We start from the raw sequence: 72,089 nt of genomic DNA on the forward strand, positions 1-72,089 counted from the left end.
ATACCTTGAATCAAACTCAATTAAGACCAAATAATGAGAAGACTCATTATGAATTTTGGAAAGGAAGACCTACTTCAGTAAAATACTTCAGGATTTTTGGAAGTGAATGCTTCATAAAGATCAAAGATGACTTACCGGGAAAATTTGATTCTCAGGTTGACGAAGGAATATTTCTTGGGTATTCTACCAGAAGTAAAGCTTACAAATGATACAATAATAGACTATGGAAAATAGTGGAAATTATTGATGTGCATGTTGATGAAGAGATTCCAGAAAATAAAATTGAAGATCATGAAGTTGACCCCTTTATTGAAGAAAGTGAAGAAGAACCTTAAAAGTAAGAAAAAGATCAAGAAAAACAAAAATAAAAAGAATCACCTCAAACTCATTTAAAAGTGAAATTCCTCCAAAAGAATCACCTGGAAGTGAATATTATTGGAAATGTAGATGAAGGAATACACACTCAAAGAAGGATGACAATTACACCAAAGAGAAATGGTGTTTCTCTCCTATCTATGATAGAACCGGAATCTTTTACTCAAGCAAGGATCCTCATTGGGTGGAAGCCATGGAAGAAGAAATGTCTCAAATCAATAAAAATGAGACATGGGAGCTATTACCTCATCCAAAGGATAAAAATAAAGCAAGAATTGCCTGTAAAGGTTATTCACAAATTGAAGGAATTGATTTTGAAGAAACCTTTGCACTAGTAGCTCGTATGGAAGCTATAAGGATGTTCTTGGCATTTTCATGCTCAAAAGGATTCAAAGTCTATCAAATGGACGTAAAGTCAACATTTATGAATGGGGAACTCAAGGAAGAAGTCTACATGGAGCAACCAAAAGGTTTTGATCTAGTAGAAGGAAAAGACTTTGTATGTAAGTTGAAAAAGGAATTATGCAGTTTGAAACAAGCTCCTAGAGCGTGGTACGCAAGATTGGATCGCTATCTACAACAACAAAACTTCAAAAAGGGGGTGGAATGAAGTAATCTCTACCTGAAGATGGATGAGGATAAATTACTAATCGCCCTTGTATATGTTGATGATCTGATTTTTGCTAGCAATAATGATGAAATGAGCCATGATTTTTCTCAAAATATGTCAAAAGAATTTGAAATGTCAATGATTGGTGAGCTATCCTACTTCCTTGGACTACAAATATTGCGAACCACAACAAGAATGTTTATCTCTCAAACAAAATATCTCAAATATATTCTTAAAAGATATGGAATGGAAGAATGTGCACCAATGAGCACACCGATGACCACAAATTGAAAACTAAGCAAAGACAATGATTCCCCCTCGGTAGATGCAACTCTTTACAGGTCAATAATTGGAGCTCTCTTATACTTAAATACTATAAGGCCCAAAATTATGCAAGCAATGGGAATGGTGGGAAGATTTCAATCAGCTCCTAAGCAATCCCACATGTTGGCTAGGAAAAGAATTCTCAAATACTTGAAAGGAACCCCTGATTTTGGTATTTGGTCTCCCAAAAGCATAAATACTATAGTGACAGCTTATACCGATGTTGATTGGGCTGGAAACATGGATGATCGTAAAAGCACTAGTGGAAATGATTTTTTTATGGGAGATTGCCTGGTAGCTTGGTTCAACAAAAAACAATCATCTATATCTCTCTCTACAACTGAAGCCAAATATATAGCCACAACTAGATGTTGTACACAAATACTATGGATGAAGGAAGCTTTGAAGGATGTCAACATAGAAACTAAACATCCAATCACCATCCATTTTGAAAACAAAAGTGCTATCAATCTCAGTAAAAATCCAGTGATGCACTCAAAAACCAAACATATACCAATCAAGTATCATTTTCTCCGTGAACATGTGGCTAAAAAAACATCAAGTTAGAATATATCAATTCCAAGGAACAGATTGCAGATATTTTCACCAAACCTATTCCTTGAGAAGAATTTGAAAATCTTCATCAAAATATGGGGGTTATTGCTTTAGCATCACACTAAAATGATTCTTAAGATGCCACATGACAGGGGGAGCAGTTCGACAGGGGGAGTCCTTGTGCACTCCTTTGCCATTGATGTCAAAGGGGGAGAGAAGAAGAATATTGTCACCAATGATAAAGGGGGAGATTTTTTATCTATGTTGTCATCGATGTCAATATGGAAATATTCTAGATAGTAAATAATGATGTGAAGCCAAGTAGAGCAGATCCGTGAAGAAACAGGAGCAGGAAGAGTTCATCGAAAGCCATCAAAGAAGATCTATCGAAAGAAGAGTTATTGGAGCAATGTATCGGAAGTCATAGGAGTGAAGAGAAACCACAAGAGCGACGAGCCAAGACAAAGCATATCTATCGGAGGAAGGAATAAACTGTGGAAACCTCTTAAAAATTTCACAGCTCATAAAACAAACTGTAGGAGTTAACATATTGGCATATATAATATCGGTGGGCTCTATTACATGCCACTGCACAAAATCCTTGATTGTGATTTGAGTTGTATACCCGACTTTCCAATAGAACAAGCTCTAATATAATACTGCGTCTGCCACTATCGGAAGTTACGTATCACACATCATAAATGTCACCGCCCAAAAACCTGTGATTGTGATACCATTGCGGACCTGCTGCACCATTGTAATACAACTCAATAAAATATGGCATCCATCGCACAATCGCAAACCATAAGGTTTATTATGTATCACTGCCCCAAATCCGCCGATTGCGATATGTACTACGAACCCGATGGTTCCACTACAATACGCCATAATACAATATCGCATCCACCATATAAACTTTCATATCACAAGTCATAAAGGGATGTCACAATAAAAACTATGATTGCAATATAAGGTGCGGACCCGATTGCTACATTATAAAACACCCTAATGTAATATTGCATCTATGTATCAAAATTTTCATATCACAAGGCTTAAAGGGATGAAATGTTAAAACACCGATTGCGATATAATATGTGGACCTAACAAATCCATTAAAATATACCTTTATGTAATACTGCATCCAGGTATCAAAAGTTACACAAATCATAAAGGGTTGTCACCCTGAACCGCTAATTGTGATAAACCCCCGAACCACTGATTGCAATAGAAGTTGTGGATCCGATGGGTCTATTGACAATTGTTTAACGCTATATCACGTCTGCCTCATCGGAAATATGAGTATCGACTATGTTACATCAATAACATTAAAAGTTGCGATTGCGATTGCAATTGATGATGTGGATGTGGGACCTCCATGTGGGCCTTGGATGAATATTTTTTTTTGCTTGTTAAGACTAACCTAAGTACCCACGGGGATTTGAACCGGTGACCTATCGTAAGGAGTGCCTTAACAAGGCACCCATTCACCGTCAATCCAAAGCCCCGTGGGCCAAAATGGCCTTGGATGAATATTAAAAAGGGAACAAAGAAGAATTAAAAATTTCACAATTCATGAACTTGAAAAGATAGAGGAAGCCGAAGGTCGAGAAGTAGGAGGTCTAGTAGAATATGAAGGTGCAGCAGAAGTCGAAATCCAAGAAAAAAAGGAAGCAGAAGACAGAGCAGGAGGACAATCTTTTGACTTGATTCATCTTGGAAATTTAAGACCCGAAATGAAGCCATAGCACAGACAAAGACCTGTTGCAAAGACCTGTTGCAAAGACTACAAGGATAGGATTTGGTAAAGAAGTACTTGGAAGCAATATAATACAATCAAACATTTCTTGACAGAGTAAATTTATAGGGTCAAAGCCCTAGAGGTTAGATCCTCACCAAAGTCCAATTTGGTGCTAGGAAAAACTCATCAGATATTGTATTTAATATTTTTCTATATTTAATAAAATCATTTCTTTGATTAAAATTGTAAAGAATCTAAACTGGTAATAATAACAATTGAAAAGAAATATTCATTTACCCCCCTCTCAATATTTTCAACACCCCTAAGCTTGACACATCAAGCATATCAATGCTAGCATCTACTGCCACAAACCTCCATGTTTATCTAGTTGACATCAATGCCAAAACACTTGCAAGCACTAGCCATCTATACAATGTCAACTGTCCAACATAGGTTACCAATAAAGCTCAACAATTTGAGCTAATTTATACTCAATCTGGATACCTCTATCATATCCTCTCAGATTCCTCTCGATTGAAATCTTTTATACTAGAAACTTCAGGAGCATCAAGTGTTGTGAATGGGTTGATTGGCTCCATATCCAAAAATAAACTCATAAACACTTTCCAGCAAGTTGGAAACATATACCATGGCCCAAATAATTACCAGCCATATAGTACCCAACCCGTAGTGCAACCATCATCCAACATGGGATATGATCCCAATCAGTTTGCACCCCTGTAGAACCTTGTTATGCCAAAGGGACAATATTCGATCATGGAAGGGAGTCAACATCCTCCCACACTAGGTGTCCAATACCCCCTACACATGACAGAGGTAGTTTCCACCTCCCATAGAACCTACATCAACCGAGGGCAAGGGAATCCCTACTTCTATTTAACTGTATCCCAGCAAAATCCCCCCAGCACAACCTAATGTTGGGGTTATTTTTGTACAACCTTCTTTCCCACAATGGCAACGATCTTTTGAATAGTCGAATATGACAAACTCACAAAATTCCAACAAAAAGAAAGGAAAGAAAAAACCAAAGGGGGAACCTCGGTAGGGGGGAAACAACTAGCAACAACCTTCACAGCCACCAATTGGGGGCACTAGAACCAAAACCATCGCTAAAGAAATAACAACTTACAAAAGCATAAAAAGAACTCTAGTCTAAGGATAATCATGCTTGTGCTATTTTTGGGTAATATGGCCATTATACCGGTCATTTCCCTCAAATCCTTGAGTTGAAAAAGATGAAAGATACTAGGGAGCATGGTGGGCCACACCAAAAAACTGTCATTATGGAAGACCCTTTCCCCCATCAGGGAGTAGTGAACATCCAACATTAAAACCCTCAACAGCAATATTAGAATCCCCCTATAGGGTGTTAGTTTTTCTTAGGGCTATATTCTTCTTTGATTTGATAAATTGCATTTCTTCATTTACAAATTAAATTCACCTTATAACATTATTAATATTTACATAATTATTCAACAACATATGCAACTATGTAGAAATAAAAATATCATCATCAATGTAGCAGAACATAAAGGAACAATAGAAGAAAAGCATTCACACATAGAGACACCAGAATTGGTCAAAGACCAGGGAAAAACCCACTATGGGGAAACCCTTTTCAAATTCTTCTTATTATTAGATTTTCATTGAATGATTCGACAAAAGAGAGTACAATGATCCATATCTTCATCCATACAACTATCCAAAAAAAACCAACTAAGAAATTATCCATGAGATGGACCCAACCATGTCAATACTCAAAACCCTGATTCAAAAGCTTGTAATAAACTGTCACTGCCTATGTTCAACTGTCGAACACTATTGTCAACGAGTGAAAAGTTCAGATAACTGAACAATCAAACCCTAACTTCCAGTCACATGGAGGAAATTTTTGTGCGAGCAACTGAAATGCCTCAATTGCTCCCTTGAGCACGTGAGCCAGTGACTACAGCCGAAACTATCCTTTGGAAATCCTGTGACTATGACTCAGAAACCATAGATGCTAGTCGCATGGAAAAATTGTTATGCGTGCAATTGAAAAGCTTCGGTGGCACCAATGAGCCGGTCAATTAATGGCTACAGTCAAGATCTTCCTGCGTCATGCCTGCGACTAAGGCCCAAAACCCTAAAATAGAGATGTGAGCTTCAGACCCTACAATTTCAACTTCTTGCAAACCCATTCCTCCATGGATCTACCTCATACCTATGTGATCCAAAAACAAGACAGAGAATATAACAATTTCTCATGATGATGTCCAAATGAGGTTTAGGTCACTTGTAGTTATAGCTTTCCAAGGGTGTCCAATTTGCTTTAGGGCCGACTTATCGAATATGCACATGTGGGCTCATAATTCAAAAATATGTTTTCCCTTGTCCAACTTTGATGATCTTTAGGTTGATTTTGGTCCTCTCAAAAAGTGGAATTCAATGAAATCATCATCTCCATAAAATGAGTTGTCCAAAGTGGAATTTGGCCCTAGTTTCCAATTTTAACACTCCCTCTCAATTAGGGGAAGTTCCACCTGCGTCAAGTCATGAGTATCATTTCATTAAATAATATCCAATATCAAGAATCATCATTGTTCATATTGATTCATCTCTTTTTTATTATTTCTTATCTCTTGATTGTCCCTTCTCATATGTTGAACATTCTCGAATCTAAAATAAGAGGAATTTGACATCAGAGGGGAGCCTAAGCTACCACACTCAATTCATCGGGGAGCCACCGCCACAACCCATAATCATTTTCAATGGGAAAACCAATGCTACCACATGGGAAACATCAAGGAGGAACCAATTCTCTGATCCACGTCATCATCGGAGAGTATATCATCAGGGAGAACATCTCAACCTGGAATCACAATGGGGAGCACATCTCAACCTGGAATCTCATGGGGGATCTAAACTATTACTACCACATATCGAGCAATAGATGATATAGGGGAGCACATCTCAACCCATCCTATTTCCTACCAATCTTCCCAACAATGACCCTTAAGATTCATGTGGTAGAACACTTGCATCATAATTCGAGCTTGGGCTAGATACCTGATGTTAGGTCCCTATAATACTAGTGTAACCCCTATATTATTATTGTTAGTGTATCCCCCTATATTACTATGCCCATGTAGCCCCCATATTGTGATGGTTGTGCCCCATAGAAGCCCATTATTGTTATTATTGTTATGTAGGCTTTGATTATATTGTGACCCCTTAGACTCCTATATATACCAAGGAGGTCCTTTCATTTGTATCATCCAAGAATTATTCATTTATGTTATGTAAATGAGGTTTCCCCTTTGAAGAGGATAATTTTTAAGTTGTTGATCTATATTTTCTTCTATTTTGTGAGATGGTTGCATCCAATTTGGTATCAGAGCTTTGGATTCTAGGGTTTCCCTTCTTCAAACAGGTCATCTTGGAACTTTCACTATAATTTTTTTTTCTTCGAGGCTTCTGAAGCTGAAATTTAGACCATGTAGAGCCAAATTCTTGGTGAACATTGTCTACAAAATTTTAATCTTGGTTTACTATATTTTCGTAGATATGATCTAAGGAAGTTAAGGTGTTTGCAGGCTCCATAATTTAGTCTCAAATAGGTTACCTAAGGAAAATCGTCATAACTTTCTCTTTGAGAATTGGATTTGAATTTCGTAAAACATGATTGAAATTTCATGGGTTGTAGTTTGACGTGTATCGTTTTTAGATCCAAAGTCAAAATAGTGACATGTGGCATTCTATACAAGTTCTCTCTACTGAACTAGTATATAATTGGGTCATCATGGGAGATTGGGAATAACTCTTTCTTGAAGACTCCAATCTTAGTCTGAATTGTGGGGTTGGAAAGAAGACTCAAAGGGCTGCCATGAGGTGAAGTTTTAGACCTTGGAGATCCGATATTACAGAGCTATAACATATTCAATATCGAGATCCTACAAAGCAAGAAAAATGTGTGTATTTTTCTTAAAGTTTCATAAGTTTTGTTTGAAAAATCAATTTGAAGTGATTGAAGGGGCATAATGAAGCATAAATATCATTATTTGATTCAAAAATGACTCGAAGCAAGAAAATGGAACACCTAGTAAGCAAACATAAATCTATACTATGACACATGAAGAAGAGGAAGAAATGCAACATGATATATCAAAATCACGAAACCAAGTGCAACAAATTTCGCTCTCGCAAAAAGTAACCAAAAATGAAATGGAAGCTAATATGGATGGTTTGAAAAATGGTTTAAAATTAGACATGGAAGGTTTGAAGGATTGATTAAAATAAAACATGTAAGGTTTGAAGGATGGATTAAAATCATACATGGAAGGTTTGAAGGATGGATTAAAAGCGGGCATGGAAGGTTTGAAGGAATGTTTGACAAATTTGCTACAAGAAATGCTTCCTAATGGTGAAAAAGTATTAGATGAAACTCATGATAAGAACAAAAGGAATATTAATCATGATTTCAGAGACTCTAACTTTGCATTGAAGAACCAGCATATTCCAAAGATCGATATGAGGAATTTTGATGGAAAGGATCCGATGACATGGATACTATAGATGGAGAAATATTATGATCTCCATAATGTGAAACACACACAAAAGGTACGCATTGCAACTTTATATTTAGAACCCAATCATTTTTTATGGGATCGATGGATTTGTTCTTGTAAAACACTTTTCACTAGGTCAATTTTATGGAGGAAATGATAGCACATTATGAGGATACAAAGAGCAACACCTTATTTATCCAATTGATAAATCTCAAACAAAATGGTTCAATGGTGAAGCATATTAAGGACTTCCAAAAATTGAATATCAAGGTAAATTATATTCCATAGGAGCATAGGATTTATGTCTTCATAGGGACTCTAAAGGATAACATCGAACAGGAGGTTTGCATTTGGGAACCTGATTCATTGGAGAAGGTGTTCAAGGTGGCAAGAAAAATTGAAAGAAAAATTATGGAAACAAGGAAGTCTACCACTCAAAACTATAAATATGGAAGTGTTGTTGCTCCTAGCCTTCCACAACCTACAAGGTTGATACCACAACAATTGGAAAAAAAGAAGAGAAATAGGGCTTTGTTACAGTTGTGATACCAAATACACTAAAGGTCATAAGTATGCTGAGAAGAAATTATTTTACATAGGTTGTGAAGAGGAGGAAGAAAATGAACAATCAAGGTCAAAAGAAGAGGATATACATGAGGAACCAACCCCAAGGAAAGAAGAAATGAATCCAACCATATCTTTTAATGCATTGGCAGGAATTACCACTCCTCAAACTCTCAAGATATAAAGACATATGAATAAAAATGTATTAGTGTTGATTGATTCAGGTAGTACCTATAATTTTATTCATTGTAGGATGGCCAAGGAATTGAATTTCTTCATATATCTAGCACCAAAGTTTCAAGTTATGATTGCAAATGGAGTAACTCTAAATTACTAGAAAGTGCCATAATATAAAGCTAACCATGGGGGAATATGTATTGAATGGTACAATTCTTTCCATTCAAATGGGTGGTGATGATGTTGTACTAGGATTCCAATTGTTAAAATATTTGGGGACGATGGCTTTTAATTTTCAAGAACTTTTCTTGAATTTTTTTATGGGAAGGAAAGGAGGTTGAATTAAGGGGTATCATAGGGAAACTAGGAAAGATAATCATCTCTAATGGCATGACAAAGCTTCTAAAGAAATAACAATGGGGTGTAATTTCATAATTATGCTCACTAGAGGTTCAAACATCGAAATCATCTATTTCTCCAAATCTCCAAAAAACCTTGGACAATCATTTCAAGGTATTTGAGGCTCCCAAAGGCCTCCCACCTATTCATGATCATGATCATGTTATTCATTTGATTTCAGGAAGTGCTCCTTCAAACATCAGGCCTTACAGATATCCTTATGCCCAAAAGAGTGAAATTTAACATATGGTTGCAGAAATGCTAAAGGTCAATATAATTCAACCTTGTCAAAGTTCTTTCTCTGCTTGAGTAATATTGGTGCACAAGAAGGATGGATCATGGCATATGTGTCCAGATTAAAGGGATCTCAATAAGCTCACTATTAAAGATAAATTCCCCCATTCCTTTCATTGATCAATTGTTGGATGAATTACATGGAAAAATTTACTTCACCAAGTTGGATCTTCATTCCGGATATCATCAAATTAGAATGAAGAGTGAAGACATTCATAACTCATGGAGGTCATTATGAATTTTCAGTCATGCCTTTTGGCCTTACTAATGCACCTTCTATATTCAAGGTTTGATGAACTCCATTTTAAAATATTTCCTTAGGAAATTTTTGTTCGTATTTTTTGATGATATATTAATCTATAGGAAGTCTTGGAAGGATCATGTTCCACATGTTGACAGAGTGCTCAAACTATTGGAGAAAAAATAATTATACGAAAAAATCTCAAAATGTTTCTTTGGAGTACAGGAGGTGGAATATTTGGGTCATATTTTGTCTCACGAGGGTGTTAAAGTGAACCCTAACAAAATTAAATCCGTTAAGGAATGGAAAATCCCCACAACCCTAAAGCATCTTCGATGATTTCTCGGGTTGACAGGGTATTATCACAAGTTTGTTAAGAATTATGGGAGAATAGCAATGCCTCTAACAACATTACTAAAGAAATATTCCTTTTCATGGACTATAGAAGCAATTAAGGCCTTTGAACATCTTAAAGAGGCAATGTTCCAAGAATTAGTCTTAGTTACACCAAACTTCACAAAATCCTTTATTATGGAATGTGATGCCTCAGGAAATGGAATTTGTGTTGTTTTAATAAAAGAATGAAGACCCATTTCTTTTGAAAGTCATCCAATCAAGGGAAAATATTTACACAAACCTATTTATGAGAAGGAAATTTTGGAAATACTACATGCACTAAAGAAACGATGACCTTACCTAATGGGAAGACACTTCAAGGTAAAAACAAATAATGGTAGTCTTAAATACGTTTTAGAACAAATAATATCTTCAAAAGAGAAAAAAATGGGTCACAAAGATGTGGGGTTATGACTTTGAAATCATCTATAAAAAATGGAAGTAAAATGTTGTTGGAGATGCACTCTTGAGAAAGGATGAGGATGTGGAAGTATTGATCTGTGTCATTTATATTATCCAACCTGACTGGATAATTGAAGAAAGGGATGAATGGAAGAATGACGAAAAGGCATGGACACTCATTAAAAAGTTGCAGCAAGATCCCAATAAGTCTGATACACATATCTATAAAAATGATTCATTATAGTACAAAGATCGCTTATATCTCTATGAAAATTTGCAACTCAAACAAAAAATTCTTTTGGAATTTCACACCCCCCCATAGGAGGGGACTTTTAAAAACTTACCACAAGGTCAAGAAGGAATTTTTTTGGGATGGCCTTACATCTTATATTCAAAAGTATGTAGCAGAATGTTTGGTTTTCCAACAAAATAAAGTTGAGACAATTAAGACCCCAACTTTGTTACAACCTTTAGCCATTCCAAGTTAGCGCTGGGAGGAGGTATCAATGGATTTTATCACAAATCTACCCAAGTCTAAAGGAAAGAGTGTCATTATGGTGGTAGTTGATAGAATTACCAAGTATGCACACTTTTGTGCATCATCTCATCATTTTAAAGCCAATACAATTGCTACTGCATTTATGGAAACAATTCAAAAGCTACATGGAAACCCAAAGGTTATTGTAAGTGGTAGAGATCCCATTTTCATTGGAAATTTTTGGATGGAACTATTTTCTTGTCTTGCTACTAAATTAACTCATAGTTCATCTTATTATCCTCAATACTACGAGAAAACTGAGATAGTGAACAAATGTTTGGAAGAATGTCTTTGTTTCTTTGTATCTGGTAAAAAAAAATAATGGGTCAAGTGGTTACCTCTAGCTTAATGGTCGTATAAAAATTCCTTCCATACTGCAGCAAAAATGGCCCCATTTATGGCACTTTATGGATATCATACACCATCCATCACATCATCTTTAAGAGAAAAATCTAAGGTTCAAGCAGTGGAACATGACATCAAGCATCAACAACAAGTTCTCAAACTCTTAAAGGATAACCTCGTTCTGGTGCAGAATAGAATGAAACAATAGGCAAATCAACATCACAGTGAAAGAAGTTTTGATGTAGGTGACTGGGTATTTATATTGCTACAACTATATAAAAAAATGTCCCTCAAGCAAGTTAAGAAGGATAATAAATTATCACCCAAGTACTATTGTCCGTACAAGGCATTATGGAATATAAATTGGAGTTGTATGCATCTTACCCAATACACCTAGTTTTACATGTTTCATGCTTAAAGAAGGTTATTGGTGAGAAGCTTCCAGTTCAAACAATATTTCCAGAACTTGACGAAGAACAAAAAATCATATTGGAACTAGAAGTAGTCACGGAAACAAGAACCCGACAACTATGCAATCGATCAATTTAAGAGTATCTCATTACGTGAAAGAACTTACTTGTTGAATATTCCACATGGGAGGATGATAATTTTATACAAAAGCATCCAAAACTACTCAAGTGTTGAGGACAACACTTTTTTAAAGGAGAGGGGCATGTTAGTTCCCCATAATACTAATGTGGCCCCTTTATTGTTATTGTTAGTGTAACCTCCACCCTTAGGAGAAAAGGCCACCCCAATGTGAAATAAGACGTTACACACTAACCATGCATGCATAATATGCATGGAATACAAATACTACATGCACCATTGTCTTGAAATTCCTTGTTATCAATATGCATTGGGAGCCCTCACTCAAACCAATATTGTGACCCAATCTCTTCCTGCCACATTAGTAACCGACGATGGGTCCAAAACCATTTTTTGTGTCTTTGAAGAAGAAGCTTCATGCTCATATTCCTCTTACACCCATGGTCCACACAACCTCCCACCATACAAGGAGGCAATTGGAATTAGTGACACCTCAACCCGCCTCCATCCGCGCCTTATGTGATGAACCTGCACATGTGATTAACCAGTGTCCTAATTTTTGGGAACTTAAGAAATGGTACTAGGTCCCTCAAGTTGTCCCTAACAACAGACCCAAGCGCAAATGCCATAACTGTCGCATTTGTACATAGAACCATCATACTCACTTTTTCCCAATCCTTCCTCGGTTTCACGAAGCATTCACTTATATGCACCAATATAATGTCTGGATCTCAGCATTTGTCCAAAGAGATACCCAACCCTAGAACAACCTACGACATTCACCCCTCGCCAAAAACACAACACAAACCATATATCATGTTAGTACCAGTGACTACCCTTAGAAAAACATAAGAAAAATCTTACCACTACCTGATGCTAACAACACACAACACCATATACGATTCATTTCCTAGACTATAGGAACCCAGATTTGTGTCGTATGCTCATTATTTTTTGGTGTCAAGATTGCTACACGCACCACATGTTGAAGAATGAAACTAGGTTCGGTCTTCATACTTGTATTTGAGTCATAATGAAATGTATTTATCAAAATAAAGAAAAATAAACTATTATTATTATTATTATTATTATGACTTATTAAAGAATGGGTTTCATGCTTAGGTCATCATGTTTTAGGTTAAAATCACCATTGAGTACTTCTAGTTTTTGTCTTGAGTCATTAGAGTCATTTTCCATTTAATGAGACCCTTCTTGGGCTTTTGAATCATGTAAAAGGAATTATTATTGAGTAAAATAAGTCATTTGTCACCTCCACACCAAGTCGGCCCTTAACTGATCAAGGAGAGGTTATATATATATTATTGTTTGATTCATTTGGAGATCACTCACACAAGTTCGATATCCAAGAGAAAGAGATAGAAGAATACAAAATTGCAGAAGAAATAAAAGGAAATTTGTTGGGGAAGAAAATCGAAGTTTCTGGCTTGTCTCTCTCTCACATGTGCGTATTTACTGAGCTATTTACTAAGTCTAAGTTTTGTTACTGGGAAGGTCAAAGTTCTATATTTGTTGGGTCAAATTTTTGCTGCTAGGAAGGTCGAAGTTCTATTCCTGAGAAGGTAGAAGTTCTGGATTTGTTGGGTCAAATTTATGCCGTTGCTTCTAGGTCAAAGTGTTGCTTCTTCTAGGTTGAATTTTATGTTGGGATTAAGATCTGTTGTTACATCAAGGTCAAAGTTGTTGCTAGAAGGTTATCATCTACATAATAAGGGAAGGGTTGACATGGTGATTGGAGGAAGTCTGTGTCTAGGTCAAGGAGTCTTGGATCATCTTGTGAAACTAATAAAGGAAGAGTTGTTGACTGGGTTTTCCCCTAGATAGGGGTTTTTCCCTGGTTGTCTGCCTACATCTGGTGTCTTTGATCTTTGCGTTCTGGTTTTAGTAATTTCTTGATGAACTAATATAAAAGAAGAACACAATAAATCTAATAAGAACATAATAATATCAAAATTAATTATCAACCTAAAGAAAATATTTTTTCCTTTCTAATTTTCCAACATGGTATCAAAGCTAAGGTAAAGAAAAAGGAAAAATGCAAAATGAATATCTATTGAAAGGAGTTTTGATAATTTTGAATAAGGGCCATCAAGGAAAAGAATCATATAAGAAGTCAAACCTACCATCTTCAAGAAGAATATCTAACTCAATGAAGGGAGAAAAAAAATTAGAAGGAGCATCAAATTATAGGGAATGGAAAAAAGAATAGATCTCATCCTCGAGAAGAATAAAGTCTTGGATCTAGTCAAAGGAAAAGTAAAGAAACCTACAAATGAATCAAGTGATGCAGAAAAGGAAAAGTTCAGAGAAACAAAAATATTGGCCATGACCCTAATGGTGGATGGAATAAAGGACAACCTCATCCCATATATCTCCAACATAGATTCCACTCAAGAGATGTAAAATTATTCACAATCAAGAATCTTAGTCAAATTGTAAGTCTTAAGAATAAACTAAGAACTATGAAGATGAAAAAGGAAGACATTGTGGCATCCTTATTTGTAAGAATAGATAGAATCATAGATGAACTTCAGGTAAGAGATGAGATAGTACCTGAAAAGGAGCTTGTAATCACTGCACTTCTAGGATTGCCAACATCTTGGAGTGCATTTTCATCAGGTTTCAGTAGTTGGAAGGAAACTCCTACATTCAAACAATTATGGAATGCATGTAGTCAAGAAGAAGTCGGAATTTCATTAGTAAGAAACAAAGAGAATGAAGAGGAGAAAGTTTCAAATGTGTATTCCGCTCATCACAAGAAAAAAGGAACCTTCAAGAAGTCTAAAGGGCCTAGAAGGAAGGTAGACCTATCCAAGACTAAATGCTACAATTTTCACAAGATGGGTCACTATAAAAGTGATTGTCTTGAGAATCCGAGAAATGGAAAGAGAAATAGGGATCAAGAAAATTTTGTTGAAGATGGATCTCCAAAGAAGAACAAGACTAAAGAATCATAAATAAAGGATTTATAATACTAATTCCCTATACTCTAAGTTTTTGAGTTGTTTTGTATTTTTTATACTTACAGGTTTAACATGCTTTGGAAAAACATTGTTGAACTGTTTTGATAAAGTTATAGGTATCCTCGAGATTGGATTAAGAGGGATCCCTCACCATTTTTCCAAATATAAGTATCTCACTCCTTGTATTATCTTTTATATTTTGTTTTCCTTGTCCTATCTAAATGTGTTTGTATTAGATGCTAATAACGTTCTTTTTTTCCATTTTTAGGAAAATCTTGTGGATATGCTCAAGGGCTATGGAGAAGATCTCACAAGACAAAGCATGATAAAGGTTCTATTGATGTCCTATAAGGTTTGTTTAGAGAACAATTTAATGGTATGTTTTAGACCATAAGCCTTGTTCTCTTCATGATAAATGTATATTCATTCACTCAAATAAATTTTCCTTACTTTACTAACAAGTGTTATGTCTAGGACCTTTGAATCTTAAAGATTAATATTTTGGGATATTAATATTTGGATTTAATATACCCTCATTAAAATAATTATGTTTATGGAACCCTAAAATTTTCTATGTAAAATCCTAACCTAAGGGTATGTTAATGTGAAAATTCCTAGTCTACTTAGGGTTACTGATGAAATCTAGAAAATACTATTCTTTTGATGTTTGGGTTTTTTATGGTAATGTTGTTATGGAAACCCTAGTCATTTAGGGTTGGATGGTAATGTATTCCTAGACCTTGAGGTTTTTTTAAATTAGGGTTTATGAGCAAAACCATTATAATATCTAGAGCAATCTCCTAGGAATGAAACCCTAGGTATATGTTTGTCTATTTGAACAAAACCCTAGCTCAATAAAGATTGTTATACATCTAACTTTAAATGTATTGATATTTGTGTCTTGGGCTTACCTAGTAGGTATTGATATGTTTGTGCATTAAATCTAAGATATGTATATGTGCTAACTTAATTGTTGATAGTGTGTAAATTCTGGGGTTTGTAACTAAGCTCTAGTAGAAGTTTAACATTCTAGGTTATGGCGATATTATTTCCATTATGATGATAAAACCTAAGGGTTTGTAAAAGGGTTGTTCATATTTTTGATACCTTAGATTGTGTTGTGATTTGTTTTGAATGTTGAAGCTTAGTGTCTCATGTATGGAATCTAGGTTTGCATTAAATCCTAGTAGAAGCCTTACATATGAATTCTAAAGTTGAACTATACTTGTTTAAATTTATTCTAGGGTTTGAAATATATTATAGTAGAGTATGTCATATCTATGGAAGAAATATTGATGCCCTAGATATAATGAGACTGATATCTTGATTGAGTTAGTGATGTGACCTAGAGGTTATAACCAAACCTGAGAAATAATTTGAAGTTCAAAAGTATGTGTCTCTTGTTTATTATGAGCCTAACTAAGTTTGGGTATTTGATGTCTAAATTATAATACTACCATGATTATGATATAGTTAAATTTCATGCTTCTATATGTGTATTTTGGTTGTGCTTGTTGTCTAAGTTGTGCAGGTACATAATCTTCAAGATGTTGAAGATATCTGTAAGTTGATTTGATTGATAAGCATGATGAAGGAATTGATATGAATGATGAAGATCAAGATGAATCTGATAAGAAGGATTAAAACCATGAAAGATTATCTGGTGTCATAGAAAGTGGTTGATCTCCCTAAGTTAAGAGGTAGCTTGGATAAAAGAAAGAGTATATCTCCCAAGTTGAGAGGGATGGAATATTATAGTCATGATGGATACCTTGAAGAAGAAATTGGAGAATGAATATTGAGGTGTTGTTGAAAGAAGGAAAGTAGTTTGTAGAATATGTTGTTGCATGTGAAGTAGGAAAGGAAGTTATATGATTGAGGAATATTCTATCAACATTTGTTTGGGAAGCCTCTAAGTCCTACTATGATAAATTGTGAAGCAGCATCAAGATGTTTGAAGAACCTGAAGGATTTTGTTTACTTATGAGTATTTTAAAGGTTTTTATTGATTGGGGTTTTGATTCTTCAGGTAAATCTCTTGAAGTTTTGGAAGCGTGCTTGATGTTACCTATCTGTTTGATCAGGAGGTATTTGATGTGTTGAGGCATTTTGTGTGTAAATGTCTGGCAGTACATATGGTAGGGCTGTGTGTTGATGTCTATTTCCCAAAGTAGGGATGGTGGCGTTGGTCATAGAGTTCTAACCTTGCATTATGAACCTAATTCCCTGGGTTAATGGTTAGTAAGTAAGCTTGATGGTAACTAGAGAGGCTGAAATCTTTAGTCCATCTTAGTCCCACCTAGATAGATGTTCCTGGTCAGGAATCTAGTTTTTGGCACCGTGAGGGCCTAAAATCTTCATGGTTCATGTTTTTTGAGATCTTCCATGTACTTATATATGTATGTATGAATACCTCCCTAGTTAAGAGGGAGTGTTGAAGAATGTAACTAAGTTTAGTCTTCATAATTGTATTTGAGTCATAATGAAATGTATTTATCAAAAGAAATAAAAACAAATTATTATTATTATTATTATTATTATTATTATGACTTGTTAAACGATGGGTTTCATGCTTGGGTCATCATGTTTTAGGTCAAATCCCCATTGATGACTTCTAGGTTTTTTCTTGAGTCATTAGAGTCATTGTCCATTTAATGAGACCCTTTTTAGGATTTTGAATCATGTAAAAAGAATTATTATTGAGTAAAATAATTCATTTTTCACCTCCACACAAAGTCGACCTACATGAGGATCATTCAAACTCAAGGAGAGGCAATATATATAGTGCAGTTCAATTCATTTGGAGATCACTCACACAAGTTCGACATCCAAGAGAAAGAGGTGGAAGATTATGAAATTGCAAAAGAAACAAAAGGATATTTTATGGGGAAGAAAATCAAATTTTATGGGTTGTCTCTCTCTCACACGTGTGGATTTACTAGGCTATTTACTGATTCAAAGTTCTGCTTCTGGGAAGACTGAAGTTCTGGATTTGTTAGATCGGAGTTCTGCTACTGAGAAGGTCAAATGTCTGGATTTGCTGGGTCAAATTTCTATTGATGGGAAGTTCAAATTTCTAGATTTGTTGGGTTAAAGTTTTACTGCTGGGAAGGTTGAAGTTTTGGATTTGTTGGGTTGAAGTTCTGTTGTTTCTTCTAGGTCAAAGTGTTGATTCTTCTAAGTACAAGTGCTACTTCTTCTAGGGAAAAGTTTCTGTTGGGCTAAAGATTTGTTGTTGCATCAAGGTCAAATTTGTTTCTGGAAGGTTATCATTTGCAGAAGAAGGGAAGGTTTGACTTTGTGATTAGAGGAATTTTGCGTCTAGTTCAAGCAGTCTTTGATCATCTCATGAAACTAATAAAAGGAAGATTTGTTGACTGATTTTTCCCCTAGTTGTCTGCCTACATCAGGTGCCTTTGATCTTTGTGTTATGGTTTTGGTAATTTCTTGATGAACTAAGATAAAAGAATAACATAATAAATTTAATAATAACATAAGAATATCACAAGTAATTATCAACCTAAAGAAAATATTTCTTCCTTTTTGATTTTCCAACACCACAAAATTGGTGCCACCGCTGACTGTGCAGACCCATGGAATCTGCACATTCTCAACATCACTGGGTTCTACAACAGCGACCACTGACTCGTTTTCTTGTTCATCAACCATCATCGCTATATCCCAACCCAATCCTCACGACCTAAAACAATCATTAACACCTGTAGGCCATATTTTTCACTCAGATGAAGATATTCTAGAGGCCATGACGAAACCAAACTTCCCTTGGGACATTATGCATCACCTCTCTTTCTTCTCACTGGAGAGAGCATTCTCACCTACTGAGGCACAAAGCCACAACATCTGCACAATAGAAACTAAGGGATTCCTACCCCCATGATAGGTAGATTGGTTCAAGAATCTCATTCCGGCACCAGATGCATTTGAGGAAGGGAATATGACAAATATATCACCCACTGTTTGTTGAAAAGTGTAACTAGTTTGGTCTTCATAATGACATGTGTAATTATGATTTTATGTAATTGATGCAAAGAAGAAAAATAAAATTATTATTGTAATTCTTGTCTCATGGGTTTCATGAGCAAGGAATTTTACTTTTAGGTAATGCTCCCATTGTAAGCCCTTAGGTTTGGTCATAAAGTCAAATTAAGTCAATTTCAATATGAAGGACCCTTCTTGGGCATGCTACATTTTTGGCTGAGTCATTAAAAGGATAAGAAGGCCCTCCAAGACCAAGCAAAAGCATCTCCTTCAATACGGCTACAAAATGAAATAATAAAGATACTCCAAATGACATGTTGGCCCAGGAAATTGTCAAGTAGGCTTATTTACATTGGTAAACCACTATAGATATGCAACTCAACCTCACTTCAAAAGAAATAAATTTAGTCAAGGTCTGACGTAGAAAAGAAGTGTGAAAATATCATAAAAATTCTCTCTCTCCAAGCAAAGGAAAATCTAGAATACAATATTGTTTGGGTCTATTTTAGGGTTCATCTCCACTCAAAAGTGCAAGGAAAAGGAGTGTCATTGTTACAAAAAAGGGTCAAAGTCTTCCTTGTTGTTCTACAAGTTGAATCAATAAGTATACAAGTCACTTCATCAAGCCAAGTTGGAGGAGAAATATATTCATTCCAAGCGAAGGAGATTAAGGGGTTAAATCAGCATATATCTCTCACATGTGTTGCAACTAGGGTTTCTAAGGAGGCCAAAATAGTTTGTAGGTCTGAATCATAGAAAAGGAAGCTGAATTCTAAAGGGTAACCAAGAAGGAGGAAGAAGCAGAGGTTTGACTATAGTTAACTCAAGCAAGAAGGATCTCATCAAGGAAGATTTGTGCCTCGGTCTTGGAGTGGAAAATAGGTCAAGGGTAATGGTCTTGGTATTCGTCAATTGAAGTCTCTATAATAAGAAGAATTCATTTGGGTTTTCCTTGCAAGTGGAAGAGGTTTTAGCCCTGGTTGATAGCTTATATTTTGTGTCTCTTGTCTCTTTGTTTTTTATGCATTGGTAGTTGCTTGATGAAGAAGAACATTGTAATAATCTAATGAAAGAAAAGATCCTAATATAAAGAAGTAAAAATCATTCACAAGCAGTTATCAAGAGAAGACAAATCACTTAATTGCTCTGCCCTAAAGTTCTCAACATGGTATCAGAGCTAAGGTGACAAAATTCAAGGAAGGGCATCTTATCAAGGAAAATTTTAAGGATATCATCTTGAAGTCAAGACCTACAAAGAAGTATCAAAAACCTAGATCAAAGAAGAAGTCTACACCAACAAAAATCTTGGGATCCTCTAGTCATCATCAAAATACCATAAAGACCTTCATCAAGTTGAAGAGATCTACCAATCAAGGTAGCTTGAAGACTATTCATTCAAGGGAAGCAAGATCAAAGGGCATTGTCATCATCTTCAAAATATTCTAAGACAATTTCCCTCTTGTTGAAGAAAGGTTCTTACCATTGAAAGGATACCATCAATAATTCATCATTGATTACTATCAACAAATACATCACCATCAAAGGATCTAAAGATATATCCCTATTTTTGGGATCAAGGATCATTCTTGAAGAGAATTATCTTCATCAAGGAGAAGTTTTATACTATCTATATCATCATCAAATTCAATAATGCAACAGGTAGAAGAAGCATACTATGAAGTAAGTATATTTATGTCCACATCTGAATCTATCCAAATGTCTTTTTGCAAGGAAATAAACAAATTGGTTGGGGCTTCAATCTATCTTGCATGGAAGAAGAGGATAGATCTAAATCTCGTTGAAAATGAGGTCATGGATCATGTCAAAGGATATAACACCAAACCAGTGAAAGAAGATCCTCAAGCACTTGAAAATTTTATGAAATGGGAAGTTAGGGATCAAAATATTCTCATAGAATCCATCAAGGATCCATTCATTCCATATGTGTCAAAACTCAAAACTTTAAAAGAAATTTATGACAAACTGGTATAGTTGTATTCAGTAAGCACTGCAGGAGAAGTAATCCCATTAATGCAATAACTATACAAGCTAAATATGTCAAAAGAATAAAGAATAGCCTCATACCTAACGAAAATATCTGAAATCGGGGATCAACTTCAAGATATAGGAGAAGTCATGTCTGATAGAGAAATGACTATAGTAGTACTAAATGCACTACCGAAGGAGTGGGGTATCTTTACTTCAAGTATTTATGGGAAGAAAGAATCTGCTCCATTCCAGGATCTATGGTCACTATGTAGGATTGAAGAATCTAAGCTAAAGGCTAAATCTGGTGTAGGATCAGGTGAGAAAAATCAAGCTTATGCTACAATGGCAAGAAGGAAGGGAAGTTTTGGAAAGTCTGGTTCTCAGAAAAAGAAAAGAAACATGGCAAACATTCAAAGCTATGGATGTCAAGAATATGGGAATTACAAAAGATATTGTCCTAAGCTCAAGAAGGACAATAATAAAAGAGGTAGAGAAGAATCCCATATCACCGAAGAAGTGGAGGAAGATGAAAAGAAGAAGTATAAGAAAGAGGAAGTAAGAGATCTCTACTATGATTGAGATAGTATTCCTCACCTAGTTGTTTTCAATTTATCTATTGTAAGATATGGCTATCATGAATCACTATGGAAAATTATAGGAAGCATCATGGCATCATAGAGGCATTAAAAGAAAGAGCTCATGACATCAACATAGAGAAGCATGAAAGATGGTTGAAATTGAAGTCCGTGGGAATCACCCATGGAAGGATATAAATCTTGGAAGCCTCATTTGTAACATAGGTGGTACTTATGGAAAATAAAGTAAAGGTCATCTAGTACAATGCTCATCAAACATTTGTCAAAAAGAAACATTTTTTTGGATGAGGATACTCAATTTGAATCTTCATCGGAAGGTTTACCAATCAAAAGGAAGCAAAGGTTTCATCAAGAATTCCAAACTTGTGGAATTCATGGGATGATGGTATGATGAAAAAAGAGGTGAAGAAGATCAAGGGATTGGATTTATTTCAATCAAGGAAGTTGTTGAAGGAAGTCTGGATGACATAAAGGAAAATGAGGTATGTATGCTTACATTCGATATTGTTGAGTCATGTCATATGGTTGTAGGTAAACATGAATAAATTCTCTATCTCGAGACCATGATCAAAATAAAGGATATCCTCCTCTGAAAGGATGCAAGAAAGCATGAAACACACATTGTCTAGATAAAATCAACATAATATGTTCTCATATGAAATATGAGGTGGTTGATCGTGATTGGAGGAACTTTGATTAAAAGTTCCTGGGAAGAAAATGTGTAATGAAAGAAGGAAAGAGATCATCGAATGTACAAACCATGAAGAAGGAAATCAATATCTGAGGACTAAGAGATTTGACTAGGATATCTCCATGAAAAATATGAGAACTGAGATGAAGTTTGAAAAAGAAAGAGACCCTTGAAAATATAAATATTTGGGAGATGTGCCAATGCAGGATGTTGATGCAAACTAGAACATGTCATGATGAAATACCATCACAAAGGTAATTTGATTTAATGTTCATTCCTTTATTTTTGAATGATATATGGATGGGCTTGTGCAAGGATTCCAAGAGAAGATCTATGTATATCTTCCACCCATGATGTCCATGTAGTAGGATGAAATATCCTTAAGGAAACATGACATGAAGAAGGCATCATGGCATGAAGGAAGGCTCGATAGGAACTGATGGGTCACTTTCTGATGAAAGGAATAATGACATGACTAACTCAAGGATGAAAGTGATGGATGGTTTGTGCCCTACAAAGAAGTCCCAAAACATGAAGCGTCTTGAATAAAGAAAATAAGTTCATGAATCGTGAGAAGGATTTATTCAAGAAGCTAGTTGTCCCATCATCTCCACCTCAGGAGTTGTTGTAGGTCCCTAATTAAGAGGGAGCCTAGAAACAAGTTTCTTACTTGGTATAAAATTGGAAGAAAAATTCCTAATCCAAGAGTGTGTAGAAATTTTGAATAATTTAACACATATTCAACAGATATTATCCTGATCATGTACTATTGTGGAATACATACACAATACATAAGCTCCTCTACGTTGATCATCAATATAGCAGCATCAATAATAATAAAACATCAAGAGCATTCACACATTAACACAGTATGTAACCCGGGGAAAGCATCTCGCTAAAAACCCCACACTATCTGTATATTAATGATTGAGAACATGTAACATTACAAAGTACAATGCTTATCACAAGCAATCCAGTACCATCTCCACCTGTTACACACAATACAACTCATATTTGATCTCCAAATCTATTCCACTGCTTGCCTGCCTCTCCAACTCAATACGTGCTCAAGAACTGATGAGAATGGTTTACCAAACTCGTATTTCACTTGCAAAGAATCACTCACACTATGTTGGACGTGAGCACAGGCTACAATTCTTGGTATTGGCCAATTCATTGGCATACTCAATCCCTCTGATTGTGCAAATCATCATGCACAGCTATAGTCACAACTGATAGCAATCTGATCCTCTAACACCTGTCCCTACTGAACTGAACATGCACTGACATGCAACTGAGTTAACTGATGCATTCTATAGTTGCATTATGATTTAATAACTTGTGAATTAATTAATAACTAATTCACCCAACTCATCTCTAGTCTATTTGCCAGTTAGACTAAATACAACCAGTTTAACAAAGCTAAACTGAACACAACTCCATCAACTGCACCTCCAGTCCACTAAACTCAACTCACTTGAGTTCTAATTGAATTCCTGCATGCAAATATTAGTCATCCCATAGGTAAACACGTATTTCCTTCTGGGATCTCCATGTACCACATCCGTAGCTCATCCTGAATTGCTCCAAGAGAATAAGATCAAGTTTATAGTCCAAATATTATTATGAGACAATAATATTTGACTTTTCTATTTTTGACAGCCAGTCTAAAAATAGACTTTGATCACTCATACTGTGATCACTCATACTGTGATCACCCATACTGTAATCATCCCTGCTGGGATCAAAAAATAGAACTTGCGCCATAATTTGCCTGCGGGCCCACTTAGTGAAGGCGACTCTTTTCACTAAGCTTCATCATCTTGTTGCAATCTCAACACTCCCTCTCGACAAGATATGGATTATCAGCAACCCCTATCTTGCCTCGATGGTACTCAAATTTGCTCCTGGTGAGAGCCTTTGTCAGAATATCAGCATCCTGATCCTCCGTTGGAATCTATGAAAGCAACATGATCCTCTGTTGCACACAATCTCTGATATGATGGTACTTAATGTCAATATGCTTAGATCTATCATGAAATACAGGATTAGCCGAGAGTTTAATGCAACTCTGGTTATCACAGTAAATCACAGTAGGATACAAATGAGAACCGAACAAACCAACCAGGATCTTCCTCATCCATATAGCCTCGCATGCAACCAAACTTGCTGCCATATACTCGGCCTCCGCTGAACTGAGTGCCACGGATCTCTGCTTCCTGCTGTACCAAGAAATTGTTGTCGATCCAATACTAAAGACCCCTCCTGATGTGATCTTTCTGTCCGTTGGGCTCCCTGCCCAATCTGCATACGTGAAGCCACATAGCTTCACCTAATCCTCCTGTCTGTACCACAAACCATATCCTGATGTGCCTCTCAAATAACGCAATACATGCTTGCCCTCCTTCCAGAAGAGCTTGGTAGGCTTAACCATAGCTTGTGAAAGCTGGTTAATTGCATAGCATATATCAGGTCGTGTATTGACCAAATACATCAGCGACCCCACCAACTGTTGATAAACAGTGGCATCCATTTCTTCTCCCGAAGTGGCATCCTCCTTCCTTCAACCTCCAGTAAGAGGAGTATCAACAGGTTTGCAGCCATGCATGTTGAACTTCTCCAGTATCTCCCGAGCATACTTGCCCTGAGAAATAAACAGTCCACCACTGCGCTGCCATATTTCCAATCCTAGGAAATAGTGAAGGAGGCCTAAGTCCTTCATCTCAAACTTTGTAGCAAGATCCTTCTTGCATGACAGTATCAACAGCTCATCACCCGTTAGAATGAAATCATCAACATACAATACAATGATAAGCAACTTACCCTCCACCACAATCTGGTAGAGGTTAGGATCCGCCTCGCTCTTAGAGAATACAAGTCCTGTGAAATAGTTGTCTATCTGTGTGTACGAAACACGTGGTGCTTGCTTTAACCCATACAGCACTCTCTTGAGCCTGCACACATGCGACTCGCTGTTGAAGAACTCAAAGCCTTCGGGCTACTCAATGTACACCTCCTCCTCAATGACTCCATTGAGGAACGTAGTCTTCACATCCATCTGATGAATGTGCCATCCCATTTGCGCTGAGAGAGCAAGAATCGTCCGTATGGAAGAATACCTTGCGACAGGTGCAAAGGTCTCCTCATAATCAATCCCCTCTATCTATGAAAAGCCTCGGGCAACAAATCTTGCCTTGTACTTCTCCACACTCCCGTCAGTTGCCTGCTTAACTTTGTAGATCCATCTCGAACCCACCACTGATTTCCCTTCTGGTCTAGGAACAATCTCCCATGCACTGTTTCTGACAATAGAATCATACTCTTCCACCATGGCGTCTACCCATGTGGGATCCTCCACAGCTTCCTCGAAAGAGGATGGCTCGGTCACAACACACTTGCTCATAAGAGCCATGTATCCAGTGTACCAATCAGGTGACTGTCTCTGCGTGCGTTGGGCTGTAGGTGGTCCTACAACTTTCTCTGCATCTTGAGCCAGTCTCTCAGCTTCTGTCAAGCGCTTTCGCCCTCTGATGGTTGGTGCTGCATGAGTGGTCTCTTCCACTCCATGAACCTCGTCCTATGCCTGATCCACGTCCTGAAGCTCATCCTTAGGAACTAATAGCTCCTCATCTGCATGCAAGTGTAGCTCCCTCTCAAGCGAACACTTCATGGCTTTCTCCTCCTGAAATTTTATATCCCGTCGCACAACAGTTTTACCACTGTCTGGAAAATACACACGATAGTTGTGGGGCGTATCAGTGTACCCCACAAATATCTCAACCTCTACGGTCAGCTCCAACTTCTTCCTGGCATCCTTCGTCACATGCATGTAAATGTTAGCACCAAAAATCCTCAAATGAGAAAGATCAGGCTTCTTACTAGAATAAGCCTCCTCGGGTGTACTCATGCCAAGTATCCTATGAGGACAACGGTTCTACACATAAACTTTTGTATTTCATGCTTCCGCCCACAAGTGAAGGGGTAGGCCCTGATCATGCAACATTGCTCGTGCAGCACCCACAATCGTTCTGTTCTACCTCTCAGCTACCCCGTTCTGCTGTGGGTTATGGGGAGCTATGAGCTCTGTTCGAATCCCTTCTGCCTTGCAGAAATCCTTGAACTCGTCCGAGATGTATTCACCACCATTATCGCTCCTAAGAGCCTTCACCTTCTTCCATGACTCCTTCTCGACTAGTGCTTTGAATTCACAGAACTTTGAATATGTCTCGCTCTTCTTCTGTATGAAGAAGATCCAACACTTACGAGAGAAGTCATCAACAAAAATCACATAATACCTGTGTTTTGCTCTTGAAGCAACTGAGAAAGGTACACACACGTCTATGTGAATTCTCTCAAGGATCGTCGTGGCACGACTATCCTTCTCGTGAAAGGTGGCTTTCACAAACTTCCCCAAAGTACACCCCTTGCACTAATCTGACTGTGCAAGTGTGCCTTTAGGAAGCCCTGTAGTGATCTGCTGCAGTATCTTCAAGGCTCCATGGTGAAGGTGACCCAATCTCCTGTGCCACAACTCTCCATCATCCCAGCTCATCAATCCTTCTACCTTGCCCGCCATTACTGTGCATCCATCTACATGCAACTAATAAAGGTTCCTTACTCGAACCCCTATCTTCCAGGTCTCACCAGTTGTCTTGCTACGCAGGAAAGCCTTTCCCTCGCTGAAAACAACATCATACCCCTTGTCTTCTAACATCGCCACTGAGATAAGATTCTTCTTCAATCCTGGAACATGCATAACTTCCTTCAATATGAAGGGTTTACCAGATTCCCTCTCAAAGGAAATGGTACCAATACCGGTCGCACTGTATCTACCATCATCGCCCATCTCGATGTGCACTCCAAGATCTTTGTCCTCCAGATCAGAGAACAAATCTCTATCTCCCGTCATGTGAAAAGATGCACCACTATCCAAGAACCACACCGATCCCATCACACTTGAAACCAAGCATGCGATCAATGAAAAATCAAGCTCAAACTGTGAGGCTAGAGCCTCTCCTGCTGAAGATCCAGCAGCCTGCTTGTTCTTCTTCTTCTACAGACAATTAGTGGCATAGTGTCCGTGCTGGTGACAGTGAAAACACTTCACCTTGGACATATCCTGCTTCTTGCCTTTCGCACCAGACTGAGAAGCTTTCTTGCTCTTCCCTTTCTTTGCTTTGGCAGCCAAAGCGCAATTCTCTTCATCAACTCCCTTTGACGAAGATCCGTCCCTGGTACTCCGCCTGATCTCCTCCTGCACAAGATCTAACCAGAGTCTTTCCAATCCTGGCAATTTCTCCCAACCATTGACAGAGTCCTGATAGGAATGCCAACTCTTCGGAAGACCAAGGAGAGCCAAGCTCACCAAGTCCTCATCATCAACAATAACCCCCACACTTCCCAGCTCATCTCGACACTGAGTGAAATTCATGAGATACTTGGGCATACTGTCACCCTTATCGCATTTGATGTTTCTAAGTTTATCTTTGAGCGCCAGCTTCCTCTGATCGCTCTTGCTTTGGAATAGATCTGTTAAAGCCTTCCACATCAGATATGGAGAAGTCTTTCCATGTAGGCTGGACACAATATGATCCTTCACGCCCTCCAACAGAATCCTTCGACATTTTGCGGTCTTCTTTTGCCAAACTTTCGCCTCAGCAGCATCAGTGGGCTTTGGGATATCCGTATCTATGAACTCCTTCAGCCTGTTATCATCCAATACTGCCTCCATCCTTTCCTTCCATGCAATATAGTTTGAGCTGCCCTCAAGAGCATACTCCAATCACAATTTGTTGAATGACATTGTTGCGTTGTCACCAAGAAAACACTGCTGCAAATTCGAATTCCACCAACAACCAACTCAACCGCCTCGGATCTAAGATTCGTGAGAACACAATATTTCTCGTACAGAGATTGACTGTATTGGCATTCACTGGATATCTCACCTTCCAAAGGAAGGATGAATCCAGAGGCTACCTAGCCCGATTACAGACTCTGCCTGAAGAAATAGAATGTAAACACTTCCTGAATAGTAGATCTGATGATCAACCGCTCTGATACCATGTAGAAATTTTGAATAATTTAACATATATTCAACAGAGATTATCCTGATCATGTACTATTGTGGAATACATACACAATAGATAAGCTCCTCTACATTGATCATCAATATAGCAGCATCAATAATAATAAAACATCAAGAGCATTCACACATTAACACAGTATGTAACCCGGGGAAAGCATCTCGCTAAAAACCCCACACTATCTGTATATTAATGATTGAGAACATGTAACATCACAAAGTACAATGCTTATCACAAGAAATCCAGTACCAACTCCACCTGTTACACACAATACAGCTCATATCTGATCTCCAAATCTATTCCACTACTTGCCTGCCTCTCCAGCTCAATACCTGCTCAAGAACTGATGAGAATGGTTTACCAAACTCGTATTTCACCTACAAAGAATCACTCACAGTGTGTTGGACGTGAGCACAGGCTACAATTCTTGGTATTGGCCAATTCATTGGCATACTCAATCCCTCTGATTGTGCAAATCATCATGCACATCTATAGTCACAACTGATAGCAATCTGATCCTCTAACACCTGTCCTTGTTGAACTGAACATGCACTGACATGCAATTGAGTTCACTGATGTATTCTATAGTTGCATTATGAGTTAATAACTTGTGAATTAATTAATAAATAATTCACCCAACTCATCTCTAGTCTATTTGCCAGTTAGACTAAATACAATCAGTTTAACAAAGCTAAACTGAACACAACTCCATCAACTGCACCTCCAGTCCACTAAACTCAACTCACTTGAGTTCTAACTGAAGTCCTGCATGCAAATATTAGTCATCCCATAGGTAACCACGTATTTCCTTCTGGGATCTGCATGTACCACATCTGTAGCTCATCCTGAAGTGCTCCAAGGGAATAAGATCAAGTTTATAGTCCAAATATTATTATGAGACAATAATATTTGACTTTTCTATTTTTGACAGCCAGTCTAAAAATAGACTTTGATCACTCATACTGTGATCACCCATACTGTGATCACCCATACTATGATCACTCATATTGTGATCACCCATACTGTGATCATCCCTGTTGGGATCAAAAAATAGATCTTGCGCCATAATTTGCCTACGGGCCCACTTAGTGAAGGCGACTCTTTTCACTAAGCTTTGTCATCTTGTTGCAATCTCAACAGGGTGAGATTAGGTACATTCCATTCGTAGGAATGAGTACACTCCTTTATTGGAATAGGTATTTAGTCCCTAATTAAGAAGGAGAGATAGACACATCATTCTTGTCTTCACTTGGGAAGATGGAATGGAGGATTACGTAAATATTTGGCATCTGATCCTCTTTAAGGATGAGTTAGGGAATCCAAGATAAGAGTAGTAATAAAGGACTAGTATTCTTTGAGGTCTGGGAATCCAAGACAAGAATAGCCCTGGTGGAACAAACCCTGAGAACCCGGGTGGGGTATGTTCTAAGAGAGACAATGATGAGGGTGTCTATACATCATCAGTCTTGCCAACATTGAGCTCAGACCTTATGGAGAGATAGAGTTGTTAGTCAAGGCCTTGCTATGTAACAATGTTGTTTGATATGATGCTATAAAGATGGGTTACCAATCCGAATTTTCTTATTGGAATTATTTAGATTGAGAATGACCAAGTACCATTATGAATACCTCCCTAGTTAAGAGGGAGCGTTGAAAAGTATAACTAGGTTTGGTCTTCATAATGACATGTGTAATTGTGATTTTATGTAATTGATGGAAATAAGAAAAATAAAATTATTATTGTAATGCTTGTCTCATGGGTTTCATGAGAAAGGAATTTTATTTTTAGGTAAGGCTCCCATTGTGAGCCCTTAGGAATATTGGTCATAAAGTCAAATTGAGTCAATGTCATGTATGAAGGACCCATCTTAGGTATGTTACATTTTTGTATGTCATTAAAAGGATAAGAAGTCCCTCCAAGACCAAGCAAAAGCATCTCCTTCAAGTCGGCTATAAAATTAAATAATAAAGATACTCCAAATGACATGCCAGTCCAGGAAACTGCCAAGATGGCTTATTTACATTGGAAAACCACTATAAATAGGCAACTCGGGCTCATTTCAAAAGCAAGCAATTTGGTCAAGGTTTGAAGTCGAAAAGAAGTGTGAAAATATCATAAGAAGTCTCTCTCTCCAAGAAAAGAAGGAAAATCTAGAAGATGATATTGTTTGGGTTTTTTTAGGGCTGATCTCCACTCACACATGCGAGGAAAAGGAGTGTCATTACCACAGAAAAGGGTCAAAGTCTTCCTTTTTGTGCTATAAGTTGAATCAAGGAGTATGCAAGTTAGTTCATCAATCTCAGTTGGAGGAGAAAGTCATTCAGTCCAAGCGAATGATATTAAGGGGTTAACTCACCATATATCGCTCACATGTGTTGCAACTAGGGTTTCCAAGGAGGCCAAAATAGGTTGCAAGTCTGAAGTAGAGAAAAGGAAGTTGAATTCTGAAGGGTAGATAAGAAGGAGGAAGAAGTAAAGGTTTGACTATTGTTGACTCAAGCAAGAAGGATCTCATCAAGGAATCTTTGTGTCTTGGCCTTGGAGTGGAAAATAGGTCAACGGTCTTGGTCATGGTATTCGTCAATTGAAGTCTCTATAAGAAGAAGAATTTGTCTGGGTTTTCCTCTTAAGTGGGAGAGGTTTTGGAACTAGCTGATAGCATATATTATGTGTCTCTTGTCTCTTTGTTGTTTACGCATTGGTAGTTGTTTTATGAAGAAGAACACTATATTAATCTAATGAAAAAAATATCTTAATCTAAAGAAGTAAAAAGCATTCATAGGTAGTTATGAATAGAAGACAAATCACCTAATTGCCCTGCCCTAGATTTGTCAACACTGTCAAGGTAAATATTTTTTTCAAACCAGGCATAGTCGAGGAAATTGAATTGGGGGAATCATGATCCCCAGATAAAGTGGCCTCATACAAGGCCCTATTCCAAGAATATAAGGAAATATTTGCTTGGTCTTACTCAAAAATTCCTAGCATTAGTCCTACCATCATAGAACACCACATTGGCACATGGCCAAATGCCTGCCCTGTTAGGAAGAAACAATGTCAACTCCACCCTTCCAAAGTTAAAGCGATCAAACTCAAAATAGAAAAGCTTCATAAAGTTGGTTTCATCTACCCTATCACTTACACCTCTTGGGTTTCTGACCCTGTACCTGTCATGAAAAATAGAGCATCCTTCGAGTTTGTACTGATTTCTAGAATCTCAATAAGGCATGTCCCAAAGACAACTATCCAACCCCCTTCATTGATCAGGTCATCGATGCATGGACAAGAAACGAAGCCTTTTCCTCTATGGATGGATTTTCTAGAATATAATCATATCCAAATCCGCCACATGGATCAGTACAAAACTATGTTTACAACCCCATGGGGTACTTTCACCTACCATGTCATGCCCTTTGGCCTTAAAAATGTCAAACCCACATTCTAGTGGGCCATTAATTATATATTCCATGATCTATATCATCTCATATTTAGCCTATTTGGATGACCTCACGGTTCACTCCAAAAAACACTTTGAACATCTAGAGGATTTTCACTTGGTTTTTTAGAGGTGTCGAAAATACAACCTACGCTTGAACCCACTCAAATGTGTATCTTGCATAGCGCAAGAAGGTTGTTGGCATTCATCATCTCCCAATAGGGTATTTATGTAGACCCCCTAAAGTTTGAAGCCATACAGGAGATCTCACCACTGAAAACTTTAAGGCAGCTACAAAACCTACAACGAAAGGCCAATTTTTTGCTTCACTTTGTCTTAGATTATGGCACATGTGCGCATGGTTTCTTGCACCTCCTTCATTAAGAAATTCCCTTCCACTAGGATGATGAAGCCCAAAAATAATAAGAGGCCCTGAAGGACATGCTATCACAATCACCTCTTATTAGCCCCCCTGACTATACCAAGGACTATACCTTCTACCTATCATCTTTAGAAGTAGCCATAGCAGGGGTATTGGTCCAAGAAGGAACTAACAATCATGAAAATTTCATTTATTACATAAGAAAGAACCTCTTCTGTCCTACGTTAAAGTACAAGACTGTAGAGAAAACCACCTTAGCACTTGTACATTTCGTACAAAAGCTTCGACACTACATCATCCTACAAAGCACTACCATAGTTGCAAACATCAACCCCATGTGATTTTTCTTACTCGTCGTATGATGAACCACAAATACACCCGCTCGATAGTTATTTTGCAAGAATTTGACTTACACTTTTCTTCCCCCAAAAGTAAGAAATCCTTGATCCTTGTTGAGTTCATCACAAACCTCCCCTCCAAGTCCCAAGGGTCCTTGGTTAATGACTCTTTCCTAGAAGAACACTTATTCAGCATATCTACAGATTATCCTACATACAACGATATTCTACTCTTCCTCCAAACACAAAAGTTCAACCCACACCTCACTCGTGCTAATTTTTAGCACATTCGCCACCAGGCCCCACGTTACCTCCTTATGGGGGATGTCCTCTATCGGTGCAACATTGACATCATCCTTCATAAATGTCTTACAATTGATGAAGAAGAATAGGTACTACCATAGCATAGCTTGCGGCGACCACCTATATGGAATGGCCATGGCCCAAAAAATCCTCCACGAAGGTTATTTTTGGCCCATTTTGTCTCATGACTATATCCAATCAGTTAATTTGAACATTGCTAATGATACACTCACAAAGCATGAGCTCCCCCAACCCCCCTCCACCTAGTCATTCTCATCAGCCTGTTTTTCAAATGGGGCATCGACTTCATGAATTTCCACCCATGATCTCAAGGCGACCATAAGTACATTATCATTACAGTAGACTACTTCACCAAATGGGCAGAAGCCATGCCCACATACAATAACACCACAGAAATTGTTGCGTGGTTTTTCTTCAACCATGTCATTACATGGTTCGGTGTTCCTAAGGAGTTGGTCTCAGAGCATGGAAAACAGTTTGAGAATGAGATATTTCATAAATTGTCCCAAAACCTTGGTTTCTCTCATGAGTTCACTTCCCCATACTACCCTTAGTCTAATGGCCAGGTAGAAGTTATCAACAAAGTGCTCAAAACAATGTTGCAGCGTATGGTGAACAACCCAAAAACCAATTGACGCCACATGGTCTTTTCAGCCTTATGGGCGCACTGCACAGTCGTAAAACCATCCATGGGATTCACACATTTCCATTTAGTGTATGGGGTTGAGGCCGTATTCCCCATAGAATGTGAGATCCCCACCTTACACTCAGCCATCAAACTCCTCCCAGATACCTCACTTTTAGAATAGAGGCTAGTATAGTTGGAACATTTTGACGAAAGTCAACGGGAATTAATACAACACAACGAAGCACAAAAAAATAGGACTAAAGCCTCCTTTGACCACAATGTCACCCCTCATTCATTTATAGAAGGGGAGTTGGTTCTTCATTATGATGTTGCCAAATAAATGTTAGGACCAAGGAAATTCAAAACCTTATGGAAAGGCATGTACATCATTAAACATTATCTCCTCAATGGAGCATATATGTTATTAGAGTTTGATGGGACTTGCCTCAAAGACCCCATCAATAGGCTCTATCTCAAAAAATTATATCCGTAACATAGCAATCAGCCCTAGCATGTAACTGTATTGTACCATGAATTTTTTTTTGATGATCATGTCATCATGGATGTATGCTAAATCTATACTCTCATCATGTATCGCAAATGGATCATTCACTAGCCTATCATCACGGGTTCGTTGATGAGGCTTCCCGATGGTCTCAAAATCTCATTGCAGTAGCCTAGGCCATATACTCTCCTGACTTGGAACCCTTCCACCAAATGGGCTTTGGATCTGGTCAACCACAAACAATCAAGCCCAATATGGATGTCATCATAGGCCTCTTGATTGATGCCTCTCACTTAGGTATCTGTCACCTGCATATGTTCATTGACCCCTAACTTGTTGTATCGCAGTTGAACAAGACCTTCAGGGTATGTGACCTTTTCCTTTTTCGAAAGTATTTGCATGCACAAAGGTTAGCATGTGGTTTAGATCATATCACTTTTACACATATACCAAGAAATCAAAATCATGTAGACGATTGCATAGCTAATCAAATCCTAGATTGGCATGTATCAAATATCCATCATCATAAAGACACATAAATTATGAGCACCATATCCATTAAATAAATGTAATAAAGTACATCACATGTATAAAATCATATCATATAAAACACATCATGTAGAGACACAAAAAATCATCATCTCATATATATATATATATATATATATATCATAAACTATGTATACAAAAAGTACATCTACTAGCCATCACGAGGAAAAATCAAGTCATCAAAAGGGGAGAATCCTCATAATGGGCGATTCCCCTCGTACATACATACAAAAATAGATCTAGGTTTGGGTTCCAACACCCCATCACCCCCTGTGTGAGGCCCTCTGGCCTCATCTGGTCTTGGAACCAAAATAGGATGAGCAGTCGCCACTTCCACTGCACGCTGACAAAATACAAGACATCGCGCTCTATCCTAAGCCATAACTTTGTCCATCGTGTCCTTCTCCAACATCGCCCAACCTAGCTTAGGCATCCCTTGGAGTAATGTGGTTGAACGATCACACACATCCTCGGTATCCCTTGCTTGTGCCTCTTTAGTATATTCCCATGCCTTTGTAGCATTTTCTCATGCCTCTGCAACCTCATCATGCTCCCTCAACCTCTCCATCTAAGAACGAACTATGAACTCCCCCCCCTCTCAAAGACCCACCCATCTCAAGATGATGACGTTGAATCGGTATTTGAGGGTCCTCCCACACCCTAGAATCTCTCTGTCATCGTAGCTCACTTACTGCACCCATTCCACCTAGATGATAAGGATCATTACCCACCAAGCGGGCCAACAAACATCCAGTAGGTCCCACATATGCAAGAAAAGATACATGGTGTCAGTATAGATGTTAGGCCCCTATACTACTAGTGTAACCCGTTGTTGTTATTAGTACAACCCACTTACTATATTGTTCTTAGATGATACAAATGACAAGACCTCATTCCTATATATATAAGTCTAAGGGGTCATAATATAATCAGAGCTGACATAACAATAATAATGTAAGGGCACAATAATAACAATATGGGGACTACATGGGTACAACAATATAGTAATGGGGTTGTACTAATAACAGTAACGGGTTACACTAGTAGTATAGGGGCCTAACAATAGAAATAAATATACATCATAAGTACATGTAAATAATCACAATGTAGAACAAACAACTCACAGACATGCTCAGTTGTAAGCATCGCCTAGGGGTAATTCCATCTCTGGATCTCCTCTGAAATCCAAGCCAGCATAGGGGAACTCCATGATAACCTAAGGGTTGGACAGAAACCGACCCTCAAATATGGGCATCCAAAATTGACCTGCCTCCCACCATCTGCTTGTGGCATCATAGGTTCCTATTATCATATCTTAGGATGCCACGGTGGCCCAACTAGTACCAACAGCACTCAGTGCAACATCACGACCCTCTCATAGAGAATGTTGCAAAGAACATTGGCATAACAATAGCTCTGTAGCTAACCCTTGTGGACCTACATGAGATATGTAGTCATCCTTCTGTGAATAAAGTTGGCCAAGTCATAGAACATGCCTCCCTGAAGTCTATGGAGGATGGAAATCTGTGGTTCAGAAGCACGGTGTGGTGACATTGATCTAACAAGTTGTATTATCATAGCTAAAGTCACTCACATAGTTATATCCAAAACCATCTCAATATGGACACAACCCTAATCAAAAGAGTTGCACTTGCAATGGCCCCCCACCCACTCATCTAGGACCACCTGACCTGGAGGCAAGGGATATCGTAATACCTCTCCCCACAATACCAACCTTGTAACAAAATAAACATCCACATTTGTGGTGAATGTCAAATTATGACCATGGATATCAAAAGCATCCTCTTGTGATATGAGCAGCAAGTTCTAAACAATTTTCAACAACCCCCATCGTGTCAGCATGGCTTTTGTGCAAGCATCACCTTCCACCGCTATGCGAATGTAGTATTATTCCTTCTCTCAGCATGCCATCCCCATCCTACCCAAAACAAGAAGAGAAACCATAAATTAGCTTCCCAGGCTTCAAATTTTCCTTTCTCTCAATGTGCGTTCCTGTTTCAATAATAGGTGTGTAGTTCCACACAGTTGTTTCCTAGATAGTCACGCACTTGCACGGACGTCAGCCCTTTGGCCACATGTTCTTCTCACAAATGCATGCACCGCATGACTATTTCCTAGACAGTCGTGCACCCGCACTCTTGGAACCCCAAAAGTCACGAGGTCGTTAGCTCGATGACCACGCAACTATTTTTCTCACAGCAATGCAATCACACAACTGTATGACTCTATCCCACACACACTTTGCACGATTGTTTCACAGTCACCCGCGCTAGTTGTGTTTTTCCCTAAATAAGGCCCGAATATGCCATCTTGTACAAAATACCTACCCTAGCCTATTGAAATCACAAAGCTCGAGTAATTTCCTCTTACCTATCTATCCTCGCGCACTTCCTTGGTGCATAGGTTGACCGCTACTGAAAAAAAAATCTCTTGGACCTATCTCTACACTCCACATCAACACGTATAAATGAGGTGGCATATGGCCCACTTTTCCCTATATATCACCCTCTTTGTCATCTTCCAGAGCCTCATTCAGGAGCTCATGACCTTCATTTTCAAATCCATAAAAAATGCATGGATCAGGACAAAATCATCCTCATTATGGTACCCTCCATTCCATTTCGACATCAGACACATTTTTTGGGCTTGTTTCACATTTCAGAATACCCTTCAAGTTTGACTTTCCATGTTCTTCAATTCATCTTGTTCAGAACATTTCAACTTTTATCTGATTTCATCAAGATGTTTTCACTTAGGGTGTTAGTTCTCAAAGTTGTAGGTCTTCCATCATCTTATCATCAGATTCAGCCCCCCAGTGATCGTCGACGGTTAAGGTACCATTCTCCACTCAGTCTGATAGGATTCTTACAAAGAGTTTTATTTCCTTACATCATTTCTCTAAAATACACCATCAGGTCCATCATCTCGACCACGTTTACCACTACCTTCCCCTTGCACCTGGTAAACATCCATGCCGGTCAATAGAACCTCCCCATACATGGATCACCTCATTTTATAGATCACCATACCCTATCGAGATCCATGACCATCCACTCAAGCCCAAGATCCATCTCATTTTCATGTCTTGAAGATCAACCTCATTCTCTTCTTCTTTACTTATTACTTACCAACCCCACTCCCAAGTTGCCTCATTTATTTATTTTTTCGGATAAATTTGAATGCACTCCCACATTCTACATTTGGCCTATCATCCCTCCATCTAGAATAGCCCATCTATGTTACTTCATCCACCTCACCAACCTCTCATAGAGACCAACCAATGGGGTCCCCACCCTTAGCAAAAAACCTTATCTACACCATTACACAGGATGTTATTTTCTTGGGGCACCCATCTCCATTTTTATACATCCCAAACCAATTTTATATTCTTTTGGGAAGTGTGCAATTTTTTTTAAGTAAAATGACTCACCCATATTTTCATGTCAGTTACTCGGCGATAGTCCCTAGTTGCCCTTGGTTGCAGCTTTCTTTTGTCACCACATCATGATTCTTTCATTCATCGTTCATCACACCAGTTAGAACATTCTTATACCCGCCCTGGATGTCCTACCGTTTCCAGGGGAATTTCCCTAGAATAGTTGTTTTGACTACCACCACTCGCACTAAAACTCCAACCTCGACCAGTTTATTATATCCACCCATATCATCGAATCTCTTTATCATGACCCACCATGCTACAGTCATCTTTTTTCTTTCACCGTGATTCCTTGAATCATAATTTTGGGCGGTTTTCGTCTCATTCTTGTCGACTTCAACACCCACCTTCCAGGATCAAAGTTTCTCCTTAGTTTCTCCCACCCTAAGGGACATCATCGAGTTGTACAGTGGGAATCACTATTGCCCGTTAATGTCATTGGTCTCCTTGACACTCGACGCCATCAAAATTTATGATGTTAGGGTAGTATCGTACATTGTGATTGTTGTAATTCTCTCATTTAGCAGAAGACTCATGTTGCCTTTAGCACCTCATTCATTTGTGCTTACATTTTCATACATGGAGGTACCTAAAGTCGAAGAACCATGCATCCTTCAACGCCTCATTCAACAATGCTTCACTATAGATACATGGGGGCACCATTTTTAGTATATTTTTTAGAGGCGCCCTTAAGGGTGTAAGCAGTTGCCATCATCAGCCATCAACACGTCAGCAAAAAGAACACTGACTTGGCAGGAACATCTCCTGTATGATTGTCATAGTTAATCATTAGTTATCATTGTTGAGAAATCTATGGGCTTGATATCTTAATGAATTCTCAATCTTAGATAACTTCTTGTGAAGTATTTTTATCCTTTTACTTATTCAAACAAGATCCTTTCATATGTGTGTGTTTATTAACTTCATCAACCATCTATAATTCACAATAAACAAAAGAACAATAACACAATATATAGGCAGCAGCCAGGGAAAAACCTCTCCAAACTGAGAGGAAAACCCACGGTAATTATTCTTATAGAATATTTACTTGAAAAATTTTCCAAGACCTAGACAAAGACCCTTTGACCAATGTGTCTCCAAGATCAAGGCTAGTACCTTCTACTATTGTTTTCCTCTGATTTACTGTACCATAGATCAGATATGCAACTATAGATGGAAGGATCAGCTTCCCTCTCCCTTATTTCTTCCTCCAAGATTCACTTGTCCAAAATAGTTCACTTGTCAAGTTGTTGTCCTCAAATCTTGTCTTTAGACAAGATGATCTTCTTCATTGACTTGAATTGTTCAACCCCTAGCAAAAGACCTGAAGATGTCACAGTTTTCGCACATGTGAGTGAGCTACTTGTTCTTGTAGCCTCCTTGCCTCGTTATACTTGGAGCTTCCTTATAGATAAAAAACCGAACTCTTTAGGCCTCAAATCAACCCTTTTCATGAAGATGACCTATGACTGTAATGCAACCCTAATTGTGACATGTTCCTTCGCATGTGTGAGAGGTTTAGGGCTCTTCTAGCCCTCATAAACCTTCTCTCTCCTTGTCTCTTCTCTTCAAGTAAATATGCCCTTCAAATAGCCCCAATATCAAACTCTTTCCTTGCTAATGAGAGAATATATGATGATTCCCTAGCCTCGCATGTGTGAACATATTTCATGCGGTTATAGATGGCAGAATAGACTTCCTTCTTGTTGACCTGCGGCTCCTTGACTTGACCCTTTCTTCGCACCCTTAGAATTCTTCACATAGGAAAGACACTGAATTGATGTGATGAGAGTGTGTTCAAATGAGGGAGGAGAGGCCCTTATTTATAGTCCTCTCAAGGCTTCTCATTAGGCTGACATGACTTGTCTTTAGGCCAACTTAAATAATTGATTTATCCAACATGAATATAATACATTTTTGCCGAAATTACAATGCCTTTTTATCTTCGCTTGGAGGAGACTTTTACTAGTCATTTATATTTTAACTTTGAGGAGACATTCCACATGGTTCTACCCTTGATCTTGGAGAAACAAACTATATAATTTACAAGTGTAATTTTTTACATCAATGACACAAAACCATCACCTAGCCTAGATCTCTCAATGGGGGCTACTACAAACAAATTTTGAGCATGAAACCCATGACTCAAATTCAAAAAATATTTTGCTAGATACAATTCACATCATTTACATTGGAATGTGTCATTATGAAGACCAAACCTAGTTACACTTTCTTCAACAATCATAACAAGCATGGGACATGCCCTCCTCATATAAACATTTTTTTATCTCAATTACTCCAGAGAATAGTTATCTTTAATTCTCAATCAAGGATTTTCTATACTCATCTCCATTGTAAGTTTCTCTCTCTCAAGAAGTTGATCAGGCTCTCAGTCATAACATAAAAACATAATGTATTTTGGTTATACACTTGATCCTAACCTCATACATCAGAGGGCCAATGTTAAAACAAAAAAATCATACACACATTTGTACAATCTAAATGACACTGAGAGTCGTTTAGCGGAGCATACAGATGAAGGTTTTCCAGCTGAAAACAACATGAAATATAAAAATATAAGGTTCTCCAAAGGTTTTAATTATAAATTCTACCCATGCAGCTCATCCAAAGGCATAAATTAGTGACCGCGTGGATTTTTCTTTGATATTCGCGTTGCCAAACAAAGGTATAAATTAGCAGTCTGGGACCACTTTACACACTTGGAATTGGGATTCCCTGAAATGTACCACCCAAGGATAGCCAATCAAGTCGACTTGGAGATATGCATTCCCCAAGGGATTCACTTTTCCTATTCATAAGTCATTTTCTCATTAATGAACTAAGGGAGGGAAGAGGAGTTCAAAATTATATATAAACAGGCCATTGGAAGACCAAAAACAAGAAGAAGCATTGTTATGCTAGAAAAATTGCTCCAAAGAAATTCATCATTTCATAGAGAAGAGGATTTCACCAATGAGAGAGTCTCCATACTTATTTTAGAGAGAGCGGAAGCTTGCAAGGAGATCGAAAAAAGAAAATTCCTTGTTGAGGATTTTTTAGAATCATTGATCAAGCAATTCTCTCCAAGTGTTTGGAATTCATCTTTTGTATCTCTTCTACTTTCAACAGTCAATAAAGGAGACATTTTCCCTGTTGACTTGTTTGTTTCATTAAGATTTGTTCTTTGTGTTGCCTAGCATAGTTTTTTCAATTTATGTTTATGTATGCATTTCTTCCATTGTTTTAGTGATTTGTTATTTAAGTTGTCAACTAACAACAACCAAATCTCTGTTGACTCCTTGTAGGTAACAACCAACTTGAAGGGAAGTGTTTTTGGTACTCCATAGCAATAGAAACACAACAACAAAGGTACATAGAGGGATCAGTGCTCTTGATTAAATATTATTTCCACATCCTCACATATGACAGAATCGAATGGAAATGTTGCAATCCCCCCAATCCTAAAATCTTAAATACTATTAACTTTGTTGGATTTTGAGTGGGATCTAAAATTTGAATTTCTCCATATGAAATCCAATTAGTTTGGAACATTATCAAACATTATGAAAAAATTAATGGTAATGTTAAAATTTTAAGTAAAAGCATACTTTAAGAATTTAACATTACCATTAATTACATAGCAATAGTAGGGCCCTTAGGTTGAATATTAAGTTTCCTCACTCATAAATTATTGTTTAAAAAAAAAGTCAATATGAGGGCCCTTGGTTGAATTGTACAGAAAATTCATTGGAGTAGAGCAAGAAGGAATTTTCACTTGCCTAGGTGTCAAGGCATGTAGAAAATCAAATATTAGTCGCTTAACCAGAGTTATTTTAATAATTAAATTATTTCCTAAATGTTAACTTAGGAAAATTTAAAAAGTACTAAGTAAACAAGAGATTAGATCTTGTCCATTGATATCAGAAGCTCAAGAGGAAATCTTAGCCCTTGGATGTTTCTAGAAGGCCAAAGTCAAGTTATAAAAAGGAGATAAGGGTAGAAGTGAGGTCGATTGATTTAGACACTAGCAAGTTTTTAGAGCTCAGATCAGGAAAATTAGTTTTCAACAGGTTTAACTTAGTCTTTAGCAAAGCATTCAACATCCAATTTGAGGAGAGAGGGTCATACAGTCTGGGCATCAAATCAAGAGTAGGCCAAAGTATTTATGGGGCATAGAGGTGGCCATATAGATCGTTTATACCATACGAACTAGTTGTATAAACCATACATGCCACGACACTTCTACAGGAAAAAATCAAGATGTCTTAGAGAGATTTGTTCAAGAGGGTGAGGCACAGAGAAATGGTTTTGCACCTAGCAGAAAATTTTTCTAAAAAGAAATTGATAAATAAAAAAGAACGCAGAATTGTAGGTTTTCCCTGGAGTTGGGATTTCCTGGGTATATTTGGTGTCTAGTATTTTATGTGTGTGTTTTTTCTTCAAATTTAATTTCCATTATGCATGTTATAGTTAGATACTTAGTTGTGTTTGCATTTTAAAATTACATATCTACATTTTTTTTGTATTTACGAGTATAAAATTTAGATAAGTGTGAATCAAATTGTTGGGAGTAAGAAAAATTAACATGGTATCAAATCTTAATCCTCTAATTGAAGACAAAACATAGGGTTTTTTTCTCAAAAGAGTAGGTACAACATTCATAGGGAGTAGTATTATCAGTTCAACTTGGCTCTCAAGGTTTCTAGACAGATATGGCGTATTAGGTGCTATGCTTTAAAGACAGATTAGAGGGTGCATCCAACTACTGTTGTTGGAGAGAAAGGATTGGTGTGGTGCTTGAGGAGCAGGGTGTTTTGGAGTTCATGGACAATGTCCCAACTCTTCTCACAAATCCTCAACAGTTAGCTCAACACAACAAGAAAGATTCCAAGGCAAGGAGAATCTTGTTGGAGGGAGTGAAACACCACATAATTCCCCACTTGGTCGAAAAGAAGAAAACCAAGGCAATGCAAACGACCATTGTAAGCCTCTATTAGAGTACCAGTGTGACCAGAAAAATGAAGTTGAAAGATAAACTAAGGACTATTAGAATGCCCAAGTCATACATTGGGTTATCTTACCTCGCTAATCTCACCCAAGAAAGAGATGAATTAGCAAGAGTGGGCAAAACAACTCTAGATACGGAGTTGGTCTGTTATACCCTAATGGGCTTCACCAAACCATGGTATTTTTTTGTGAATGGAGTATGTGTTAGGGAGAAGCTTCTAGATTGGGAACAAATCTGGAGTGATTTGTCTAAGAAGAGCTTCAAAGGAATACATTTCCAGGGTTTCATGCCAAGATCGAGAATGAGAAATTTTCCCTAGCTAGAAAAGGGGGCAAGTTAAAGGGCAATAATGGTAATGGAGGAAGTGAGTTGAGCTCCAAGGGTGAGAAGAAGAAGAAGGATTTTAGCAAGATCAATTTTTTTTCATGCCATAAGCTTGGAAACTATGTTACTTTCCCTAACCAAAAGAAGGGGTCCAAGAAGGACCAAGTATCAACCTTTGCAGAGATCAATGAGTTTTCATCCATCTTTGAGGAATTCTCTCTTATTGCTTGCATCACAAGTTAAGTGGGTACCAATGTTTGGTACATTGACAATGGAGCTTCCTGTCATATGACAGGAATTGTAGACTATTTTTGCAAGTTTATAGAGAAGGCCATGAAGTTTCACATAGAGTTGGGAGACGATGGGAGGTACCAAGCAGAAGGAATTGGTACAGTCATATTTAAGAGGGAGTCGATAAAATCCTTATTTCTCAAAGATGTGTTTTATGTTCCTAGGCTAAAAAAAACCCTCATCTCAGTTTCAACATTGAAGGATAAGGGGTATGAGGTGACCTTTAGAGAGGAAAAGGTCTACATCTAGCCCACAAATTCCAAAGCAACCAAGCAGATTGGGGTTAAATAAAATATCTTTGTTAGGTTACAATTTGACACAACCGCAACACTTATGAGCATAGGGGGTGATGACACAGGCAAGGAACTAGGTGAGTTATGGCATAGGAACATGGGTTATCTGCACCATGGCACATTGAATATTCTTAGAGAGATAGTGATTAGGATGCAACATTGCAACATTTACTTCCATGATGTGTGAAAAGGTTGCACATTTGGAAGGTATGCCAAAAGCTCATTTCCTAGTAGTGATAATATGACCAAGGGTATCTTGGACCTTGTTCATTCAGATGTTTGTGAGCCCATGCCTTCTATATCCCCCGGTGGATATAGTTATTTTGTCACCTTCATTGAAAAATATTTGAGAAATACCTAGATCTTCTTCATGGAGAACAAGGATGAGGCCTTCTCGAAGTTTCAGGAATTCAAGGCCTTGGTTGAGAACTAGATTGGCAAGAAATCAAAGTGTTGAGATCAAATTGTGGAGGGGAGTATGACTCAAATTCCTTCAAGTACTTTTTCTCCGAGAAGGGAATTGGGAGGGAGTTGATCACATCATACAATCCTCAGCGGAACAAGGTGGTAGAGCACAGGAATCAAGCCATTGTTGAGGCGGCCAAAGCTATGTTGCATGACCAAGGACTACTCATGTTTCTTTCGGTAGAAGCATGTAACAGTATTGTTTATTTGTAGAACAAAAGCCCACATCGAGTGTTTAGGCGGGTTAAACCAAAGGAAACCTTCACAAGAAAGAAGCTATATGTATCACACTTTAGGATATTCAACAATTTGGTGTACTTTCACATACCAGTAGAGAAGAGGTCAAAACTGGAGCCCACTGCAAAGAAGGGAATCATTGTGGGTTATAATGAGACTTCTAAGGCTTACATGATATATGTACCAACACTCAGGAGGATAGTCATCCAGAGGGATGTAAAATTTGAAGAGGAAATGGCTATGAGAAATTCCTTGGATCGTGAGTTATTTCTAATACAGGAGGAAGAGGAGGAGGATCACCTAGCTCCTCAGATAGGATATATACATTATGATTAGCAAGCCAAACAACATGAGTATGAGAGTGAAACGTAGGGCAATGAGCATGTGGAGCCAACATAGCCAGTGACTCCCAACTTAGGGAGGATAGCTAAATGGGCTAATCAGTTGATCAGAGAGGCCTAAGAATGAGTTGGTTCTCCTAGTACTTTAGTTTGAGAGAGCAATAGCCACAATGATACAAAAGGTACATGGCATTCATGATAGAATCATTGGAGGGTGAGCCCTCCAGCTACTAGGAGGTAGCACACAGCAAGTGTGAATAGATGACATGGTGGAGAAGTACACCTCCATCATGAAGAATGAGGTTTGGGAGGTGGTGTCAAGACGAGAGGACAAGTCAGTGGTGGGATATTGCGAGATGTATAAGATCAAGAATGGAGTTGATGGGAGCATCAAAAATTTCAAGGTGAGATTTATGACCAAAGGATTCTCCTAAAGGGAGGGCATTGATTAGGATGATACATTTTCCCCCGTAGTTAGATACTCGTCCATCAATATTATCATATCTAGTATAACATAAATGGGATGGAGGATACACCAAATTGATGAAAATATAGCCTTCCTCAACGGGGTTGTTGAGGAGGAGATATACATTAAACAACTAGAGGTGTTTGAGGCACACAACAAGGAGACGTATGTGTACATACTCAAGAGGAGCTTTTATGGTCTCAATTAGGCTCCACATGCATGGTATGATCGTATTTATAGCTACCTTTAGGGATTGTGCTTCACTAGGAGTGAAGTGGACCCCAACCTCTACTACATCATAGTTGGAGGTGCCTCACTCATTCTAGTATTATATGTTCATGATAGGGTCAAAGAAGCTCATCTAGGAATGCTAGAGAGATATTGCATGTGAGTTTGAGATGAAGGATTTAGGATTGATGTATTATTTCCTTGGCTTGGAGGTATGGCAGGGAGATGGGGAGATATTCCTAAGGTAGAGAAAATACATTATAGAAATACTTAGGAGATTAGGGATGCACGATTATAGGCCCATGACTAAACTTATAGTCACAAACTAGAAGAAGGTGGACACATCCAGATTGGAGCTAGTAGACCCCACTCTTTATAGGTGGTTGATTGGGTTACTCATGTATCTAGTGGAAGTGAAATCATACATTTTATTTGCAATTAATTCATTGAGTTAGTTCATGGTTGAGCCAACCACAGTGAATTGGGTTGCTACTAAGCACATTTTGAGTTATCTCAGGGGCACAATCAAGTTTAGATTGTGGTCTACACAAGTTGATGGAGTGAATCTTGAGGGCTTCACATATGCAAATTGGGTAGGTAGTTCCACAAACAGAAAGAGAACTTCTACTTGCACCTTCATTGTTGGATCAATAGTTGTTTCCTGGTTTAGTAGGAAGTAAATATCAGTAGCATTGAGTTCAACAAAGGTTGAATAAATTGTTTCCATCTTGGCAACATGTCAAGCCATTTGATTATAGAAGTTTCTTATGGGTTTGTTTGGACAGAATCTTGAGCCTACATTGATTCATTGTGACAAACAAATTTGCATTAAGATCTCTAGGAATATAGTGTTTCAATATCACTCAAACCACATTAGGATCTGGTATAACCATATCAAAGACAATGTGTAAATGGGTATAGTTCAACTCCAATACATCTCAACTAAAGAGTAGGTTGTTGAAATTTTGACCAAGGAATTACCTGGAAGGGAGTTTGTCTACTTCAGAGATAAGTTAGGAGTGGTGTTGAACACCTTCCTCTCTAAGAAGGAGTGTTTATTAGAGTAGAGCAGGAAGGATTCTACACTTTCCTACGTTCCAAGGCATGCAAAAAATCAGAGTTGAGTCACTTAGCCAGAGTTATTTTAATAATTAAATTATTTCCTAAATATTGAATTAGGAAGGCCAAAGTCATGTTATGAAAGGGAGATAAGATTATAAATGAGGAAGATCAATTTTGGTATCAACAAGTGTTCTAGAGCTCATATCAAGAAAATCATTTTCCAGTAGTTTCAACTCAACCTTCAGCAAAAATTTCAATATCCAAATTGAGGAGAGAGGGTCGTACAACTTGGGCATAAAATAAGCCATAGACCAAAGTCTTTTTATGGGCGCATAGGAGGTCGTACAACTTGATTGTACCATACAAACTAATTGTACATGATGTACATCTAGGTCATATACTCCTTGACACTTCTAGAGGAAAAAATAGGCCAAAAAAGGAAGTTATTCAAAAGGGAAAGAAAAAAGAAAGTGTTTTTCTTCCAATTGTAAAATATTCTGAAGAATTTTATGAGCAATAAAGAAAAACAAATAATTGCAGGTTTTCCTTGGAGTTGGGGTTTCCTAGGTATATTAGGTGTCTAGTATTTTATGTGTGTATTTTGTCTTCAACTTTAATTTCCATTGTGAATTCTATGGTTAGATACCAAATTGTGTTTTCCTTTTAAATTTTGTATCTGCATTTTTTATTTGTATTCTTTAGTATAAAATTTAGATAAGTGAAAATCAAATTGTTGGGTATGAACAAAAAAAACATAGAATTGGTTGATTCCATATATAGCTAGATAGTTTGGAGAAAAAAGGTTGGGTCAATACTAAACTGGATAATTATTAGGCCACCTGACTCATAAATATTTATTTATTTTGAAGTTTTGTTTTGAGGGTGATTGGTTGCATTGTACAAAACCAAACGGTTTGGTTTAAAAACTCCAATTTGATACTGCACCAACATTTTCCTATTCCAAGCCACTGGTCGTACTAGTCAATTCCACAAGTTCCAGTGTGGTTCCAATACAATTATTCCATACATTGGGCTAAAAAATGGCATATTTCTCGCATGGGTTGTCACTTCACTATATTTTCAGGCTTAATCCACACATATTCAAGAAAATGTTGAACTTCTACACCATGCCACCCCTTTGAAGGGTATTATGCATAATTTGGACAATATTTCCACCTTGAAAATCTGTGTTTCCATCTTGGTGAAAGCCTTATGGGGTTGATTTACATCCTTTAAACAAAATATTGAACATTGGCATGTTTTCTTGGACCCTTTTTGTTGAGAAATCTAGGGCAAAGACAAGAGGTGATTTCCCTAGAAATTATAATTGCTTGTGAATAATTTCTACTTCTTTTGATTATGTTCTTCTTTAACTTGGTTATTATTGTGTTATTTTCATAAAACAACTATCAAAAATATGAACAAAAATTCCACACCAGGGACACAAGATGTAGGTGATCAACCAGGGCCAAAAACTCTCCAAATCAAGAGGAAAACCCAAATCAATCCCTCTTCTTATAGAATCTTCAAGTGATAAATTCCAAGACCAAGAACCTTGACCTAACAACCTCTCCAAGACCAAGTCACAAGACCTTCTACACAAATTCTCCTTCGTTCCCAAGTCAACACTAGTCAAACTGACTTCTTGTACTCCTAATCTCAGCTTCTCTGAAATTTTGACCCTCTTCCACACTCCTGCAATTCTCAGTCTACCTGAAACTTCTGCAATTTCACACGTGTGGTCTGATTGGAAGAGTTTTGTGATACTTTCTTTCTTCACTTGACTTGTAGACTTCATTTGGTGATTTTTGCTAGCAATAATGTTGGTTTGGTGACTTTCTTCTTTTCTTCTTCAAGGGCTAAGGTAACCCTACTGCAGAAACCCTAATATTTGTCACACATGCGAGAAGGATGACCCAAAATAGTGCCAAAAACTCTTCACTTTCCTTCCTTTTCTTTTCACTAGATATGAGGCTTCCTTCCAGTATTTTCTTACACTTATTATTGAATTTCAAATGCTTGGATGAATGCTCATCACGTGAGGCTGAGTCCTCCTTTATATAGTAGTTTTTCCATGCAAAATAAGTGACTTATGCTAGTGTGTAGGATGACATCCTCTTCTACAATGATCTCCATTTATTTTTTAAAGCCGAATTGATGGAGTACTTGTGACAAGGCCTTGAAGGGTTTATGACTCAAATAATTTCTCTTTTACAATATGTAACATTGTTATCAGGAAATCTAGTGTCTATGCAGAGCTGCTAGTCCCACTAAGGCTAGTAGCTACCTTAGAAACAAACAAACTAAAACCACTTTCGTTTTTCTTTATAAGAAGTAGATAAGAGGGGAACGAAGGAGACCAACCTCTGTCTTGCGCTTGGTTCCTTGCTTGATTCCTCTCCCTTCTGGTAGATTTTTGCCACTTGCTTCCTCGTCTACCCAACTTCAAAGAGCACATGTAGAATCAAAGCAGCATAACAATATGCAAGAACAGAGATCTACTATCATAAACAATATAGGACCAAATATATATTGACCACACAAATGCATATATCATCAATCATACAAGAATGTGGAGGAAAACTTGAGCAGCTTTATTAATAATCAGTAATAGCAAAGAGGATTACAACCAATTGTTCTGACCCAGCGTCATCCTCTCAGCAAGAAAGCCCTTCTTCACCTCATGAAAAGCTTAGATCACCCAACACTATGATGTTACACCAAGAAACCAGCAGCACTTCCTTACAAGATACAAAATTCCAGCCTCCAACCTCTGGATCTCTGGGATGAGAGATCTATATATAGATATTTGCAGAGGTGTGAGTTAGCTCTGAGTTTTTGATTAGTGTCTTCTCTCTGATAGTTCTTGTTTCCACTTGGAGATCTCATTGATCTCTTACTCATCCTTGGGCGATTCTGAGAGGCAAGTGTCACAGGAGAAGTTTCTGGAAGATTCCATGATCATCCACCTCGCAAACTGTCTCTGCCACTTGTCTATTCTCGTCCATTGCACCCTATAGAATGGATTTTCAGTATGCATCGCACCTCTTGTGTGCATTTAGGTGGGATGCATCGCACCCTCAGCACTGAGCAATCAGTGTGGTCCAGTTTTGACCATTTCTGAGTATTTTTCGTGGAGAAATTTTGGGAGATGATGTAATCAGTTGACCTTGTTCTTTTAGGGGTTGGAACAACACTTTTAGGGACTTAGGAGCCCTTGGTTTATGGACATATTTGATTGGGGTTGCAGTGCCCAAAAATGTCTATAACAGTTGCCCCCTAAAGCATGAGGTCGTTAATCTTTTGATGTCGGATGAAATGCTTTATCATGAGGATCCAAATTTTTTTCGAGCTGGAAGGCGACCTGTAATAAGATACAATACAATACATTATCTTCATAATATTTTCATGATCTAGCTGAGGCGGGCATTCCCATGCTCAGCTTTATAAATTCATTTTCATGTACATAAGACAGACAATCGTCTGAGTGCAGACTGATGATCCTAGTAGAGCCATCATCCCTTAGATTGGATGATTATCTGTGTAGTAGTGACGTACATTTGATGTCTTTATTTTCCTGAATATATATCGCAACCCGGATGGATGAAACTAGATCTGGGGTCTTCAATATCATTCGATCTTCACTCAAAGTACAAGTCGATCCATGTGAGAGATGTTCTGGAGTCGAACATGGAAAGGCATCGCCTGATTACCAACCAGTGATGTAAGTTGTTAACAGGTGCGAGAGGAATCACCGATAATGATGATGACCCTCAATCTATGACAGTACAATTCACGTGGTGTGAAAAAGGGACTCGGTGTCGAACACTACGCAAAATCTTTCGGTCGAAGGCCATTGATGTAAACTTGTCACCGAAAGTGAGAAACTTGCCATTGAGGCATGCAAGCTTCAAAGTACTAAAAGGGTTGTTCCTAGATCGACTTCCTGTATAATGAGCTGATGTCGATAAGAAGCGATCCATCGTAAGAGGGCCTTAATGAATCCCACATCTACAACATGGAACGGAGCAAATGATTTTAATGGAGGTGAAAATGATCTGATGATATAAGGTTCAGGGTGGCGGTCATGAAAGAATGGAGCGTAATTGTATTGCAGTGGATGAGACACAGGTGAATTCTCTAAGTGACTTCTCTTGAACATATCGGCGACACTGACATGATGGATTGGTAGCATTAACCCCAAATGTGGATGGTGTGATGGACCAATGGTGATATAACCAATGTATGGAACAACCCAAACCAACTCAGATGCGGAGTGAAAGTGTCATGTTCAAGAGCGAATTGCTACCAATAAAGTTTCTTTAAGTTTTCTTCCCAATTTTTCCCTAGTCATTGCTAACCAGTACCTCTTTATTTTTTTCAAGCTTGAGGAGGATAACATATGCTTGTTCTATAATTTTCCCTTCGGGCAAACCCATCACTATGTTTTAACAAGCATAGCAATAGTGAAACTCGTTCTTGTCTATATGGACAAGTTTGTCACTATTAGGTTTTAACGAGTTTAACGAAAAAGATAACTCGGTCCTTTTCAATTTTAGAGAGTCTGAAAGGGACGTAAAGAAAGCTCCAACAATCCTTTTTCGTCATATAATCCCTTAAGTCCAAAAAAGTATAAAATAATACAAAAAGGATGAATTTTCGGTAATTTTAACGAGCCGAACAAAGCAAGCACTCGATCTTTTTGTGTAATAATCCCTCAGGTCCAAAAATATTAAAATATAAAGGGGGGATAGCACTTCCGGTCACTTTAACAAGCTGGAGAGGCCAATTACTCGGCAATCTTTTCATATTTTACAAGTCAGATGAAAAGAGCTTAAAGGAGACTCATTTTTTGAGGAATGAGTGATAAATTCGGCTAGCAGCTGATTCCAGGTAAGGTTTGGAATTTTCCAATCATGGCAGTGTCACAAGGATGGCTAAAAGGATCACTCTTCGCAGTTGTTCCTCAAAAAGGGTAAACAATCAAATGGAGGTGAATGATCGGCCAATACAGAGTGGAGGTGATGATGAGAACACGACCAAGGCTCAAAGTCTGATGATAATGCATTCACGATGGTTATTTACCGGGAATTGGTTTATTTTTTAATAAATGAGCTTAAACTCTGGGGGAAACATTTGCTCATTGCTTATGTTTAATTTTTAACGAGCTTGAACTCCACATAAAAACTGCTCGTGGCGGGTTTATTTTTTAACGAGCTTGAACCTTGCAGTAACACTGCTCGTGATAAGTTTGCATTCCCCCAGCATAATAATGCAAATCGAGGTGCATGCCCCCCAAGCTTCATTACATTCAACTCGGTGGTTGGAATGAAGGTTACCTTTGAGATTTGGAAAGGGATATGTTTCATTTTTTAATGAGGTTGACATAGTAAAAGAACTATCCTCATGACTCCTTGTTTCATTTTTTAACGAGGTCGACACGAGATAAGAACCGTCCTCGGAATCCACCGTATTTACAGTATTTTATAGAAAATCAAAAACTAAAGGATGATTAAGGTCATTGGAATAATCTTTGTTGTAATCCGGGAGATGGGAACGATGGTGGTAATCTTCCCATGGTGCCTCTCCTAACATCATTGACTGAATGATTCCTTTATCTGTAGAATGTACATGCGACCAAGGATATGAAGAGGTACCATATTCCTTAGACCTATCTATCCAAACACTTGATGAGCATTGATTTGGGTTTGCCCCCCAGGCCAAGAAAATTGATTGCTACAATATTTCTAAAATGGCAATGATCCATGCTGACAAAATGTTTAGGAATCTTCCGAATCCATTAGATATAGAAGATTTCATATTGCAGGTTTCCACTGTGGCCACTTCCGCCAGATTACTCGGAGGCGGTAGGGCAAAAGTACCCATTAAGGTAGGGTCTTTTAGGAGACCTACTCCAATATTTTGAAGCGAATGATTGCTTCCATGGATCATTGGAATGCTTCCCGTAACTTGTGAACTATTGGGGAGAAATGTTTGTTGGTCGACGATTGTAATTCCTCCTTGAAAGGGAAATGCAATCTTCCTGAAGTAGGTCGACACAACTGCGGCCATGGCATATATCCAGGGCCTTCCCAGTAGGATGTTGTAATCGAGGTTTCCGTCGATTACTTCAACATCAATTTCTATTGTTTTTCCCCCTAGTTCAACTTGCAAGTTACTTAAAATCCCGTATGGAGTGTATGATCGTCCATCAAATGCTTTTAACATTGTTGATGATCGCGACAAGGGTGGTGAGCCTAAATTTTTCCAGCAACTCATCGACATAATACATGTAGATGCCCCCTCATCAATAATTGTTCGATGAACAGTTTTGTTGAGGGCTTTCACTTGAATAAGGAAAGCTAGTTGAGCTGGTAACTGAGGGTCATATCCTTTGTGATTAAAGGATACAAGATTGGAATCCGTTGGGTCAATCCCACCTATTACTGATAATAGATCCTGCTTTTGGGAGAGGCAATTTTACGGTACCTCAAGTGTGGACATAGCAGACGGCTATTGGGCCAGGTTCTCTACTATATTATAATTCTGTGCTACTTTGGCACGAGGATTAAATGTCGATCTATGTACTATTCCCTTTGGTGGCTTTATCATTGGTTCAGGAATGATGGGTGGCACAACTTTGGTCAAATTTGTTGTCGAACTACTAGGTTGTTCATTAGCCTTGTTATTCGACAGCTGTGGATTCTCGTAATCTTTATTCCTTGTCAAAGCATCATTTTGCTGCTTTGAGATAGACAACATAAGCACTTGGGATCGGGAAGCATTTTGATTAGCAACCAGTTTGGTTCTCATGTTTGGAAACGGATCAGTCAATACTACTGAGGTTTTTGAACTCTTAAAGAGTTTCTTAACTTCACCTTTATGTGGAAAATCTCTCGTCCGATGATCCTCATCGCATATCTGACACCCCGCAGGGGGTTTCCTTTACCCATAAGGGTTTGCAGAAGGTTTTTCAGGAGATGACACATCCTACTTCTTTTTTCTCCCTTTCTTTTTCTTCTTGCCCCCTGGTTGCTTCAATTGTTTTCCCTTGTCGGTCGACACGACATTTACCTCCGAGGCGAGAAGTTCTTCATTTGCATTTTGATCAGAAATCTTACGGGCTTTCGCTTTCTTAGATGTAGCCTTTATCGATTTTGTGCTTGTCGTACCTATCACGCCATTTCCGGCATGAGAGTCTTTGTTTGATTTAGGAGGGGGTGGAACGAAAAATTTCGGTCTAGGAGCATCAGGTATTTTATCGTAGAGCGTGCCAGACTGAGTATAGATCAAGTCTAGATATTGTGCACGAGCAATAACTTGCTCTTCAGTGACGACTCCTCCCTTTGCCACATCTTCTGTGATAGAAGGTAAAAGTGACTTAATAAACCATTCATCTAGCAGCTAATCAGGAACATATGTTCTTACCATTCTGCGATGACGTCACCACTCATGAATATGATCAGATATGTGAGTGGCCGTTGTTTGTTTGAAATTGGTAAGAAGCTCTGTTCCTGTTTCGTACCTTATTGGTAACTGAAAATGGGTTAAAAAGGTTGTGGCTAGGGTGCTGAAGTTATCGAATGAATCTCTAGGCAATTCGATATACCATTTTGTTGTCGAACCAGTTAACGTTCGCTAAAAAAGGCAAAGCCTAATCGAATCATTGTTTAGAGTGTTAGATGAACACCACAAATGAAAGGTCATCACATGATTTGACGGGTCTTCACCCGGATTTCCATTAAATTTAGGAATATCTGATGGAAGTTTATGCGGAATTGCCGGCCACGAAGGGGCATAAGCAATTGGATCATTCGTCAGCCGATTTAGATCTGGTAATTCTAGAGTTGCTACAAAGGGAAACTGTTGATTCAAGTTAGGTGAAGCATACCCAGGATAAGATGGAATTGCCTGAGCAGTGGGTCTTTGCATACCAGCATAATGTACTTGATGCTGGTAACTTTGATAAGGTTGATGGGCATAACCATTATAATATGGTTGTTGATAACCACTTTGGAAATGCGGTTGCCCATTACTTACAAAGACTTGTTTCTCAGGTCCTTGATATGATTGTTGGAATGGCGGTTGTTGAGACTGAACCAACCATGGTTGTTGGACCATTTGTTGTTTCCCAATACTTGATGATTGACCAAGATGAGGAGTCATAGTACTTGTTTGAGCCTGAGTCGCTCCAGATAAGGAGGCACTAACCTGAGGTTGTGATTGAGTCGTTGAGACAAGAGGTTGTTGTATTGCAATCTGAGAAACTTGGGGTTGACATATAACAGGTAGCGCTTGTACTTGCGACGCAGTCACCATGGCAGGTATAGTGGGAATATTCGACACAGGGTGGACTGGTTGCATTGAATATACAACACTTGGTTGCTGGGGCAGTATTGGTACCCAACCGCTGGATGTAATTCCAGTTTGACCTGAAATTTGTTGTAAACTCCCATATGGTTGTTCTCCAGGAGGCAACAATGAAAAGGCATACTGCCCTCCATATGGTGGCAACCCAGTACTTAAAGGGTAGATTGGCCTTTGAAGACACATTGGATCAATTTGTTGAGTTTCAACATAAGAAATACCAGATGATAATCCAGATGAAGAAATAGGAACCGACCATGTCATCGAAACAGTCCCTGATTGGACTCCGGCTTGTTGTTGATAACTTGCCGGGACAGATGGTATACCGGTGAACATCGTTGGAGTAGCAGTAGGAGGCTCTGTCGCTGCTGCATCAGATGACATAGTCCTGGATGTCGACGGTTGTTCAGACATATCTAGTCTATCCAAAAGATTTTCTAGCGATTTTGATTGACTTTCTTCCACGATTGCGGATTACTCGATCAACTAAAAATCAAGGGGAAATATGTTTCCGAATTAAATGAATTTTAGATGCTTTGACACAACTTGTTTTTTCAATTTTTAAGAGTCGAGAAAAAGCAAAAGATGACTCTAGTGGCCTTCTATTTTTAATGAGCTTGAAGTGACAAGTGCTCAGATGGACCTTTTCCTTTAAGGAGTCTGAAAAGGAACGAAAGAGACTACTCTGGAAATCTAGACAGAGGGATTACCAAACCAATCACAAAACTGTAGAATACCTTTTACAGTACGGCAGTCAATCTTCCTGAATGTTGTGTTCAGTGCATTGCGATTGATAGGGCGGCAGACACGGCTTCCTATGGATAAAGGATATAGCCTATTGTGGTCTCCCAATATATACTCAACGGTACGTGGGAGCACAAGTCCGTATTGGCACTTGTCGTCTCAAAGTGGAGGAATCACCCAACCAGCAATGAAAACAACAGTTACCAGGCTTTACGACGCCAGAATACGTCTCTAGCCTAGACTTCTAAATGTTGTGCGTTAGGTTCCAAAGAGTTTTTAGATTCATTAAATTTATTTTACAGTTGATCTTGTTTAAGAAATTTTTCTTTTAGGTTCACTACGTGATGTAGACATACAATTCCTAAAATGAAATCTAAGATGATAAACAATAGTTTAATCTTCGTTTTTGCAATGAAAATCCTAGCTACTAAAGAAAGAGATATGATATTCTTTCAACATAGAGCAGAGAGAACACACTATATGCACTGTCCTAAATCAAACCAACAAACAGTCTAAATGCAAATGCACATGCATGTATTTGTTTTCCGCCTTCTTAATGTGTGAATGATAAAAAGAAAGCTAAGCGCAAATATGAATTATTTTTCAAAGCGACATTACTAACAAGCTTCTTTTCAAGACAAAATGAAGACAATGACGACACTTTGCGATTTGGAATTGAAAACTTGCTTTCGACACTTGAAAAACTATTAATTCAAATCAAATACAAGAGTAATAGTGTAATCGACTATCAAGAACAATCAGATTCTCTTTTATGACTGAAAACGACACTTGCAACACTTCCAGATCAAGTAACGACAGTTCAATTACGCTACTTCTTTGTAAAAGAGAACTGAAAATGGCTCACAATACATAAAAAAATTTACAGTTCTTTGCACAATAGAGGTGGAATAATGGCAAGGAAGGGGGTTTCCAACAGAGGTATACTGACTACAGACAGCAAAACTCCTGAAAAGAGCTGAAAAGAGTGAAAAAACCAAAGTCTGAAGGAAAAATTAACCCTTTCTGATTAGCACACCTGTTACACAAGGATTCCAGTATGCATCCCACCTACAGCACACGGGAAGTGGGATGCATACTGATATCCTTGAAGAGAGGGTGCGATGGTACAGTGCGACACTTTTGATCTAGTTCTTGATCACAGTTTGCAGCACTGTTCAGGGATTTAGGCCGAGCAAGTGGTAATCAGTAAATAAATCATAGGGGTAGATCTAAGAAGGTTACTAGAGCCACCACAAGGGCAATTAGAGAGCTTGTAAATCGATTATTCAGTTCATAAACAAAACCCGAAGATAGACTGAAGCAGCATTAATCTACTTTGCACTTGCATAGCAAATGCATTTCGAAGGCTAGCTGGCTTGACTTCAGGCTCCGTCTGTAAGTTTATAAAGCAAACAAATATAGACAAACAAACAATATATTCGCTCCCTAGTGGAGTCGCCATTTTGTTATCGGGAAATCTAGTGTCTATGCAGAGCTGCTAGTCCCAATAAGGCTGGTAGCTACCTTAGAAACAAACAAACTAAAACCACTTTCGTTTTCCTTTATAAGAAGTAGATAAGAGGGGAACGAAGGAGACCAACCTTTGTCTTGCGCTTGGTTCCTTGCTTGATTCCTCTCCCTTTCGGTAGATTTTTGCCACTCGCTTCCTCATCTACCCAGCTTCAAAGAGCACCTGTAGAATCAAAGCAGCATAACACTATCCAAGAATAGAGATCTACTATCATAAGCAATATAGGACCAGATATATATTGACCACACAAATGCATATATCATCAATCATACAAGAATGTGGAGGAAAACTTAAGCAGCTTTATTAATAATCAAGAATAGCAAAGAGGATTACAACCAATTGTTTTGACCCAACATCATCCTCTCAGCAAGAAATCCCTTCTTCACCTCATGAAAATCTTAGATCACCCAACACTATGATGTTACACCAAGAAACCAGCAGCACTTCCTTACAAGATACAAAATTCCAACCTCCAACCTCTGGATCTCTGGGATGAGAGATCTATATATAGATATTTGCAGAGGTGTGAGTTAGCTCTCGGTTTTTGATTAGTTTCTTCTCTCTGATATTTCTTGTTTCCACTTGGAGATCTCATTGATATCTTACTCATCCTTGGGCGATTCTGAGAGGCAAGTGTCATAGGAGATGTTTCTGGAAGATTCCATGATCATCCACCTCGCAAACTCTCTCCGCCACTTGTCTATTCTCATCCATCGCACCCTATAGAAGGGATTTTCAGTATGCATCGCACCTCCCATGTGCATTTAGGTGGGATGCATCGCACCCTCAACACTGAGCAATCAGTATGGTCTAGTTTTGACCATTTCTGAGTAGTTTTTCGTGGAGAACTTCTGGGAGATGATGTAATCAGTTGACCTTGTTCTTTTAGGGGTTGGAACAACACTTTTAGGGACTTAGGAGCCCTTGGTTTATGGACATATTTGATTGGGGTTGCAGTTCCCAAAAACATCTATAACAAACATGCCCAAATGGGTCTTCAATACCTGATAATGACTCAATTGACTTTACGACCAATCCTAAAAGCTCACAATGGGAGATTCAACTATAAAAATAAAATTCCTTGAGCATGAAACCCATGACTCAAGCATAACATAAATAATTTTATTTTTATTTACATCAATTACATAAAATCCTGATGACACATGTCATTATGAAGACCAAACCTAGTTACATATTCCAACACTTTGGAGGTTATACCTAGCATCTTGGGGCATCATTCACCTTTGTTTGGAGGATATGACCTTCTTTATGGGGTTTAATTCATCTTGTTTAATGTACATCTAGATTGTTCATTTTTTTTATTTTCATTTTAGGTTGCTTAGTTCAAAATTTAACTATTTGTAGCTTGGATATAAGGAATCATCGAGATATTATTATTTTATTATAAAAGGAAATTAAGTCTCACTCTATCAATAAAAGAGTCCTTCCTCATTTAGACTCATGCTTGGATATTTGGGAGCCCTCTCTCATTAGAGATTAATTGGCATATATTTTTTGAATCATTTAGGGTGTAAAGAGTTATTTATTTATGGATGAACGGTATCAATTATTGAAGCTTCTATTTCTTGGCGTTTTTTGGTGCATAAGGATTAATAGTGGAATATCCATGTTTTATAAAATCCTTGCAAGATAAATCCATTGAAGGATCACCTTATCACTTGGAAGGAAGAATTTTAGTTTTTTTCCTCATTATTCCTTTGTTGATTTAGTGAGTATTTGATACAATGCATTGTTTCTCATTATGGTTCCTTGGTTGAAGCATTTAGTGATTCCATCGTCATTATTGACTTTAGATGGTGAAGATTTTTCCATTGAAGGTTCCCTTCTAGTACACCTTGAATTCATTGTTGATCTTAAGTGGGTAAGGGATTATTATTCCTATTGGATCTAGTCTCAAACCTTAATCTTGAAGTAAAATAGGTCAACCTCTACAGAGATTTTTCATGACCTCATTTATATTTGATTCACCTTGACTCACTTCCGCTAGTTGAATTTCACGTTATTATTTATGTCCCTCCATCACTTACTCTAAAAGACATTAAAAACATCAAACCCCATTTTACTAATTCTACTAATGACTACACCTTGTGCATCATTTATCGGTCTTAGTAATACTAGTAGGGACAACTGCCTCGAGCTAGAGGAGATTCGGCCTAAGTACAAAGGATAGGTTGGTGAGGTGATACTCTAACCTTCCTAGAGAAGTTGCCCCTTGTCAATTTTTCGTAGGGCTGCATTGTTCTTTTCTTTGATAATTTAATTTCTTAATTAATACATTAATTTCACCCCATATCATCGTTACATTATTCATATCTACAACATTATTCATCAGCACATGCAATTATATAAAAATAACATCATCATCATCATCAATGCAGCGGAACATAAACGAACAATAGAAGAAAAAATACACACACATAGAGACACCAATATTGGTTTGAGACTAGGGAAAAACCAACTATGGGGAAAACCCTTGCAAATATTCTTCTTCTTAGATCGTCATCAAATGATTAAGCAAAATAGAGTACAATGATCCATAACTTTATCTATGCAACAAAACAAATATGATATCCATGAAACAGATCTAATAATGCTTATAATCAAAACCCTGATTCTGAGGACTGTAAAGTGTTTCACTATCTTTCATCAACTGCTAGATATTGTTGAAAATTGTTGTCACTAAGCAAAATCTTAGGAATCTAGAAATATCATCTGAGTCCCAAATGCAGGGAGGAGTTGTGTGAGCATCTATAACATTTATGGATGCTCTCTACATAACTGGATGACAACGTCCGGAATATATCTGGATGCTCCCAGGTGAATTGGATGAGGGCGTTCAGGGTCAAACATACCCAAATCTGCTTCAAGCCCTAGACACTCTAATAATCCTTTTGTGCGAGCATCTATGGTAGCCCAAACGCTCTCAAGACCACTCTGTGTGAGCGTCCAGCCACTAGTACAACCTGATCTATCTCTGAAATTCTTGACGTTCCCATAACACAATGTGTCAATGTCCAAGGCACCCTGGATGCTATTAGGACCACTTTGTGCCAACGTACAAGGACTAAAATTTCCAATTCTATTCTAGCATCTGAGATCCAGAAGACCCTAAATCAGTGCAAGCTTCGAGCCTGAGATTTCATACACTTATGTGAACTTTCCTCCGACAGACCTATGCGAACCAAGACAATAAGAGATCAATGTGTCTAAATGAGCTTGAGGTCTCTTCTATTTATAGGCTTTCATGAGGGTCCACTCGGGTTTGAGGCCGACCTAAGGAGTTACACATGTGGTTAGGTCCGACCCATTCCATAATACATATAGGAATAAAATAATACAAAACTCAGCTTCCACTTGTCCAAATAAGGTGATCTTTAGGTTGATTTTGGTCCTCTCGAAAAGAGGAATCTAACGCAATCATAATCTCGGTAATTTGGGTTCTCCAAGGTGGAATTTGACCACAGTTGAAAAAACAACACTCCCTCTCAACTAGGGAGAATTCCACCTGCAAATATCTATACATCGATCAATATTCCATTCTGGAATCTTCAAGTGTCATCGTGTATCATCACGGATCATATATGTTATGTATTCATCATGCCATGTCCATCTCAAGTGTCTCATCATCACAAATCATCATTGTACATCTCGATCTATCATTTTCTTATTCCTTCTTATCTCTTGATTGTTCCTGCTCGTATGATGAACATTCTTAAATTGAGAAGAAGAAGAATTTTTTACCAAAGGGGAGCTTACGCTACCACCCTCTATCCATCAGGCTGCTACCTGGAACCTCTGACAATGGGCTGCTACCCTAAATATCATCATCAATCGTCAACGGAGAGCATATCATCAAGGAGCACATCTCAACCTAGAACCACATCAGGGAGCACATCTAGACCCGGAATGTCATGTGTGATCTATACATCTACAACCCCATATCGAGCAATAGGATATCCAAACACACAAGGGAGCACATCTCGACCCTGGGATCACATCAAGGAGCTCAATCTCAATCTGGAATCGCATAGGGTTATCTCAACCCATCCTATTGCATACTGATCTTCCCATCAATGACCCGGAATATTCATGTGGTAGAACACCTGCATCATAATCAACTTAGGTTGTACACCCCAAGTATGCTTTCAACTCATTGGCCAAATGAAGAGCGGTATTCTCGACAAGAATTTCTTGTGCGTATGATGCCAACTAGGGTATACTCTACAAAGACCAAACAGGGGTGCAACATTCTTTGACCCTATTAATAGAGGGGAGAAGCATCTTCAACCCTATGGGTAACAGATAGGGTCATACCCTATTGTCCAAAGTTCCCTTAACCCCAAGTTCCCTCCATCTCAATTCCTCACCCTGGGAGCTCAAACAGGGAGGAAGAGATGGCTCAGTGTCCTCGATCAACGCTGCTCTCATAATGCTCAAATATGGTATCAAATTGTCTCAATAGCAGTTGTTTCTTGTTCATATAGGACATCAAATCAAATATCATGTCAGAACATCAATAATCATATAAATCACAAAAGGATACCATAATCATCCTCCCTCTCAAGGAGGTGCCAACCACAAGCCTAAGCTTGTTTCAAACAGCTGCAACGTCTCAATATATGAGAGTATCTCGGTCCCAACTATAAATATGGGGCTTTATGCCAATCGGATCTCACACTATGTTATCATAGTGTATGCATGTCATATCCATACCATGCTAAAACATCTATTTAAGGAGCTTCTTCATCCTGCCTCACAACTAGCCATGCTAGCAACATCGTACTCATCATTAATCGTACTGTGGACCTCTCTTCCAAGATATCATGGCAAATCCCATACTAAAGCAACATCCAAATGTGCTTAACAATAATCTCTATCAACAACAATACATTCATGCAATCACATATCATAGGATAAATAACATAGTTACTGATCAAACGAGAAAATGACCTAGTACCTGTGTTTTTGAGGTAACAAAAAATCACCTGATTTTGAAAAGTAGTGATGCAGAATACACATTTTTTTCTTTGAGCGTATTTTTGGCACTTTAAATTTTCTTATATATAAAGTATGAACATTTTTTTTTAGATGATAATGAATTTCATGTTGATTTTGAAAAGTGATAATGCAACATCAACCACTTTTTTTTAGAGGGTTGATTTTTGACACTTTAAATTTTCTAATGTCGTTTTCTTCCTGTAAGATTTTTTTTTAAGTGTATTTTTGTATTTGTGTGTTTTCATTTTTCTTTTCAATTTTGTTTGTAATGAAATCTTAATTTCTTTACATAGTTAAAAAAAAAAATAATAATAAAAATGGTCAATATTTTAAAGTTGGTATTTTCACATCAAATAATTGTCACTAAAACACAATAATTTTAAACATTTGACCAAAAAAAACACATTTTCTATATAAATATAATGAAAAGAAATACACATTTTCAGAATTTTTGTCATAAATGACCTATCAAATAAACGATTTTTATGGGAAAATCCTAACAAAAAAAACTATAAAAAATAGCATTTTTTTATGAATTTTATGTTAAAAATAATAGTAATCACAGGTTTTCTACAACGAAAAAAGATTCACATAAAAATTAAAGTGAAAATCGGATAAAACAAATATTAAACATATAACAACAACAATCAAATGTTCATTCTTCTCATAAAATCTCAAAGTCAAAACATTACAAGTAAAACTAATGAAGATCTCTTAAAATTGAGTTTGACTTGCAATCATAACTTAAATGTCATCAAGAATATCATATAATCCATGTTCATCGTCTTCTTCAACTTCATTATTTTCTTTTTCCACAATATTTCCTGCTTGAGTTTCCTCATTTTCCTCTTCTAATGGATCTTTCATGTCATTTTCCAATCATTCCATATAATGGTGGTTGAGGTTACTTTGCCTTTTTGCCACACGTGATTCATTAAAATCTCCTTTCCTCAAACCAGCTACTTGCATTGCATCTCAAAGAAATTGAAGAGCATTAATTATTTGTTGAATAAAATTGCATTGTAGTGGGTCTCTTTCAATTGCAATGCAATTTCTTCCTTTTTGTAGGCAGCATGCTAATGTTGTACCTAATCATCAAGCACAAAAACAATAAGTAAGTAAATTAGTATAAACACATAAAAACCAAAAAAATAAAATATTAAAATTCAATTTTATATAATAAAACTTACCTAAACCTGAAAATGAATCCAAAACCCAATCTCCTTCATTTGAACATAAATTTATAAGATATTTAATCAATGTTTGTGGTTTTTTATAAATGTTAACTATATCTCCTTTTGCATCTTTATCCCCATATTTTAACTTTTTTACGACAACATCATGAACCAGTACTTGGCTGTGACTCTTTCCATCTACTTGGTTTAGAATAATGGACTTATAACTATCATCTTTTTCCCAACATTCAACATGGATGAACTCACAATCACTTGTAATTGGCTGATCTCTAGAAAAAATAAGATTTGACTTTTGCTTGTAACACAACATAATAAAATTTCAATCCACTTGTACATTGAAAATTGTGTGTCTAAATGAAATGTCACAAATCTCCAAAGTGGTGATGTTGTGACTTCTTGAAATCTCGTAACCACTTTATTAAAAGCTTGATAAGTGTAAGGCTCACTATCATAACCAATGTCTAGGAAATTGAAACCATGAGGAATGTCTACAATAACCAGGGCATATTCCCTTTTAGGTATGAGTTTTGCAATGTCTTCACAGTCACCTTGTATTATTTGATATTGGATAGTGTTCAGCCCATTCCAAATGAAATGAGTAAGAGTAGGATCAAGTTCAACATCCCTAAGACGATGCTTTCTTAGTATTTCCAACTTAATTTTTTCAATGAAACTTTTGAAAGTATTTGGTACTCCATTTGCATCATTCTTCGACATATTTACTGAAATAAATAAATATAAATATAAGTAATATAATAAAATAAAAATTTATATGAATAAAATGAATGTAAAAATCAACGTACCTTTTTTAATGCAAGATAAAAATCTTTAAGTGTTGTAGTAGAACTTGATTCTGGGTAGTTAAGTACAACATCATTCCAACTCTCTTCATTCAACATTTTAACCATATGTTCTTGTATTTTCATATAAATCTTACGACTGAATAAATAAAGTAAAAATTGTTAATATAGCGATATGTATAACAAATAATACCAACAACAATATGTTATATTTAAAAGAAATTTATAATCCAAGAAAAAGAAAAAAGTAATTCAACAAACTTACTTTTGAAATTCAGAGGACATTTCCTCCAATGACAATTCACCTGACTTCACATGACATAATATTGATTTGACTGGTTCCTTGCAGTGTTCTCCAAGGTGTGATAGTCATATCATCTAGAAGTTGCTTCATTTCAGGACCTGTCTTACTGTTGGTACATGTTGAGTTTAGACCTTTTAACCTTTTGATTTTTTATGGCAATATTCTTCCACATTTCGAAAATGTCATCAATCAATTCCCATGTCTCTCCTGTTCTAAATTCCAACCGGAGAATGTTAATCTATGCCTCTGAAGAGTTTTGAATTTATTTTGCCACCTTTTGATTTGATTCTATCCTTAATTTGGTAACATGTTTCCATACAACATTCCTTCTGAAATCTTAAACTAACCTTTGTCTTATCTCCACCACATTTTTTTTTTAAATCATTCTGAATAAATCTGACCCTTTGGATGAAAGTCATAAACATTTTATATTCATTATCTACATTATGATCTCATGCCAATAAATTTGCATTTGTTTCTGTTAAACTAGCATAAGTGATGCATTTCACTGTTTCAAAAAGATAGTTTCGAAGATATTCGTAGATCAATTGTCTTTTGGCCTCCGCTGAATGGTTCCCTCCAATTACATAATATATGTAGTCAAAACATTGTGTCCTATCAAATGCCTCCTTATTAGGAACTTGATTTGGACCAACAAGAACCACATAATCCACCACATGTGCGTATAGATTGTACCCGAACAATGTTTTCAAATTATGGACATATAGGTGATGTGCCTTTCTAATTTGATATTGAGATTGTCCTTCATCTGGCTTATAGAATTGGGTGACATTAAGCTCAAATGTTTTGCCGCCATTAATTAATTTATTCTTCCTCAAGTGATTCTGAATGGCATTTTGTTTTGCTTTCATAATGTCATCCTCTAAATCAGCACCCGGTGTTATGATTTCTTTGCTGTCTTTAGAACTTTCACTTTGTTCTTCACTGTCGCTTATGATTTTAACAGAATCGCCAATTTCTTATTTCTTTTTCTTCCTAGTTAACATATCTTCTTCTATATAAATAATCTCCTCATCATCAAGTGGAAGAGCGACATCCATGGGCATTTTTCTTTTCGGTGTTTTATTTCTTTTCTCCTTTTCAACAACAGTTCTCCTCACTAATGGAAACATATTTTTGATCTTTAGCTTCATCTGCAGCTGCCACATCTTCAAAAGAAACATGTTTACGTTTGTTAGGTTAACCCACCGTATGAATTCTTTGTTGATCCCCTCTATGTACCTTTGCAGTGTCATGGATAGTTGATTTTTTCTTCATTCTCTTTTCTTGTTTTGACTCTATATGGAAATTGTTGATCGCATTCATAATATTTGGTTCCACATAATAAATACCCTCCATCATCATTGAAAGACTCTCAGCAAAATCCTATCAAAGAAAATACAATATGTCAATGATCAATCATTTATAAAAAAATTTAATGAATCTTACAATAATACATTACACATAAATATAAATAAGCACACTTACAATGTTATTTGAAATGTTGGATGAGATTTCTTTAATCAAAGGTGTAGATTCTTCATCTGTGTCATACTTGTTCTTTGAGAAACGATATTTAACATTTTCATGTGACTTCGGCAATTTTGCAATAACATAAACCTTGTTTGAACTCGGCACCAAACATATGTCTCGTACTCTGCCTATCACCTCATATGGTTCACCCATGTAAATCATACCACAGTATAGATAGAGATGTGTACTATTATCAAATTCAACATCTTTAACATGTCATGTAAAATGTGTTTTATTTATTTCTTGTGAATTCATCCATTTAGAAATAGTTTTTGGTGTACTTAATGGGCCAGTTGGTCGACTTTTACGATGTTTCTCAATTCCGGTATGTTCGACAATGTTCAAAGCATGTCCACCTGCAACTTTAGATGATGGAATTGTTGTCTTTGTTCTAGACATATTCACAGAGACCTTCCTTGATGTCATATTCTTGAAAAGCAAATATATATAAACCATATATATTACTTAAAAATTTTAAAAAATAAAATAAAAAATTAACACTATAATTATTATTTAAATATAAAAATAAGTTAAATTATATGTAATATCTAAAATTGTTACAAAATTTATATCTACAAATTTATAAAAAATTATTAAATATAAATTAAATGATTTACATCTACGTTTTTATAAAAATATAATTATATATTAAATTTTAATTTATTAAAATCAACAAATTATATATATATATATGAAAAAGAATTATTATATATTAAATTTCAAATTATTAAAATCAACAAATTATATATATAAAAAAATTTAAAAAAATATTATATATTAAATTTTAAATTATTAAAATCAGCAAATTTAATATATATATATATATACATGTTATAAATTTTAAATTATTAAAATCAACAAATTATTTATATATAATTTTTTTTAAATATATTAAATTTTAAATTATTAAAATCATATATATATAAAATTAAAAACATTATATAAAAAACGTTAATATTTAAAATTTTATATATAATTTTTTTTTTTTTTAAACTATATAAAAAAAATTATTATTAAAACCATATTAAATTTTAAATTTTTATTTTTATTTTTTTATATTTAAAATTTAAACACTAAAAAAAGAAACTAGTCCTTTGGTCATTGGTTGGGGGCTCGAGCAGGCGAAGGGGCGCTATACGTAGTCCCCTTTGCCCGCTCGGGCCCTCGGGAAGCAACCAAAGGACTGCAGGTTGATTCTGGGAATCGACCAGCGGCCAAAGGGCTGCAGGCCGATTCCAGGAATCAGCTTGCAGCCCTTTGGCCGCTGGCGAGGGGTCGAGCGAGCAGAGGGGCGCTGCACATAGCCTCCTCCGCCCCCCCCCCCCCCCGGGCCCTTTGGCCATTGGTCGAGGGACCGGGCAAGTGGTGGAGGCTACGTGCATCACCCCTCCACCCGCCTGGGCCCCGGCCAAAGCGCCGATTTTTTTTATTTTTTATTTTTAAATTAAAATTGAATTTTAAAAAAAAAACAAACAAAAAAGCCGATTTTTTTAATTTCTTTATAATATTTAATAAAAAAAATAAAAATAAAAAACTAATAAATTTATTTTTAATAATTAAAAAACATAATATATATATATATATATATAAACAAAACGAAACAAAATTTTAATTTTTTTTAAATTAAATTTAAATTAAAAATTTTGAATATTTTCAAAAATATTTATTTTAATTAAATAAAAAATCAATTTAAAATAAAAAACGAAATAAGAATAATAAAAAAAAAAATTAAAAACTTTACTAATAAAGTGTAATAAATGTAATTTCAACTAAAAAAATAAAAATAAAAATTACAAATATATAACAAAAATAATAGATGTTTTTTTTTCTTTGCAAGAATTTTAATGCTCCCCAAACAAAATTAAAAAATAAAAAACAAAAAAAAAAAAATAACACCCATTTTTCATTTCAAAAGCCTAAAATTAAAAAAATAAATAAATATTTTTTCTCCTTAAAATCCTATAAATTTGAGTTTTTTTCCTTCTCGCCCCTAAAAAATAAAAAATAAACAGAGAGTTTTCTATGTGGTTTTTCCCGTAAAAACACAAAATCTCCCCAAATTCATATGTAAATAGTCGAAATAGAAAGAAAACTAACTTTTAAAATACATACAACTTTTGTGGAATGTGCTATCTATGACAATGCAGCTCCTCCGCAAAATCGCTCCAAACTTTTTAACAAGACCGAGAAAACTTGATGTGATGTGATGTGATGAATAAAAATGATGAATTTTATTTTATAGCGATGATTGTGGGATAAAAAAATATTAATTATAAAAATTGACTTAGTTACATAGCCAATGTTAAATAATTTAAATAGAAAAATTATTTTGAGTTTCTATCAATATTTTGAAACTAGGGTGAAATTTTTCAAAACCAAAAGTTTAGTAATATGTTTTCAAGTAAATTATAGATGAAAATTTTGGAGGGAAATATTTAAAAATGAAATTTTTGGAGGGAAAATTTTCAGGGAAATTTTTGGAGGGAAAATTTTCAGAAAAATTTTTGGGGGCAAACTTTGGAGGGAAAATTTTTGGTGAAATATTTTGGGGGGGGGGGGGACTTTAGAAGGAATTTTTCAATCTCTAAGTTATATGTTGTCATTGGGAGATAATGCATTTGTATCATTCGACATCTTCTGGTCGAAGGTCATGGATTCTTCTGATAGTGAATTTTTTCTTTCTTTAGCATTGACATCTCTGGCATGCAACAACTCTATCCATTTTTTTGAATGTAATAGGAATTCTTTCACTATGAATAGAGAGACATTTTCCACTTGGTCTTAATCTTAAGGATGATGAGAGTAGCAAAAATAATTTCCTGTGAATAGAGAGTCAATTTTTCCACTTCCTCCTAATCCTAAGGATTATGAGAGCACCAATGATGAAGGGGGGGGATGAAGAATTTCCAAAGTCAAAGTTTCCACAGAGTCCTAATCCAAAGGATTACGAGAGCAGCACTGACGAAGGGGGTGATGAAGAATTTCCCGAGTCAAAGTTTCCACTTCCTCCTAATCATAAGGATTATGAGAGCACCATTGATGAAGGGGGATGAAGAATTTGCAAAGTTTAAGTTTACACATAGTCCCAATCATAAGGATTATGAGAACACCACTAATGAAGGGGGGGATAAAAAATTGCATAGTCAAAGTTTCCACTTCCTCCTAATCCTAAGGATTATGAAAGCACCACTAATGAAGGGGGGATGAAGAATTTGCAAAGTCAAAGTTTCCACATAGTCCTAATCCTAAGGATTATGAGAGAATCAGTGATGAAGGGGGCATGAATAATTTGCAGAGTCAAAGTTTCCACATAGTACTAATCCTAAAGATTATGAGAGCAGCACTGATGAAGGGGGGAATGAAGAATTTGCGGAGTCAAAGTTTCCACATATTCCTAATCCTAAGGATTATGAGATCACCACTAATGAAGGGGGGGATGAAGAATTTGCAGAGTCAAAGTTTCCACATATTCCTAATCCTAAGGATTATGAGAGCACCACTGATGAAGGGGAAGGCGAGGATGAACAATTTCTAGTAAATAGAGATTCAAAGTTTCCACTTAGTTGTAATCCTAAGGATTATGAGAGCACCACTGACACAGGGGAGGATGAATAATTTCCATTAAATAGAAATCCAAAGTTTCCACTTGTTCCTAATCCCAGGGATTATGAAACCACCACTGATGAAAAGGAGGATAAAGAATTTCGTGAAAATGATAATTTGACTATGAATAGAGAGTCATATTTTCCACTTAGTCATAATCCTAAGGATTATGTGAGCACCAGTGATGAATGGGAGGATGAAGAGTTTCTTGCAAATGATAATTTTAGAGGCACAAAATGTCAATAATGCATTTTCTCTAAGTGAATGTTTCAAAGGTAGTCGTGGTGATGATGAATTGAGTCCTCCAAGGGAGGTTTTCAAAAGCAGGATGAATATGGTGAAGAATTTCGTCTGAGTCAAGATTTCAAAAGCGCAAATATTAGTAGTGAAGAAATTCCTTCATGTGAGGATGGTAATGAATATTTTCCTAGCAATGATGGTGATGAATCTTCTAACTATCTTCGTGAGTATAATATTCCTCCTACTAATGATGAAAATGCTTCCGTAGATAATAATGAAATGAGGGGATTATTGGACGATTTCGGATGGTCGAGCGATGCTCCTGCTAGGGTTCATGCGTAAACCCTGTCGCCCTTCTCCGCTGTGCACACTGCATCCTTGAATCCACCTCTTTGCTGACTCTTTCTCCATGAAACCACCCTCCAGAGGGGTGGGCACGACCCCCCCTCCCCCCATCGGTACCTCTCCTGACAACTCTGCAAGCGCAGATATGAATGCCAGTCCCGGCTCCACCCCACTGGCCGCCCATGCTACCGATCCTGCCATTGACAACGCTGGAAACTCTGCTACAGGCTCCGCGGCCGCTAAAGACAAGGGCATAGACCAGACTGCCTCAACGTCATAGCCAAAGGCGTCCTCAGCTACATGCATCCCCAAAGCTTCAGAAAGAACCAAAATAGATCTCCCCAGTCAACGAATCAACGGCCAAATCCAATATATGAGGGATCATGCACTCATAGGCAAGTTCTTAGGACTCTGGCCTACTGAAAAGGCCTTGCAAGGATGGATCGCTTCCAAATGGAAGCCCAAAGGACAAGTTACCCTACAGCTTGGTCCCAAAGGCTTCTTCACTACTATTTTCAACTGTCTGGAGGACAGAACTCGTATCTTTGAGGGAGGCCCGCACTTCTTCAACTTTGCAGGCCTATACCTTTGTGACTGGATAGAACGATTCAATCTAGACAAAGAAGATTTCAACTAGGCTCCAGTATGAATCCGAATGTACTCTCTTCCCCTGGAATACTGGGACAAGGAGACCCTAAAGGACATAGGCAATGGTCTGGGGGTTTTTATCAAGGTCGTTGAGGAAACTAAACATCAAAGATACACCTCCTATGCCAGGATCTATGTACACATGCATCTGGCCAAAGCACTCACGGACTCGGTAAGTCTATTTCATGACGATTTTGAATGGGTTCAAACAATAGACTACGAGCATGTTCCTTTTCGTTGCAAGAAATGCCATGAACATGGCCACCTTTTTAGGGATTGCCCACTGAATCTTCAGTCTAAATCCCCTGTCACTGAGACTAGAAAGATGCTAAGGGATTCACAAAGGTCACAAGTCGAACAAAGCGTGCCAAGAAATCTCCAGTCGCCCCAGATAATCTCAAGAAACCTAAAACACGGAACAGCGTCGAAATCCTAACCTCTCAAAATAACTTGGAGGATCACCTTTCTATCCCTCCTTCTTTAGATCCACCTCTTACTTCACCCCCTCCTCTTCAAAAATCTTGAGCTCCGCTCTCAACCTTTGATCTCACCATCATCCCCGCCTCTACCTCCTCTAATAATAAAGATCAAGATACAGCCCTTCAAACTTCCAACATGGAGATAGATGTATCTCTAGCTCTTAGTATCCATCAAAAGCCAAACCAGGAAGAACAGAACATACCGATACTCATGGATGAGGAACCAGAGAGTGTAGATCTGGGAGGTCTGGACATTCTCAGCCTGGAAACAGCGTGTCGACAAAAAGAATTCAGTGCTATACCCCCCCGGCAAATCGAAAGACTTGAAGCAGTTTTAGCCAGATCACAGCATAACAAATGTCTTGGTATTCAAGTAGGTAATCCTTGGGATGGAAAAAAAATACTGAAAGACACGAAGAAATGCAGCCGTAAAACGAAACTGCAGAGGACCATTATTATTGGAGAAATGCTGGTGGAATTTGGTAGATTCCCCAAGCTGACCAAGTTTTTCAAATCTCTTCCCCATTGTCC

This window comes from Pinus tabuliformis, chromosome 4_1 (assembly GCF_031772625.1).
Source record: "Pinus tabuliformis cultivar Carrire ecotype Pingquan chromosome 4_1, CPIR1, whole genome shotgun sequence".
Taxonomy (NCBI): Eukaryota; Viridiplantae; Streptophyta; class Pinopsida; order Pinales; family Pinaceae; genus Pinus; species Pinus tabuliformis.